The sequence below is a fragment of the Triticum aestivum genome, chromosome 2A, assembly GCF_018294505.1.
Source record: "Triticum aestivum cultivar Chinese Spring chromosome 2A, IWGSC CS RefSeq v2.1, whole genome shotgun sequence".
Lineage (NCBI taxonomy): Eukaryota > Viridiplantae > Streptophyta > Magnoliopsida > Poales > Poaceae > Triticum > Triticum aestivum.
In genome coordinates this window covers 70,109,448-70,181,536 of record NC_057797.1, presented here as the reverse complement: position 1 = coordinate 70,181,536, position 72,089 = coordinate 70,109,448, and the positions used below count along the sequence as shown (strand labels likewise).

At 47.0% G+C, this 72,089-nt stretch overlaps 2 protein-coding genes and 2 non-coding genes across 4 annotated transcripts; 2 read left to right on the top strand and 2 right to left on the bottom strand.

The window, feature by feature from the left end:
• Positions 1 to 40,563: 40,563 nt before the first annotated feature.
• On the top strand, positions 40,564 to 40,634 carry TRNAG-CCC (transfer RNA glycine (anticodon CCC)). The gene has a single exon. It is a non-coding gene; the product is annotated as a tRNA-Gly (tRNA).
• Positions 40,635 to 40,965: 331 nt separating this feature from the next.
• LOC123187550 (photosystem I reaction center subunit N, chloroplastic) lies at positions 40,966 to 41,815 on the bottom strand. The gene is made up of 3 exons (XM_044599438.1): positions 41,505 to 41,815; positions 41,292 to 41,417; positions 40,966 to 41,203 (listed from the first exon to the last, which is right to left on the bottom strand). Exons 1-3 carry the CDS (start codon positions 41,724 to 41,726, stop codon positions 41,114 to 41,116), a joined length of 438 nt encoding a protein of 145 aa, XP_044455373.1. The 5' UTR covers positions 41,727 to 41,815; the 3' UTR covers positions 40,966 to 41,113.
• Positions 41,816 to 42,445: 630 nt separating this feature from the next.
• On the top strand, positions 42,446 to 42,516 carry TRNAG-CCC (transfer RNA glycine (anticodon CCC)). Its single transcript has one exon. It is a non-coding gene; the product is annotated as a tRNA-Gly (tRNA).
• A 376-nt stretch (positions 42,517 to 42,892) lies between these two features.
• On the bottom strand, positions 42,893 to 45,160 carry LOC123187549 (60S ribosome subunit biogenesis protein NIP7 homolog). The gene is made up of 2 exons (XM_044599437.1): positions 44,507 to 45,160; positions 42,893 to 43,163 (listed from the first exon to the last, which is right to left on the bottom strand). Exon 1 carries the CDS (start codon positions 45,072 to 45,074, stop codon positions 44,508 to 44,510), a length of 567 nt encoding a protein of 188 aa, XP_044455372.1. The 5' UTR covers positions 45,075 to 45,160; the 3' UTR covers positions 42,893 to 43,163; position 44,507.
• Between the last annotated feature and the right edge of the window lie 26,929 nt (positions 45,161 to 72,089).

Sequence of the window (72,089 nt, the reverse complement as noted above, 5' to 3'; positions counted from 1 at the left end):
ATGGACATTGGATGTCATTGATAACGGGATCACATCATTAGGAGAATGATGTGATGGACAAGACCCAATCCTAAGCTTAGCTCAAAGATCGTGTAGTTCGTTTGCTGTAGCTTTTCTGAATGTCAAGTATCATTTCCTTAGACCATGAGATTGTGCAACTCCCGGATACCGTAGGAGTGCCTTGGGTGTGCCAAACATCACAACGTAACTGGGTGACTATAAAGGTACATTACAGGTATCTCCGAAAGTGTCTGTTGGGTTGGCACGAATCGAGACTGGGATTTGTCACCCCGTATGACGGAGAGGTATCTCTGGGCCCACTCGGTAATGCATCATCATAATGAGCTCAATGTGATCAAGTGGTTGATCACGGGATCATGCATTACGGTACGAGTAAAGTGACTTGCTGGTAACGAGACTGAACAAGGTATTGGGATACCACGATCGAGTCTCGGGCAAGTAACGTACCGATTGACAAAGGGAATTGTATACGGATTGATTGAATCCTCGACATCGTGGTTCATTCGATGAGATCATCGTGGAGCATGTGGGAGCCAACATGGGTATCCAGATCCCGCTATTGGTTATTAACTGGAGAGGCTTCTCGGTCATGTCTACATGTCTCCCGAACCCGTAGGGTCTACACACTTAAGGTTCGGTGACGCTAGGGTTGTAGAGATATTAGCACATGGTAACCCGAAACTTGTTCGGAGTCCCGGATGAGATCCCGAACATCACGAGGAGTTCCGGAATGGTCCGGAGGTAAAGATTTGTATATAGGAAGTCCAGTTTCGGCCATCAGGAAGGTTTCAGGGGTCACCGGTATTGTACCGAGACCACCGGAAGGGTCCCGGGGGCCCACCGGATGGGGCCACCTATCCCGAAGGGCCCCATGGGCTGAAGTGGGAGGGGAACCAGCCCCTAGTGGGCTGGTGCGCCCCCCCCCCCCCTTGGACCTCCCCCTGCGCCTAGGGTTAGAAACCCTAGGGGTGGGGGTGCCACCCTTGCCTTGGGGGGCAAGGCACCCCCCTTGGCCGCCGCCCCCCCTAGGAGATTGGATCTCCTAGGGCCGGCGCCCCCCTAGGCACCCTATATATAGTGGGGGGGAGGGAGGGCTGCGCACCCAAGCCCTGGTCTCTCCCTCTCCCTCCCGTGACACTCCTCCATCTCCCTTGCGCTTGGCGAAGCCCTGCTGAGATCACCGTTGCTTCCACCACCACGCCGTCGTGCTGCTGGATCTTCATCAACCTCTCCTTCCCCCTTGCTGGATCAAGTTGGAGGAGACGTCTTCCCAACCATACGTGCGTTGAACGCGGAGGTGTTGTCCGTTCGGCACTTGGTCATCGGTGATTTGAATCATGTCGAGTACGACTCCATCAACCCCATTCTCTTGAACGCTTCCGCTCGTGATCTACAAGGGTATGTAGATGCAATCCTCTCTCCCTCGTTGCTAGATTACTTCATAGATGGATCTTGGTGATGCGTAGAAAATTTTAAAATTCTGCTACATTCCCCAACAGTGGCATCATGAGCTAGGTCTATGCATAGTTACTATGCACGAGTAGAACACAAAGTAGTTGTGGGCGTCGATATTGTCAATTATCTTGCCATTACTAGTCTTATCTTGATTCGGCGGCATCGTGGGATGAAGCGGCCTGGACCGACCTTACACGTACGCTTACGTGAGACCGGTTCCACCGACTGACATGCACTAGTTGCATAAGGTGGCTGGCGGGTGTCTGTCTCTCCCACTTTAGTCGGATCGGATTCGATGAACAGGGTCCTTATGAAGGGTAAATAGAAATTGGCAATTCACGTTGTGGTTTTGGCGTAGGTAAGAAATGTTCTTGCTAGATTCCTATAGCAGCCACGTAAAAACTTGCAACAACAATTAGAGGACGTCTAACTTGTTTTTGCAGCAAGTGCTTTGTGATGTGATATGGCCAAAGGATGTGATGAATGTTATATGTGATGTATGAGATGATCATGTTCTTGTAATAGGAATCACGACTTGCATGTCGATGAGTATGACAACCCGCAGGAGCCATAGGAGTTGTCTTTATTTATTTATGACCTGCGTGTCAACATAAACGTCATGTATTTACTTTACTTTATTGCTAAAGCGTTAGCCATAGTAGTAGAAGTAATAGATGACGTGAAAACTTCAAGAAGACACGATGATGGACATCATGATGATGGAGATCATGGTGTCATGCCGGTGACAACGATGATCATGGAGCCCCAAAGATGGAGATCAAAGGAGCAAATGATATTGGCCATATCATGTCACTATTTGATTGCATGTGATGTTTATCATGTTTTACATCTTATTTGCTTAGAACGACGGTAGCTTAAATAAGATGATCCCTCGTAAAATTTCAAGAAAGTGTTCCCCCTAACTGTGCACCGTTGCGAAGGTTCGTTGTTTCGAAGCACCACGTGATGATCGGGTGTGATAGATTCTAACGTTCGAATACAACGGGTGTAAGCCAGATTTACACACGCAATACACTTAGGTTGACTTGACGAGCCTAGCATGTACAGACATGGCCTCGGAACACAAAAGACCGAAAGGTCGAGCATGAGTCGTATAGAAGATACGATCAACATGAAGATGTTCACCGATGTTAACTAGTCCGTCTCACGTGATGATCGGACACGGCCTAGTTAACTCGGATCATGTTATACTTAGATGACTGGAGGGATGTCTATCTGAGTGGGAGTTCATTGAATAATTTGATTAGATGAACTTAATTATCATGAACTTAGTCTAAAATCTTTACAATATGTCTTGTAGATCAAATGGCCAACGTTGTCCTCAACTTCAATGCGTTCCTAGAGAAAACCAAGCTGAAAGACGATGGCAGCAACTATACGGACTGGGCCCAGAACCTGAGGATCATCCTCATAGCTGCCAAGAAAGATTATGTCCTAGAAGCACCGCTAGGTGAAGCACCCGTCCCACTGAACCAAGACGTTATGAACGCTTGGCAGACACGTGCTGATGATTACTCCCTCGTTCAGTGCGGCATGCTTTACAGCTTAGAAACGGGGCTCCAAAAGTGTTTTGAGCGACACGAAGCATATGAGATGTTCGAAGAGCTGAAAATGGTTTTCCAAGCTCATGCCCAGGTCGAGAGATATGAAGTCTCCGACAAGTTCTTCAGCTGTAAGATGGATGAAAATAGTTATGTTAGTGAGCACATACTCAGAATGTCTGGGTTGCATAACCGCTTGACTCAGCTGGGAGTTAATCTCCCGGATGACGCGGTCATTGACAGAATCCTTCAGTCGCTTCCACCGAGCTATAAGAGCTTTGTGATGAACTTCAATATGTAGGGGATGGAAAAGACCATTCCTGAGGTATATTCAATGCTGAAATCAGCAGAGGTAGAAGTCAAAAAGGAACATCAAGTGTTGATGGTGAATAAAACCACTAAGTTCAAGAAAGGCAAGGGTAAGAAGAACTTCAAGAAGGACGGCAAGGGAGTTGCCGCACCCGGTAAGCAAGCTGCCGGGAAGAAGCCAAAGAATGGACCCAAGCCCGAGACTAAGTGCTTTTATTGCAAGGGAAGTGGTCACTTGAAGCGGAACTGCCCCAAATACTTAGCGGACAAGAAGGCCGGCATCATGAAAGGTATATGTGATATACATGTAATTGATGTGTACCTTACCAGTACTCGTAGTAGCTCCTGGGTATTTTATACCGATGCGGTTGCTCACATTTGTAACTCAAAGCAGGAGCTACTGAATAAGCAGAGACTGGCGAAGGACGAGGTGACGATGCGCGTCGGGAATGGTTCCAAGGTCCATGTGATCATCGTCGGCATGCTACCTCTACATTTACCTATGGGATTAGTTTTAAACCTCAATAATTGTTATTTAGTGCCAGCTTTGAGCATGAACATTGTATCAGGATCTCGTTTAATACGAGATGGCTACTCATTTAAATCCGAGAATAATGATTGTTCTATTTATATGAGAGATATGTTTTATGGTCATGCTCCGATGGTGAATGGTTTATTCTTAATGAATCTCGAGCGTAATGCTACACATATTCATAGTGTGAGTACCAAAAGATGTAAGGTTGATAATGATAGTCCCACATACTTGTGGCACTGCCGCCTTGGTCACATAGGTGTCAAACGCATGAAGAAGCTCCATGCAGATGGACTTTTAGAGTCTCTTGATTACGAATCATTTGACACGTGCGAACCATGCCTCATGGGTAAAATGACCAAGACTCCGTTCTCAGGAACAATGGAGCAAGCAACCAACTTATTGGAAATCATACATGCGGATGCGTGCGGTCCAATGAGTGTTGAGGCTTGCGGTGGCTATCGTTATGTTCTCACCCTCACTGATGACTTGAGTAGATATGGGTATGTCTACTTAATGAAACACAAGTCTGAGACCTTTGAAAAGTTCAAGGAATTTCAGAGTGAGGTTGAGAATCAACGTGACAGGAAAATCAAGTTCTTGCGATCAGATCGTGGGGGAGAATACTTGAGTCACGAATTTGGCACACACTTAAGAAAATGTGGAATAATTTCACAACTCACGCCGCCTGGAACACCTCAGCGTAATGGTGTGTCCGAACGTCGTAATCACACTCTATTAGATATGGTGCGATCTATGATGTCTCTTACCGATTTACCGCTATCATTTTAGGGCTATGCTTTAGAGACTGCCGCATTCACTTTAAATAGGGCCCTGTCGAAATCCGTTGAGACGACACCGTATGAATTATGGTTTGGGAAGAAACCTAAGTTGTCATTTCTAAAAGTTTGGGGATGCGATGCTTATGTCAAGAAACTTCAACCTGAAAAGCTCGAACCCAAGTCGGAAAAATGCGTCTTCATAGGATACCCTAAAGAAACTGTTGGGTATACCTTCTACCTCAGATCCGAAGGCAAGATCTTTGTTGCCAAGAATGGGTCCTTTCTAGAGAAAGAGTTTCTCTCGAAAGAAATAAGTGGGAGGAAAGTAGAACTTGATGAAGAATTACCTCTTGAACCGGTAAGTGGCGCGGCTCAAGAAAATGTTCCTGAGGTGCCTGCACCGACTAGAGAGGAAGTTAATGATGATGATCATGAAGCTTCAGATCAAGTTACTACTGAACTTCATAGGTCCATGAGGACACGTTCCGCACCAGAGTGGTACGGCAACCCTGTCTTGGAAATCATGTTGTTAGACAACGGTGAACCTTCGAACTATGAAGAAGCAATGGCGGGCCCGGATTCCGACAAATGGCTGGAAGCCATGAAATCCGAGATAGGATCCATGTATGAAAACGAAGTGTGGACTTTGACTGACTTGCCCGATGATCGGCGAGCCATAGAAAATAAATGGATCTTTAAGAAGAAGACAGACGCGGATGGTAATGTGACCATCTATAAAGCTCGGCTTGTCGCTAAGGGTTATCGACAAGTTCAAGGGGTTGACTACGATGAGACTTTCTCACCCGTAGCGAAGCTGAAGTCCGTCCGAATCATGTTAGCAATTGCCGCATTCTATGATTATGAGATATGGCAAATGGACGTCAAAACGGCATTCCTTAATGGTTTCCTTAAGGAAGAATTGTATATGATGCAGCCGGAAGGTTTTGTCGATCCTAAGAATGCTGACAAGGAGTGCAAGCTCCAACGCTCGATTTATGGGTTGGTGCAAGCATCTCGGAGTTGGAACATTCATTTTGATGAGATGATCAAAGCGTTTGGATTTATGCATACTTATGGAGAAGCCTGCATTTACAAGAAAGTGAGTGGGAGCTCTGTAGCATTTCTCATACTGTATGTGGATGACATACTGTTGATGGGAAATGATATAGAATTCTTGGAGAGCATAAAGGCCTACTTGAACAAGTGTTTTTCAATGAAGGACCTTGGAGAAGCTGCTTATATATTAGGCATCAAGATCTATAGAGATAGATCGAGATGCCTCATTGGTCTTTCACAGAGTACGTACCTTGACAAGATATTGAAGAAGTTCAAAATGGATCAGTCAAAGAAGGGGTTCTTGCCTGTATTGCAAGGTACGAGATTGAGCACGGCTCAATGCCCGACCACGGCAGAAGATAGAGAAGAGATGAGTGTCGTCCCCTATGCCTTGGCCATAGGGTCTATCATGTATGCTATGTTGTGTACCAGACCTGATGTAAACCTTGCCGTAAGTTTGGTAGGAAGGTACCAAAGTAATCCCGGCATGGAACACTGGACAGCGGTCAAGAATATCCTGAAGTACCTGAAAAGGACTAAGGACATGTTTCTCGTTTATGGAGGTGACGAAGAGCTTGTCGTAAAGGGTTACGTTGATGCTAGCTTCGACACAGATCTGGATGACTCTAAGTCACTAACCGGATACGTGTATATTTTGAATGGCGGGGCAGTAAGCTGGTGTAGTTGCAAGCAAAGCGTTGTGGCGGGATCTACATGTGAAGCGGAGTACATGGCAGCCTTGGAGGCAGCACAAGAAGTAGTATGGGTGAAGGAGTTCATTACCGACCTAGGAGTCATACCCAATGCGTCAGGCCCGATGACTCTCTTCTGTGACAACACTGGAGCTATTTCCCTTGCCAAGGAGCCCAGGTTTCACAGGAAGACCAGGCATATCAAGCGTCGCTTCAACTCCATTTGTGAAAGTGTTCAAAATGGAGACATAGAGATTTGTAAAGTACATACGGACCTGAATGTAGCAGATCCGTTGACTAAACCTCTCCCTAGAGCAAAACATGATAAACACCAGAACTGCATGGGTGTTCGATTCATCACAATGTAACTAGAATATTGACTCTAGTGCAAGTGGGAGACTGTTGGAAATATGCCCTAGAGGCAATAATAAAATGGTTATTATTATATTTCTTTGTTCATGATAATTGTCTATTGTTCATGCTATAATTGTGTTATCCGGAAATCGTAATACATGTGTGAACACATAGACCACAACACGTCCCTAGTGAGCCTCTAGTTGACTAGCTCGTTGATCAAAAGATAGTCATGGTTTCCTGACTATGGACATTGGATGTCATTGATAACGGGATCACATCATTAGGAGAATGATGTGATGGACAAGACCCAATCCTAAGCTTAGCTCAAAGATCGTGTAGTTTGTTTGCTGTAGCTTTTCTGAATGTCAAGTATCATTTCCTTAGACCATGAGATTGTGCAATTCCCGGATACCGTAGGAGTGCCTTGGGTGTGCCAAACGTCACAACATAACTGTGTGACTATAAAGGTACATTACAGGTATCTCCGAAACTGTCTATTGGGTTGGCATGAATCGAGACTGGGATTTGTCACTCCGTATGATGGAGAGGTATCTCTGGGCCCACTCGGTAATGCATCATCATAATGAGCTCAATGTGATCAAGTGGTTGATCACGGGATCATGCATTACGGTACGAGTAAAGTGACTTGCCGGTAACGAGACTGAATAAGGTATTGGGATACCGACGATCGAGTCTCGGGCAAGTAACATACCGATTGACAAAGGGAATTGTATACGGATTGATTGAATCCTCGACAGCGTGGTTCATCTGATGAGATCATCGTGGAGCATGTGGGAGCCAACATGGGTATCCAGATCCCGCTGTTGGTTATTGACCGGAGAGGCTTCTCGGTCATGTCTGCATGTCTCCCGAACCCGTAGGGTCTACACACTTAAGGTTCGGTGATGCTAGGGTTGTAGAGACATTAGCACATGGTAACCCGAAAGTTGTTCGGAGTCCTGGATGAGATCCCGGACGTCACGAGGAGTTCCGGAATGGTCCGGAGGTAAAGATTTGTATATAGGAAGTCCAGTTTCGGCCATCGGGAAGGTTTCGGGGGTCACCGGTATTGTACCGGGACCACCGGAAGGGTCCCGGGGGCCCACCGGGTGGGACCACCTATCCCGAAGGGACCCATGGGCTGAAGTGGGAGGGGAACCAGCCCCTAGTGGGCTGGTGCGCCCCCCCTTGGGCCTCCCCCTGCGCCTAGGGTTAGAAACCCTAGGGGTGGGGGCGCCACCCTTGCCTTGGGGGCAAGGCACCCCCCTTGGCCGCCCCCCCCCCCCTAGGAGATTGGATCTCCTAGGCCCCCCCTAGGCACCCTATATATAGTGGGGGGAGGGAGGGCTGCGCACCCAAGCCCTGGTCTCTCCCTCTCCCTCCCGTGACACTCCTCCATCTCCCTTGCGCTTGGTGAAGCCCTGCTGAGATCATCGTTGCTTCCACCACCACGCCGTCGTGCTGCTGGATCTTCATCAACCTCTCCTTCCCCCTTGTTGTATCAAGTTGGAGGAGACGTCTTCCCAACCGTACGTGCGTTGAACGCGGAGGTGTTGTCCGTTCGGCACTTGGTCATCGGTGATTTGAATCACGTCGAGTACGACTCCATCAACCCCGTTCTCTTGAATGCTTCCGCTCGTGATCTACAAGGGTATGTAGATGCACTCCTCTCTCCCTCGTTGCTAGATGACTTCATAGATGGATCTTGGTGATGCGTAGAAAATTTTAAAATTCTGCTACGTTCCCCAACAGCGCCCCCCTGCCTCGTGGCCGCCTCGTTCGTTTCTTGACGTCCACTCCAAGTCTTCTGGATCATGTTTGTTCCAAAAATCATGTTCCCGAAGGTTTCATTCCGTTTGGACTCCATTTGATATTCCTTTTCTACGAAACACTAAAATAGGCAAAAAAACAGCAATTTGGGCTGGGCCTTCGGTTAATAGGTTAGTCCCAAAAATAATATAAAAGTGTAAAATAAATCCCATTAACATCCAAAACAGATAATATAATAGCATGGAACAATAAAAAATTATAGATACGTTGGAGACGTATCAAAATGCATCATAACACAATATCAAAACATTGAACTAGATTCAACTTCACAAGATTAATAGTAACAAGATTTATCTCATGTCCTCAAGAACATAACGAACTATTCACAACAAATCATATTCATCATGATTAGTGGAGATGAATATATGACTAACAATATGAACATATGAATCTTTCATCGATAGAACTTCTAAGCATCAATTATAAGTAGCAATCAACACTAGAAACCACTCTCATATGGCGATGTGTGAAGAAAGTTCATAGAATAGAGAGATGAGGTGAAGGGGGTTGATGGAGATGACGGTGTTGATAAAGATGATGATCGCAATGGTGATCAAAGTGTTGGTGATGGTTATGGCTTCGAATCCCCCCTCCCGAGGGATGGATCTCTGGCAGAATCAACTTGTCGAAGGGCAAAAGTGCTCCGCCTCGTAGCGGCGACTAAAAAATCCTAGAAAAAATTCATGTATGTTTTAGGTCAGATGTGATTTTATGGCAAAAGGGCGTCGGAAGGTGGTGGCCAGGGGCCATGGCCTGCGGTTCCATATCTTCAGGAAAAAATCAGTAAAAGTTTCATCGCTTTTGGAGCTCCCAAAAAAATACATTTTATTTTGTTGTATTTTTTACTCTGATTTCCAATTTTCCAGTAATTTCCTGAAATTTTTCCTCTCCGTGTATTATATGCAAATTAGTGGGAAAGAGGCATTAGAATTCAGCAATAATGTGCAAAATATCATTAATAAAGAGTAAATTGTAACAAGAAATAGTGATGCAGAATGGCTGTATCATTCCCCTAATTCATTTACATGCATTAAAGGTGCTTCTCCCGATGCTTACCTAGTCCATTGTTAATGGGCAGGGATATTCATGGTTTAGAAAAAATACAGTTATGTTCCTATTTGATTTAATCATCTTATCAACAAATTTAACACAAGCAGTCAATGTATAAGCTTATAAATATGTTGTTATTTTACATCTATACTTATTGTAGTATTTTTCTCACCTTCAGAACATTCAAAATAATAAATTTACAATGATATACCTATATTTGTAAATGTCAAGCTAGAGAACTATTTTACGAGTCATTTTAATTTTTTGTTAGCCGGATGTCCTTTGTGTGGTGCATTGTCACATGTTATCGTTGAACATCTTGATATATGTTCTCCCGTGCTAATATGTAAATGAAAATCCTAATAAATATGTTAGAGTAGGATTGCTAGCTTAGCTGAAGCTGTTGTAATATTCTAGAGTGTGTAATGTGCCTAAAGCATAGATAAGTAATTTTTCCTTGGTCCATTCTTCTCGTTGTTGTTAGCCATTACCCTTTTTTGACTTTTTCCATGGTCAAATATTTTGCTTATGCTTTAATGTAGATGTGGTTACATTTATGGACTGGAGAACTAAGAAGTTTGGAGATATCAGGAGGATGATAATGAAGATCTGCAAGGCGTACAAAATTGAAATATTTGAGTTCGTCTTGCGAGGTCCTTCAAGCCTGGAGTGTGGGCTATCGTGTCAGCTTACTGATCGTCTTCATAAAGAAGATGTAATGGCCAAACAACAATCAAGGGTCAATTGGCTCAGAGCCAAAACCAAATTTGTTGTTTGAGAGTAGTAGATGACACTTTGTTTACAAGGAAACAAGAAGTGCATGGTAAGGTGGAGACCTTTTATACTAGCCTATAGTTAGCCTAGGATCATACTGATTGCAGAAATCTTGAATCATGTGCCCAGGAAGGCGTCGAACCAAATGAATGAGTGTCTAGTGAGGCCATTTGAGCATAGAAGGTTGTTGGGGCCCTATTCTCCATGGGGTCATCGAAGTTGCCTGATGCTCACATTTTTAATCTTGGATTTTGTCATAGGCATTGGGAGCCAAGCAGGGAACATGTTACTGTTGTTCTTGGTTTCTTGAATTGTAGGCATATGCCAGAAGTTGTTAATAAGATGGTGATTGTGATGATTATGAATTAAAATAGAAAATCATAATATTGCCCAACATAGACTAATCTCCTTACTTAACGTTATATACAAGATTTATTCTAAGGTGTCGACTAATAGTTTGAGAGAGCCTTAGATGAGATAACTGCGGAAGAACAAAGGTTTTTTGTGTCCGGCGTTGATCTTTGATAACATCTTGATGGTGTGTGAATGCATCCACTCTATGAGAAGAAAAAGGGCGAACAAGGGTGGTATGTGCTAAAGACACGATGAAAGGCTACGACCGAGTGGAGTGGAGTTACTTGTAACAAAATGTGCAGTAGCTAGACTTCGATGAAGCATGGATTCCATTGGTCATGAGATGTGTACCCAAAGTGTGTTTCATGGTTAAAGTCAATGGGGAGCTACTACCGGCATTTTATCCCTCAAGGGGAGTTCGGTCGGGGGTATTTCACCCCACTTGCTCTTGATACGTGAAGAAGATTTATCATGTACATGTGAAGAAGATTTATCATTTGCAGTAAAGAACTATGATGGAGGCTGGATTGATAGAGGTATTTGTGTCAGCTATAGAGCTCCTTGGATCTTCCATTTTCTATTTGTTGAAGAGTAGCTGGTTTTCATGAAATTGATTGTTGGAGTGTGTCGCAAGTAAATGAAATCCTTGAGGACTATTTCATGAGGTAGGGCCAGAGTGCCCATAAATCGGAGAGTTTAATCTACTTTAGCCCAAATTGTGGTGCCTCTTCTTGGAGAGGGGCTAAAAAGATACTACAAATAAGTAGGGCTAGAGTGCCAATAAATTGAAGAGTTCAATCTACTTCATGCAAGTGGCAGGTTGTCCTTTGTGTGGTCATGAGGATGAGTTGTTGTACCACTTCTTGCGGGTACGCGACCTTGAGTGTCTTTTCTGGCAGGCGGACAAGGACCATCTCAACTTAAGTCATGGAGGCTTCACCCAGTAATTTGGGCGACATGGTTTTTTGATGCAAACATTATAGCAAAGATAGATGTGATAGTGTGTACCATGGTCATGTGGGAAACTTGGCATAGTCAGGGTAATCACACTCATGGAGAGATCTAATACCAGCCTTGTAAATCAATGGTTTTTGTTTAGGGAGGATAAATCAGATGAACAACAAATTGTTGTAAGATGAGTGCCACATGATGAGGGGTGGATCAAATTCAATACAGATGGAGCTCTATAGGATGCCAATCATCGAGGAGGAAGAGGGAGGGGGTGCCGTAGAGCACAAATCATAATTGTGTTTTCTTTACGACAAGGTGTGCTCGTTATGATGATATCATTGATCCTTTTACTGTCGAGTTGATGGTGTGCCGAGATGCTCTTCACGTAGCGGCTAACCATGGGTTGCAACACTTCCTGATAGAGATGAATTGTCAAGTTGCTCTTACTGTAAACACATTTGTTTCAACCTTTGATGTTATTATTGGCTTTCAAAAAAGAGCCTATTGGGGTGGCCTACAAAATCAAATTTAACGGCAAACTGGGAAAACTTGAGACGCAAATATCACATGTGCAATTGTAATATTGGCATCTTTTTTGTTTCAAACTACCACACCACCCAATTCACCCCCTTGAACAAATACCCGATGCTGGTTTACAGGTTAGTTATGAGATTGTTTTTTGAGACACGCCATGTTTTTTATCTGCAAATACATTCCAGGTTTTTAAAATATTGGAATATAGGAAATAATTAAAATTTACATGTTGGAATCCTACCTGACAAATGAGCCTTGTATACTCTTGAACAAGATAATGCGTCAGGTTTCAAAACCCAGCTAGCACATTTAAAGTAGGAACGAATCTAGTAGCAGTGCCATGCTCCAAAATTGCAAAATACATTTTACTATGTACTTAATACTAAATAACTGACGGGTTAATATTTTTTAATAAGAATGTCTTCTCGTTCGAGCTTGCGTGGTTCGAGAGACAAGGGTTCTTAGATACTGTTGCCAGAGTATGGGCTAAGGATGCAGGAGGTAAAACTGCACTTGAGCGCTGGCAGAATAAAATTAGGCACTTGAGAAGCTTCCTACGAGGGTGGGCTAAACATCTTAGTGGGGTTTATAAGATTGAGAAGGAACAGCTCATTTCGCTTATTCGGTCCCTGGATGTAAAAGCTGAGAACATGATCCTACCAGCCTCGGAGCTTCAGGCGAAGCTCAATGCGGAAATGAGGCTGAAAGAGCTACTTCGTAAGGAAGAATTAAAGTGGGCGCTTCGGGCCAAGGTCCGACGGGTCTTCCAGGGGGACGCGAACACACAATTTTTTCACATGATTGCTATGGCAAGCATATAAAGAAGAGAATCTTTCAGCTTGAGCAAGATGAGGGAATGATTCTTGGTCAGGAAAACTTAAAGCTGTATATCACTGAGTATTACAAGCAGTTGTTTGGACCTCCAGAGGAGAACTGGGTGTCGCTGGATGAGTCTAGGATTGAGGATGTGCCTCAATTGACAGCTGTTGAGAATGATATCTTAATTGCTCCTTTCTCTGAGAAAGAGGTATTTGAGGCCATTTCCCAGATGAAGAATAATAAGGCTCCTGGCCCGGATGGTTTCCCGGCCGAGTTTTATAAGAAATGTTGGCACATTATTAAAGGAGATCTATTGCCTTTGTTCAATGATCTTTTCGCTGGTCAGCTTCACCTTTTTACGCTGAATTTTGGGACGATAACACTTCTTGCCAAGAAGACAGAGGCAGTGCGGATTGAGCAATTTCGGCCAATCTGTCTTCTTAATGTGAGTTTCAATAAATTTACCAAGGTCGGAACGAATAGGCTCACACAGATTGCGCATACTGTGGTGCAGCCTACTCAATCTGTTTTCATGCCGGATAGGAACATTCTTGAAGGGGTGGTGGTCCTGCATGAAACGCTCCATGAAATTCACTCGAAAAAACTGGATGGAGTGGTTTTTAAGGTGGATTTCGAGAAGGCGTACGATAAAGTCAAATGGACCTTTCTACAACAAGCCTTACGTATGAAGGGTTTTGACGAAGCTTGGAGGCGCCAAGTTGAATCTTTGACGCAAAAAGGGAGTGTTGGAATTAAAGTGAATGACGATATAGGTCATTATTTCCAGACACACAAGGGCCTGAGGCAAGGTGATCCAATGTATCCTATCCTCTTCAACATTGTTGTTGATATGTTGGCAATCTTGATAGGAAGGGCAAAGGAGGCAGGACAATTAGGTGGCTTTGTGCCTCATTTTGTAGATGGTGGTGTGTCCATTCTGCAGTACGCCGATGATACAATCATTTTTATGGAGCACGACTTGGTTAAGGCGAGAAATATGAAGCTGGTATTGTGCCTATTTGAGCAATTGTCCGGTCTGAAGATCAACTTCAATAAAAATGAGTTGTTCTGTTTTGGTAGAGCCAAAGAGGAACAAGATGCTTACAAGCAACTGTTTGGTTGCGATTTGGGGACTCTTCCGTTCACTTACCTTGTTATCCCCATTCACCATCGTAAGTTAACTAACAGTGAATGGAAGTGTATCCAGGATCGGTTTGAGAAGAAACTGAGCTGCTGGAAGGGCAAACTTATGTCGTATGGAGGCCGATTGATTCTTATTAATTCGGTGCTCACGAGTTTGCCTATGTTTCTCTTATGCTTTTTTGAGGTTCCAATTGGAGTTAGGAAAAGACTGAACTTCTATCGGTCTCGTTTCTTCTGGCAGAGCGATGAAACTAAGAGAAAGTATCGCCTAGCCAAATGGGATGTCATCTGCCGACCAAAAGACCAAGGGGGTCTTGGGGTTGAGAACCTTGAGGTTAAGAATAGATGCCTTCTAAGTAAGTGGCTTTATAAGTTATCTGCCGAGACTGAGGCAACTTGGGCGCAGATTCTTCGTAACAAGTATCTGTACTCTAAAACCTTGTCGCAGGTGACGGCTCGACCCACTGATTCGCCCTTCTGGAAGGGGTTAATGAGGGTCAAAGCTACTTTCTTTAACAGAACAAAGTTTGTTGTCGGTGATGGCAATAACACTCGATTCTGGGAAGATACCTGGCTAGGTGATGCACCACTGGCACTCCAGTATCCGGCGCTTTATCGCATTGTGCAGCGACGGGATGCTCTGGTTGCAACGAGTCTGCAATCTGCTCCTCTTAACATCCAATTTAGGAGGGTGCTTGTGGGTGACCGGTGGGAGGCTTGGATTCATCTGGTGAATAGACTCATGGAGGTTCAGCTTACTCATCAGCCCGATCAGTTGTATTGGAAGCTTACTAAATCTGGTGAATTCACAGTCAAGTCGATGTACATTGATGTCATCAATTCTAGTGTAATTCCTAGTTCCAAACACGTTTGGAAAGTTAAGGTTCCTCTCAAAATTAAAGTGTTTATGTGGTTTATGCATAAACAAGTCATTCTAACGAAAGATAATTTGATTAAGCACAACTGGACAGGATCTACTAGGTGTAGTTTCTGTGATCGGGGTGAAACTATCAAGCATCTTTTCTTTGAGTGCCCGATGGCGAGGGTGTTGTGGTGCTCGGTGCAGATTGCCTTTAACATTACTCCTCCGAATTCGGTCAGGTCGTTGTTTGGAACGTGGCTGGTTGGTATAGAGGCCGAAACAGCTAGACAAATTCATGTGGGAGCATGTGCGTTGTTATGGGCAATTTGGAACTGCAGAAATGACTTGGCTTTTAACAAAACAACAACTATTCATTTTTTGCAGGTTCTCTTCCGGGCTACTACGCTAATCCGTACGCGGTCATTACTCACTCCGACGGAGGCCAGGGCGTGTTTGGTTACTGGATCTGTCCGGTGGGAGATGGTAGCGCGGGATTTTATTCAACCGGTTTGGATGGCGGTCATGTAATAGGATAGGCGCGTAGTTTACCTATCTCTCTTTACTATGTCAGCCGGTTGTGGCTTTTGGGCCTTATTTTATTTTGCTTGCTCTGTGTGAGCCAGTATCCTTTGTTGCAGCACTTTGTAAGACATTGTTGAATTACTTTATTTATTTATAAATGTGGCCGTATGCATCTGTCTGATGCAGAGGCCGGGGAAACCCCCCTTTTCGAAAAAAAATGTTTTTTAAGATTATTTGTCGAGATTATAACGAAGTTTACACCCAACTTAAAAAAAATGCATGTCAATTACTCTGCTTCAGCATGTCAAATCTTTAGCAATCTCTTCTGGTAGCATGGCGATTTTTTCTTCATAGAACATAAGAAATCTTTTACAATAGCATGGCAAATAGTATACCACTTATAGCATGACAATTCTTGGGTATTCGTTGGGAGTGATTTTCTGAGGGAACACTCTTCGACTCAGAAACATTCTTCGATTGCGATGTTCGTTCAAAACGAGCCTCCTGTATGGAACGATAATTCGCTCTTTTAGCCTCCAAATATTTCCCTTGAGGGAACGTTAGCACAGTATCTTGACACCTGAATCATTATCTGAGAATCGCAATTTTGCTAGCTGGGTTTTGAAACCCAGTTAGCTCTTTTAGCCTCCAAATATTTCCCTTGAGGGTCCAAAAAAAATGGAGTACCTGAGAATCACAAATTTGCATCTGTAAGAACATTCGAGCACGGCTAGCCTGAAAGTCTGGCGCTATCCAGCCAGCTAGCGCTCTTTACCCTACACATATCCGAGGAGGACAGCGCAGCAGCATCGCCGCCGCCCGCCGGGGGTCGCTGTTAAGCTGCCGTTGCATCAACAATAATGCTCCGTGGAGCATCGCTTGGTACTTATCCCACGGCGGCGCGCGACGGTGACTACGGAACTGCGTGTGTACCACGAGGGCAGGGGGCGGCGCTGTCGCACGAGGCCCTTCACGTGGACGCGCACCCCCGGCATCCAGTCGGAGGATGCGGATGGGTACCCTTTCCAGTTCGAGCAAGATGCGCTGCGGGCGGGCCACGAGGGGGTCCTCTCCTCCGTCGTCGTGCCGAGATGCGCGACGTATGCCAAACCTGACCTCCCGCCGCCACGGCGACGGCGACGCCCGAGATTCTGAGACAGAACCTAGTGGCGGACTGACCGGCCGGCCGGAGAGCCACCGGTGGATGGATGCATGGGCCGATGCTTACCCGGCCGAAAGCTCAGTTTCCAGAGCGTGTGAACTGTGGAGAAACACCACGGCGCGGGAGAGGGAGATGCGGCTTCCGCTGCACCCCGCGCCGCGCATGAACAGTACGCTGGGCGCACGTGAGGGCGTCCGACTGGGCATGTACACCTGGCCTACTCTGCGTGCGTTGCTCAACGGTGACAAAGCATGGTTGGAAAATGCTCACTCCGCTCACAAATACTATGTTTTGGATATTTTAGCATGAACTGCATATGGACTGGACTGAAATGAGTGAATTGTTTATATACTCCCTCCGTTTCTTTTTTACTCTGCATATAAGATTTCATTGAAGTCAAACTACGCTAATTTTGACCAAATTTATATTAAAAAATATCAATATTTACAATATTAGATATTTATATTATGAAAATTTTCATTTCATGATGCATCTAATGATATTGATTCCATATTGTGAGAGTTGATATTTTTCCTACAAAGTTGGTCAAACTTTACGATGTTTGACTTCAAAAGAATTTTATATGCAGACTAAAAAGAAATTAAGGGAGTACATCCGATTGAAAAAATAAGAACATTTTATATTTGTGAATGGAGGGAGTAGTATTTGCTGGTTGGAGTGGTGGAGCAGACTCCTCTCATTTCCTCCTCTAACCCTAGGTGGCTAAGGCAAACTTTCCTTCCAAATTTCACCGGCATGTGGATTGGCCTCCCCTCGACCTTTCGTTCCTGCGGCCGGTGGCAGGGAGAAGAATCTCGATGCCTCCGCTTCGCTTAGTAGTTTAGGTTAGAGTTTTTTAGTCCTTGCGGGTATGGCGCTTATGTGTATGGTGATACGTCTTCATCGTATCTACTTTTCCAAACTCTTTTGTCCTTATTTTAGACTTTAATTTGCATGATTTGAAAGAAACTAACCCGGACTGACATTGTTTTCAGCAGAATTACCTTGGTATTATTTTTATGCATAAATAAAAGTTTTTGGAATGACCTGAAACTTCACGAAGAATATTTTTGAAATAAATAAAAATATTAGCGAAAGAATCAACCGGAGGGGACCCACCGGTTGTCCACAAGGGTGGAGGCCCCCCCCCCCAGGGAGCGCCCCCCTGCCTTGTGGGTCCCCTAGACCTCCACCGACCTCAACTCCAACTCCCTACATTCACGTTCGGGGAGAAAAAATCAGAGAGAAGGATTCATCGCATTTTACGATACGGAGCCGCCGCCACCTCATGTTCTTCATCGGGATGGCAGATCTGGAGTCCGTTCAGGGCTCCGAAGAGGGGAAATCGTCGCCATCATCATCACCAACCTTCCTCCATCACTAGTAGAAAAAGGGCCTTCAGTCCCGGTTCATAAGGGCCTTTAGTCCCGGTTCTGGAACCGGGACTAAAGGGTCGGTACTAATGCCTCTCCCTTTAGTCCCGGTTCAATCCAGAACCGAGACTAAAGGGCGCGGCCACGTGGAGCTCTACCTTTAGTCCCGGTTGGTAACACCAACCGCGACTAAAGGAAATTTTATGTTTTTTTTGAAAATATTTTTTTTGAAAAAAAAAATGAATTTTTTTTATTTTCAAATTTCTGAATTATTTTAACCTCTAGTCTGTAATCACAAATTATTTTTTTTGAAAAAAAAATTTGAATTTTTTTTATTTTCAAATTTCTGAATTATTTTAACCTCTAGTCTGTAATCACCACCCCTCATCACTTCTCAATTTATCCTCTAATCACCCCTCATCATTCCAAATCATCTAACTTCCCGAATGGTCACCCATCCTCCCACTCCCCCAGCCAGAGCACGCTTAACTTCCGGGTTCTATTCTCCCTCGCTCCGAGTCTGCACTTGTTGTTTTCCTGACAATACTAAGATGTCAATCCTATTAACCTTCAAGAATTTTGCTTGAGCATGAAGTGACACATTTCATAATTTTATTTTGAAACTATTGTTTTAAAAACAATAATTATTTAGTAACACTAATATTTCTTGAATAATTAGTTTGACCATTGTTTGACCACAGTTTGACCAGATTTGACCAAAATTGAAATAACTGAAATAATTATTTAGTAACACTAATATTCTAGAATAATTAGTTTGACCATTGTTTGACCACAGTTTGCCCATTGTTTGAATTTTTTTCGATTTTTTTCACTCTCAAATTCGGATGTAACTTTTCGAGTAGATGATTTTTCATATAAAAAACTTTCATCCGAGTTAGTATGCAAAAGTTATGCCCATTTTTACAAATTTCAGAGAGATTTTGCAAATAAAGTCAAAATTCACATTTGCAAATTTTCCCAACAACTAGACCACATATCACATGGGAAACTTATTTTCTTTTATTTTTTTGACATTTCCATCATTTTATTTTATTTTTATTTAAACTGAAAAGGCGATCCACGGGGGGGTAGAGTTTGAAAATGGGACCTTTAGTATCGGTTCGTGGCCTGAACAAACCGGGACTAAAGATCTGCCTCAAACTGGGACTAAAGGTCTAATCTTTAGTCCCGGTTTGAGGCACGAACCGGGACCAATGGTTGTGGGCCAGGAGCGAGGCCCATTGATCCCGGTTCATCCCACCAACCGGGACCAAAAGGTCCAGATGAACCGGGACCAATGGCCCACGTGGCCCGGTCGGCCCCCTAGGATCACGAATCGGGACCAATGCCCCCATTGGTCCCGGTTCTGGACTGAACCGGGACTAATGGGCTGACCCGGCCTGGACCAAAGCCCTGTTTTCTACTAGTGCATCACCAATTTCATGATGCTCACCGTCGTGCATGAGTAATTCCATCGTAGGTTTGCTGGATGGTGATGGGTTGGATGAGATTTATTATGTAATCGAGTTAGTTTTGTTAGGGTTTGATCCCTAGTATTCACTATGTTCTGAGACTGATGTTGCTATGACTTTGCTATGCTTAATGCTTGTCACTAGGGCCCGAGTGCCATGATTCCAGATCTGAACCTATTATGTTTTCATGAATATATTTGTGTTCTTGATCCTATCTTGCAAGTTGTAGACACCTATTACGAGTTGTGATCTGCATACCCCAAGCTGACAATAATTGGGATTCTTTCCGGTGATTACCGTAGTTTGAGGAGTTCATGTATTCACTAAGTGCTAATGATTTGGTCCGGATCTCTATTAAAAGGAGGCCCTAATATCCCTTAGTTTCCATTAGGACCCCACTGCCACGGGAGGGTAGGACAAAAGATGGCATGCAAGTTCTTTTTCATAGGCACGTATCACTATATTCGAAATACATGCCTACATTATATTGATGAATTGGAGCTAGTTCTGTGTCACCCTAGGTTATAACGATTGCATGATGAATGCCATCCAACATAATTATCCATTATTGATCCATTGCCTACGAGCTTTTCACATATTGACCTTTGCTACGTTACTTTGCCGTTGCCACTGTTACAATTGCTACAAAACTGCTACTACTCACTTTTGCCACTGTTACCGTTACTTCCATACTACTTTGCTGCAGATAGTAAGTCTATTAGGTGTGGCTGAATTGACAACTCAGCTGCTAATACTTGAGAATATTCTTTGGCTCCCCTTGTGTCGAATCAATAAATTTGGGTTGAATACTCTACCCTCGAAAACTGTTGCGGTCCCCTATACTTGTGAGTTATCAAGACCCTTTTCTGGCGCCGTTGCCGGGGAGCGTAGCTCTATTCTCTGAGTCACTTGGGATTTATATCTGTTGATCACTATGAAGAATCTAAAAGATCCAAGAACCAAGATTTTTCCCTCTACTATGAGGGGAGGTAAGGAACTGCCAACTAGCTCTGCACTTGATTCACCTTCTGTTTTGAGTAAGCTTGCGACACCTACACCTGCTATTGATTTTGATATGTTGCATGTTATCGATGATGCTACTTCTGCTATGAATGATGCTTATGATGCTACTACTTTGCTTGATAAAACTGTGCCACTGGGTGAATTACTTGATGAACATCTTCCTAGAGTTAGAAATTTTGATTATGCTGAAGATGATGATATTTCTGAAACTGATGAAATTATTGAAATTGGAAACTTTGAAACACATGTTAGACCTAGCTCCCCTAGATATGAATTGCCTATTATACCTGAGGGTTATGTTATGGATGGAGAGGTAGTTAGGGAATTTCTTGCTTGTAAGGATAGAGATGATCTTAAGAAATTATTATGCAAGTGGAAAGAAAAATCTTTGAATGCTAGAATGCAATATGATCCTAAGTTTGCTACTTCACCTATCTTTGTTACTGATAAGGATTATGAATTCTCTGTCAATCCTGAGTTAATTACTTTGGTTGAGTCCGATCCTTTCCATGGTTATGACTTATGAATCTGAAACTGTTGTGGCACATCTTACTAAATTGAATGATATAGCCATCATATTTGCTCATGAGGAAAAAATTTGCTATAATTATATTCTTAACTTGTTTCCTTTCTCGTTAAAGGGTGATGCTAAGTTATGGTTTAATTCTCTTGCTCCTGGTTGTGTGCGTAGTCCCCAGGATATGATTTATTACTTCTCTGAAAAATATTTCTTTGCTCATAAGAAACAAGTTGCTTTAAAGGAAATGTTTAACTTTGTGCAATTTCAAGAAGAGAGTCTCCCACAAGCTTGGGGGAGGCTTCTCTAATTACTTAATGCTTTGCCCGATCATCCTCTCAAGAAAAAAGAAATACTTGATATCTTTTATAATGGACTAACCGATGCTTCTAGGGACCACCTAGATAGTTGTGTTGGTTGTGTTTTCAGGGAACGAACTGTTGAGCAAGCTGAATTGCTATTGAATAATATATTGAGTGATGATAATGATTGGACACTTCCTGAACCAATTCCTAAGCCAACTCCGAAGAAAAGAGGTATTCTATTTCTCAGTCCTGAAGATATGTAAGAGGCAAAGAAATCTATGAAAGAAAATGGTATTAAAGCTGAAGATGTTAAGAAATTACCGCCTATTGAAGAAATACATGGTCTTGATAACCCGACACAGGTAGTAGAGGTAAATTCTCTCTATAGATTTGATGAAGGTGATATTCCTCATAATAAGTCTGCCAGTCAATGCTTGGATGAGTTTGATAATTTTATTATTAAACAAGAAAACTTCAATGCTTATGTTAGTAGACAATTGAAACGTAATGCTTACATGCTTGGCTGCTTGGGTAATTATATGAGTAGAACTGTTAGTGATCTGAAAATTGTTAGTAAGCATGCTTCCATGGTTAAAACTCAAGTAGAACAAGTACTTAAGGCACGAGATGATTTGCTCAATGAGTTGAATAGTAAGAACAATGATAATGTTGTTAGAGTTATGACTAGAGGTGGTAAAATGACCCAGGAACCTTTGTATCCTGAGGGTCATCATAAGAGAATTGAGCAAGATTCTAAGAGAATTAATAATGATGCACCTACTCCTAATAATAAAAAGAAAAAGAAAACGTATAGGACTTTGCATGCTTCTAGTGAACTTGTTATAGACACACATGAGAATCCCAATGATATTTCTATTTCTGATGCTGAGACACATTCTAGTAATGAACATGAACCTAGTGATAATGTTGATGATGATGTTCATGTTGATGCTCAACCTAGCAATGATAATGATATGGAGGTAGAACGTAATGTTGATCTTAATAACCCACAATCAAAGAATCAACGTTATGATAAGAGAGACTTCATTGCTAGGAAACATGGTAAAGAAAGAGAACCATGGATGCAGAAACTCATGCCCTTTCCTCCTAAACCATACAAGAAAAAGGATGATGGAGATTTTGAGCGTTTTGCAGAAATGATTAGACCTATCTTTTTGCGTATGCGTTTGACTGATATTCTGAAAATGCCTCACCCTAGGTTATAACTGTTGCATGATGAATGCCATCCGACTTAATTATCCATCATTGATCCATTGTGTACGAGCTTTTCACATATTGATCTTTTCTACGTTACTTTGTCGTTGCCACTATTACAATTGCTACAGAACTGCTACTGTTACTTTTGCCACTATTACCATTATACTACTTTGCTACTAAATACTTTGCTACAGATATTAAGTCTTTCAGGTGTGGTTGAATTGACAACTTAGATGCTAATACTTGAGAATATTCTTTGGCTCCCCTTGTGTTGAATCAATAAATTTGGGTTGAATACTCTACCCTCGAAAACGGTTGTGATCCCCTATACTTGTGGGTTGTCATATGGTGACGCTTCTTCCTCGTGTTTGTTTTTCGGGCTTTGATTCTCTTCGAGTTCATCCGTTTGGACGTAGTCGGTGGAGTTCCCGCGTAGATTCATGTCATCTCCTTGGGGTGGTGAGGCTAGAGTTTCTCGTCATGTGGCGAGATTTGGTCTCATGTGCTTCAGATCTATGTAAGGATTCAACAACGATGACTGTCTCTCTAGAGCGTTGGTCTTTAGGGGCACGTCCATGAAGACTTCCGAACTATCATCGACAAGGTCAAGGCCGCTCCGGTAGGGGAGCCGTGACAGTGGCGCGTTGATAGCTCGTTCTGATGACAATAGTGGTCGCTCGATCATCTTGAAATCTTGATGTGGTTTTTATTATGTTTGAGATGCTTTGTATAGGGCCAGGGGCAGAGTGGGCCGAAAAAGATCTGGTTGTGAACTTGGCTATCTGTTTAGCTCTTCCGATGCTGGCACATAAACTTTTGTTTAAAGTGCTTATTGTTATTAAATGCAAGACTTATGTGGTTGTATTAGGGTATCTCCAAAGCAGATCACTGAACAGATGCTTAATTAAACATATCAAATATGCAATATATATTTTATTTTCCTTGCTTTTTTGTTTCTCTGACAACATTGATCAGGTGACGGCATGTTGAATAAGGTCTTTCTGGTCTCTCACTGCCTCGATGATGTTTGATCTGGCGTCAGGGAAGGGCCTTTAAGAGTTTGTATCCCTAGATCTGCTGGCTCTTTAGATCTTGGCAGGCGAGTCTTTCAAGGAGAGATAATGGGTGGATATTAGTGTGGCCACTACGACATCTTCTTTTATGTTGTTCTGTGGCATGGTTCCATTCCCCCAACCCTCTGAACCGGTGACAATGGAATACAAGTATGTACTGTGTGGGGTGATGCTTCAATCGATGTTGCTTCGGGATTTCTAGATCTTGTCCCAAGGGGCGAGTGCCCCTTTCCTTTATAATCAATTCAGTGCAATTTTCAATCTCCAGTCCGTGGCTTACAATCAAAGGAAGGAGGCTAGTATGACTTTCAACGTAATTTATTTTTGATCATTATTACGTGTCCAGTTGTCTTTTCATTGTATTGACTATTGTTTCCTGTGATATTTATCATATCTAAGTTGTCGTTTGGGTGTGTTTTCTTTAAAAAGAATAACCTAATAATTCTACTCATCTGTGTTGGAGATGAGCCGATGAACACACCATCAGTCTAAGCATCATTGGCGGGTGGCTCGAAGGTGCCTGAGCCACCGGCGCCCGCCTCTCTGGCGTAGTTGCCGCGCTTGGAGTCCTCGTCTTCAAGGTCCCAAAGAGGATGGCGCACTTGGTGTCATGGATGGACTCAAAGATCGCCTAGTGTGACGCCCTCGATTCAATCATACACTAATCATACATGCAAATGTGTACGATCAAGATCAAGGACTCACGGGAAGATATCACAACACAACTGTAGACACAAATTGAAAATAATACAAGCTTTCTATTACAAGCCAGGGGCCTCGAGGGCTCGAATACATAAGCTAGAATATAGAAGAGTCAGTGGAAGCAACAATATCTGAGTACAGACATAAGTTAGACAAGGTTGCCTTAAGAAGGCTAGCACAAAAGCAACAACGAACGAAAAGGCAAGGCCTCCTGCCTGGGAGCCTCCTAACTACTCCTAGTCGTCTGCGGTCTTCACGTAGTAGTAAGCATCCTCCGGGTAGTAGTAGTCATCGGCGGCGTCGTCTGGCTCCTGGGATCCGTCATTTGGTCGCAACAATCGGGTATGGGGAAAAAGGAGTAGCAAAGCAACTGTGAGTACTCATCCAAAGTACTCGCAAGACTTACATCAGATCTAAACTAAGTATGCATCTGTATCAAAGGAATGGATTGTATCTGTGGACTAAACTGTAGAATGCCAGAAGGGAAGGGGAAATCCTAGCCTATCGAAGACTAGCATCTTCTGGAAACCACCATCTTGCAGCAACAGGAGGGAGTAGAGTAGCATAAAGTAAAGTAGCAGTAATGTTATCAACCTCGGCCAGAGATCCTTTGTCGACTCCCTACGATAAAGCAATCCCAGGGCCATACTATCCAGTTATCATCTCATATCCAAGTCTCATCACAATCCATTTAACCTCACAAGTATCCAGTTCTAGTTGTATCGATCGGGATACAACTCCAAGTGTCCGTTACCGTAGGACAGGCTATCGATAGATGTTTTCTTCCCTGCAGGGGTGCACCAACTTACCCACCACGCTCGATTAACTCCGGCCAGACACACTTTCCTGGGTCATGCTTGGCCTCGGCCAAACAATACGCCGCAACCCGACCTAGGCTTAATAGAGAGGTCAGCACGCCGGACTAAACCTATGCCCCCAGGGGTCATGGGCCATCGCCCCGGGAACTCCTGCACGTTGCGTGGGCGGCCGGTGAGCAGACCTAGCTACCTCCTTCAACAAGGCAGGAGCTTATGCAGTCCAACCCGGCGCGCGCCGCTCAGCCGCTGACGTCTATTAAGCTTCGGCTGATGTATACGACGCAGAACGCCCATACTATGCCCACGTAATGGTTAGTGCTATCAGGCCAGAGGCCCCTCAGATCAAACATCCAAATCGTAGTGGATTAGGAACGCGCGGTAACAAGCAGAGACTCATGATCGATGCGACCCTGTCGCCCCGTCTCGAGTACTTGCGGCAAGGGCTAAGAATGCCATGGCCACGCCTCGTAAGTATCTCGCGGGCACCTTCCAGGTCAACCCGACTCCACATCACTCGCAATTAAGCTCGCGTGGGTACCCCTCAGGGTCGACCCGTCTTTAGTAACATGGCTCAGTGTAAAGTCATAGTAACCATAGTAACTGTGTGGCTAACACCAAGGGGAAAACCCGAGGAATCACCCCCGGTGAATCCCACTCGATGTTATCATCAAGGTGAACGTAAGAGGATCCACCCTCGAGGTTCACACTTGAGGGGTTGCACGACAGAGCGGTAACGGAAGTGGTTAAGGAGGAAATCACCCTCGATGACCTCGACCGTATAGCTACACTACAGAGATCTCATCAGGAGTGATGTAAGAGGTTCCACGCTCGGCACTCGATGGTAACCCTGCAGAGTTGTACAACTAGGGGGTGATGTGCGGTGTCGGGGCCTGGACATCAATCACGTTGATTGAGTCATCGAACATAAAGCAAGGCAACTGGGACAAGGTGGGGGTCACTGATGGATCACTAACCAACCTATACTAAGCAGTTTAGGATAAGCAGGTAAGGTATGAAATCAGGTAACAACAATAGGCTATGCATCAGAGTAGGATCATACAGAAAGCAGTAGCAGTTCTAATGCAAGCATGAGAGGGAAAGAAATGGGCGATGTTGGAATGCTCAAGGGGGGTTTGCTTGCCTGGTTGCTCTGGCAAGGAGGGGTTGTCGTCGAGTAGTCGATCACAGGGGCGGCATCGGTCTCGGGGTCTACCCGAGAGAAGAGGGGGAAGAAACGGTAAGTATAAAGCAACATAGCACCACAAAGCATAACATGGCAATAAGATGTGTCGGATGTGACCTAACGTATGGCTACGCGATAAAGGTGAAGGGGGAAAACAACCGGGAATGTTTTCCCGGTTCCGGACCTGTGTCAGACAGATGACCGGAGGGGGAATGTTCCATGTTCAGATAGTTAGAGGCATCTGATAGGTAAACGGACCGCGTATTCGGATTCGTTGGATTTTTTCTGAGCAACTTTCATATAGAAAACATTTTCATCCGAGTTACGGTTTAATTTCTATGAATTTTCAAAGTTTAAACAATATTCCGGAATTATTAAAAATTAACAAAAAAGGAAGATTTGCATCAGCAGGACGTCATAGTGACATCGGCAGTCAGCAGGGCGGCTGACCAGGTCAAACCTGGCATGTGGGTCCAGTGGGACCTACATGTCAGCTTCTATTATTTTAACAGTGGATTAAAACTAAACTAGCAGAGATAATTAGAGGAGTGGGCCCCGGGCGTCAGTGAGAGTTTTAGGTTAACTAATCCTTTTTATTTATAAAACGTTATTAGACTAATATAACAGAGGGGGGCCACATGTCAGCGAGAGGGATGAACAGTGCCCCGCGTTGACTTTGGTCAACGCGGTCAAAAGGGCGCAGGGGCCCACTCGTCAGCGATCGTGGATGGGTCCCACGCGGCGCCAGCTTAGCGGGGCCGGCGACTCGTCGGCGGCGACGCCAGAATGCGGCGGAGGCCTCGGGACTCGTCGGAAAACGCGCTCCGGCCACCGTTTTGCGCGCACAAGGTGGCGTTCGAAAGAGGGGAGCGAGGCGCGTCGCGTGGCGCTAACGGTTGGCCTCGGGAAGACCTAAAACGACGACGGCACGCGGCGAGGCGGACGCCGGAGTTCGGCCATCTCCGCCAACGGCGATAGAGGGCACGGGGAGGGGATCTAGCGGCACGAGCGGCCGCGGTGAGGGGACCTGAGCACGTTCGAGTGCTCAGACGAGCAGGTCAACGACCACAACATCGGCGGCGAGCCTCGCGGCGGAGCTGCGTTCGGGCGGCGACGGGAACGGTGGCTACGGCTACTAGGAGAGACCAAGGAGAGGGGAGATCGAAGCGGCTGCTCACTGCGGGTGTAGGGAAGCGTACGAGGGAGCCGGAGGGAGCTCGACAGCGACGTACAGCGGCGGTGATCCCGGGCGAACGGAGGTTGAAGACGGCGGCGTGACGGTGCTCTAGGGGCGACGAGCTCGAGTCCGTGGTCGGAGAAGATGTAGCTGGGCACGGCAGCACTCGGGGACTCGTCGGAGAGGGGCGGGGACAGCGGTGGCCGCGGTCAGCACGGCGTCGCGGCCATGGACGCGCTCGGAAGCGGTGGATCTAAAGGGGGAGAGGAGAGGAGGAACAGGCGGAGTGGGCGAGGGGAAGTGGGAGTGGCGGCAGGTGAGGGGGAGGACTCGAGGCGTCGAGGGGGCGCTCTTATCCCCTCCCTCGTCGTCGACGGCGAGGCGGTCCGGCGGGGCTCGCCCCTGTTGCAACCCCGGTCGGGGGAACAGGGGGAGAAGGCGACACGAGGAGGGGCTGGGCCAGACTAGCTGGAGTGGGCCGAGGCTCGGGCCAGGCACTATGCACTTGGCCCAGTGCACAGTGGTTTGTGCTCTTTCTCTTTTTTTTACTTTTTTTCTTTTTACAGAAAGGGGTTTAGTAATATTTTGAGCTTCCATAAGATTTTGCAAAAATGTGAAACTTGGTCACATAATTACTTTGCAATATCCAGCACTGCCACAAAAAGTTTGGGCATTTTTGGAGTTCAATTGAATTTACACAATAAAGAAAAGGGCATTTTAAAGGCTATTTTTTCTCTGTTAAAATGCATTAGGACCATTTAGAGTTGATGATAATGTTGTGTTCCTTAACAAATAATTGTTATGGAATTTTTGACATATGATGAACATTTTTCCAGCAACTTTTGAGCAACTTCAAACTTCACTTGAATTTGAATTGACTGGAATTTCAAATAGGATATTGAACAAAAATGATTAAGCACTATTTGGAAAAATGATTAGTTTAATCACAGAGGATACTGTAGCATGACACTGGGGGTGTTACACCTGGTTCTCAGCAACGAGCTCTGCGTCCGTGAAGAGCGGGAGCATGATGGCGGGATCCTCGAGCTTTGCATCAATTTTTGCCTCGTCCAACGCAAGGTGGTAATGCTCCTCCACCTCCTTCATGGAGAGGAGGTGGATGTCATCCCCCACTACTGGAATCAAAGATTTTGCCGTCAAGCGGACGGCAAAGACGAAGTTTTCCGTCAGCCAGTTCTTTGTCGTCCGCTAGCGGACGGCAAATAAGCTTTTGCCGTTAGCCAGTTCTTTGCCGTCGGCTAGCTGGCGGCAAAGATACTTTACCATCAGCTAGCGGACGGTAAACAAAATCTCCCTAACGGCGCTGACGCCCCCACCCTAACCCTAACCCTGTCTCCCCCCTTCTCTCCCTGTTTCCCATACCCCCTTCTCTCTCTCTCCCCACCGTACCCCCCGCCGCCGCCGACCCCATGCCCCTCCCCCCCGACGTCCCGCCGCTCCTGCACGACGCCCCGGCCCGCAGCGCGGCGTCCCACGCAGCTCCCCCCACCCCCGACGCCCCGCCGCTCGTGCACACCGTCCGCCATCCGGGTAAAAAATTAAACAAACACATTTTTTCTCATTGCATATATAGAGATATTTTACATAGTCATTTAAATGAAATTAAAATTCTTCATCGCTAGCCGCTAGGTCGATCACGACCGCTTCGTTGTCACTGTCGTCGTCGTCGCTGTTGCGGTCGGCGATGTCATCCCATTCAACGGGGTTGTCGTCCTCCTGCTCGTCCTCCGCCAGCGCCATCGCGGCCTCCTAGTCCTCCGGCGCCATCACGGCCTCCTCTGCCGACATGGTTGCGGCGGTTGCAACCCCGGCGACCTCCCTCGCAGCCGCCGTCGCCGCCACCGACGCCGCCGCTTCCGATGCCTGTAGGGCGACGTGCCAGCCCGGAGTGTCGTCCGGGTCGCCGTCCTTGCGGAGGACCACCTGTTCCGGTGGCAGATCCATGGCCGGGGGACGGCTGGTGCGGGTGCCGGCGCAGCCGGGGGGCTGGTTGGCGGCGGGCAGCTCTGCGATGGCGCTCCCGTGGGGCTCGGCCGTGCATCGGCGCCGGGGCACGAAGGTGGCCGCTCGCGCCCGTGAGGTCACTTCGGCCTCCGCCGGCCAGAAGGCGGCGATGACCTTGTCGTACACCTTCCTCTTCCAGAAGGCGTGACGGCCGGCGATGTTGTGGCGGCCGCCGCGGTGGGTTTGGAGCTCCTCCGCCGTCACACCGAGCGTCGGGTAGCCGTCGGTGAAGATGTGCCATTGCTGGGGAAAACGGCAGCCCGGCGGCACGAGCAGGCCGTACCGGCACAGCTCCGCCGTCTTCGGGTTGCCGAGGCTCGACGGCCAGGAGCTCTGGGCGTCGTCGTCACCGCCAGCACTGCCGCTCCTATGGTGGTAGGCCATCGTCGGTGCTGCACTGGTTCTCATCGGCGGCAGGAGTCGGGTGTGGGGTGACGGCGGCCGGGGCGGTGTCTTATAGCCGTCCGGGCGACGGGAGTCGGGCGGCCGGGTCGGCACCAGCATTACTTCTCATTAATGCCGGCGCCTCGGGACGGGACGGGGCGGCGGGGGCGAAAGGCGAAGCGGCCGTCGACGGGATGGGGCGTCGGGGTGGCAAACGTTGTAGTTTGATCGGGCGACGCGCGTCAGTTTGACTGGGCGACGCGGCTGGACGGCACACGTCATGCCTGGCACGTGGGTGATGTGTCAGAGCACGTTTTGCCGTCCGTTGACAGACGGCAAAGGCCACCGTTAGACACCTAATGTGGCTAACACACATTTTTTACGATCCATGTTCTTTGCCGTCCTTCATGGACGACAAAGAACCCGTTTACCGTGACCCTCTTTGCCGGGGGAGATTGTACGTTTTTGGTGTCTTTGCCATCCGCCATGGCGGATGGCAAATAAGCCGATTCCTGTAGTGCCCCCACCTGTCATGATGTTGGCCACCTCGAACCCTGCAGCTGCAAAATTGGCGGCCGGGTCAACCGCCATCAGTTCCTCCTCCTCTTCCTTGTGCTCCTCCATGGCGACCCCCGCCGTCGCCATGGGGTTGCCCTCCTCCTTGTCTTCCTCCGAGCTTGCCTCCACAGAGCTTGAAGGTTGGCTGGCCACAATGCAAGCCGCACGTCGGGCTTTGCGACGCTTACCTTGGAGACGTTTTCTGCGCGTTGCTCTGGTGTGAGCATCTTGTAGTATGTGATCTTTTGTCCAGCCATGATGACATTGGACAACCTCGCGGCGAGATCGGCTATGAGCGACGACAACGGTGGAAGTGCGTGAGGGTGGTGGAAATGGGACAGTTAGGGTTTGGGGGTCGTCAGCCTCCTTTTTAAAGTCAGGGAGGCTCCTCGGGTTGTGAATTGGCGATCGCACTATGAATGCAGGTATGCGAAGAGATGATGGGCTTCCATTAAGTGTGAAACCACGAGCGCCGGTTGGGCTTTTGGATGGTTTTGGATTATCGGAGTCTTATGTGACAGACGTCTAGATTTCCCTATACCACCACTGATTTGAGGTTGTGCTGGGAAGTTTTGGGTGTCCAAACCAGACCGGCAATATGGACGGCCTTATTGGAGGCCTAAAAGTGTTCGGTTCAGACATATAGGTTTTAGTGTTGTTCGGACATATATGTGAGGGGATATTTCAGGAAGATGCCTTTATTAGACTGGATTTATGATTAAACCGAGCTCCAGAATCCAACACTTCCGGAGCTCGGTTTGTCGTTTTCTCTCGGCGAGTTTTCTCTCCCCGACGGCGATAGCCTAGGGTTTCGACATACTCCGGCGCCGCGGCCGGATCTTACCTTCTTTTCCCCGATCGAACCTGCTGGTGATCCCCTGGACTCGGGCTGATCAAGGGAGGCCCCTCCTGACCTTACCCGTCCTTGGTTATAGTGGTTTCTCCGGCAGATCGATCTAGGGTTTTCGTTGGCGGCAACTAGACTGCTCGGTTCATGGCGTCGGGATCAAGCTCGAAGGGGCAGCATGGCAAGGAGACGACGAAGGAGCTGCTAGCCAGGTTGAATTTGCAGGAGGAGGAAGATGATGATTTCGTGTGGGAGGAGGAGTTGCCGGATCTGGGGGCGCCGGCGAAGTGGCTAGCCATAGCCAGGGTACACACTACAAGGACTTTCAGCCCTAATGCTCTTTATGGGGACATGCGTGCAGCCTGGAATCCAGCGAAAACGGTGGTCTGGAGGAAGGTGAAGGACAACTTGTTCACAGCGCAGTTTGGTTGTCTAGGGGATTGGAATAAGGCCATGCTAGAGGGGCCATGGCTTTTCAGAGACCAAGCAGTGATTTTGGTGGAGTATGATGGGTTCAAAAACCCTGATAGCATCAAGTTGGATAAGTTGGCAGTTTGGGCGCAAATCCATCGTTTACCTGACAACTTTTTGATCGAGCCTGCAGTCAGGGGGATGGCATCGCGAATTGGCGAGGTGGAAGAAGTGCAGCTCAAGCTACCGGCAGGTTTCTTTGGTGAATTTGTCCGGGTGAGGGTGAAAATCGATATCAACGCAAAAATTAAGAGGTTTGTCACTGGAAAGAAGGGGGATGAACGAGTTAGATATCAAGTAAAATACGAGAAATTACCTGTCTTTTGCTTTAACTGTGGTGAATGCGGGCATTGGCACGAGGAGTGTGGTGATGGTGTTCATGATGAGACAAAGTTTGAGTGGGGTGACTTTGTTCTGGCTGACAATATTCGCTTCAGGCAACCTGGCAGAGGTGGTTTTGGTAACCAGAGGGGACGAGGCGGCCCAAGGAATGCAGGAGGAAGAGGTAGGGGGCGAGAGCAGTATAACCCCAATCAAAGTTGGCGCTTCAATGCATATCAGAATGAACCTCGCAGGGAGGCGGGGAGGCAGGATGAAGGAGAGGACAATGCAATGACCACAGAAGTATCGGGGCCAAGCGAGCCCAAGGGTATGATCGAGGAACCGACTGCTGCAACGCTGGGGGTAGTGGTGGCAAGTAACAAGAGGCAATCTTCGGACAAGAACCATCCAGAGACAGTTCAGTCGAGCGATGATGGAGAAGGGGACGTGGTCCCAGTGAGCTCTACAGCTCTTGTAATCTCTGGAAAGCCGGACGGGGTTCCACCGATGCCGCCTGTATATGTGTCTCCAAGGAAAGAGGTGAAGCGACGGAAGAAAGATGTTGGCAATAAAGGAGCCCTGTTTAAGGAGCTGTCTGATGCAGGGACACCGAGTATGGTGACAGATGGAGTGGAACGTGGCAAGGACCAGTATGATGGATCGGCGGGCTCCTCCGAGGAGTGCCGCCGGACGCAATGAGTTCATTTTGTTGGAACTGTCGCGGCGCGGGTAAAGCCGCGACAGTTCGTGAGCTTCGCGACTTTGCGAAGAAATTTACCCCTACCGTGTTGTGTATTGTTGAAACTCAAGTAAAGGGTGCACGTGTAGAAGCTTTAGCTAACACTTTGGGCTATGATAATGCCTATGCGATAGATAGTCAAGGAAGAAGTGGAGGAATAGGGATTTTTTGGAATAATACAATAAATGTTGAGATCTTGGGTGATTCTGTTTATCATATTGATGCAAAGGTGGTAGAGGAAGGGAAAGACCCATGGAGGTTGACATGCGTGTATGGCGAGGCCCAGACACAACTGAGACACCAAACATGGGATCTCCTAAAGGGGTTGGCGTCTTTTAGCAACCTCCCTTGGCTGTGTTTGGGCGATTTTAACGAAGTTTTACGTCCGGATGAACATGAGGGAGCTGCTAATCGGAGTAATGCACAAATACAAGGTTTCCGGGATGCGGTTGACGTTTGCATGTTGATGGACTTGGGCTATCATGGCAGATTTTGGACCTTTGAGAAAAAAGTGACCGGGGGATCCTACACCCGCGTGAGGCTTGACAGAGCGATGGCCACAGCTGATTGGGCGGCGCTTTTCCCTATGGCCAAGGTTACAAACTTAACTTCGGCGTCCTCGGATCATGGACCAATACTCGTACAGTTTGAAGAGGTTTTACCACGCCCTAAACCGAGCTTCCGGTACGAAGTGATGTGGGAGTCACATGAATCATGGCGTGACACTATCAGCTCAGGATGGAGCGAACTGCAAGCGGATCAAGGAGTTGAGGGGATTCGCAGAAAATTGGAGCTTCTGTCAAAGAACCTCTCGGCATGGGAGGATGCAACTTTTGGAAGTGTTAGGAAGGAGATCAAGAAGGCAAAAGCGGAGCTAGAGAGGCTTCGGAGTGTTCCGTCTAGGACTGCTCCAAATCACCTTGAGCAAAAGTTGAATGAACGACTGGTTGAGCTCTATCATAGGGAGGAGTTAATGTGGAGACAAAGATCGCGCATACAGTGGCTGACTGCGGGTGATCGCAACACAAAATTTTTTCACATGAGAGCAAATATGCGGCGTAGGAAGAATATGATTCGAGCTCTACACAATGCGCTGGGTATAAGAGTAGAGGACAAGGCTGAGATGAAACAACTTGTGACAGATTTCTATAAAACCTTGTACACGACGGAAGGTGTACAGGGGGTAGATGATGTATTACAACATGTGCCTCGGAAAGTGACACCAGAGATGAATGCTTCGCTTTGCGCTCCTTACACAAATGAGGAAGTAAAGCAGGCCCTGTTTCAGATGTTTCCTACGAAGGCACCGGGGCCAGATGGTTTTCCTGCACACTTCTATCAGCGCCACTGGGACATTTGTGGGGATGAAGTAACTAAAGTGGTGCTTCGGATCGTCCGTGGAGAGGAGACTGCTGCAAGCATTAATGATACGGTACTCGTGTTGATACCCAAGGTACAAAATCCCACTCTACTTACCCAGTTTAGGCCTATCAGCCTTTGCAATGTGATTTATAAAATAGCTTCTAAAGTGGTGTCGAATAGATTGAAGTTGATATTGCCAGATATTATCTCAAAGGAGCAATCAGCCTTTGTTCCCGGGAGGTTGATCACGGATAATATTATTTGTGCGTATGAATGTTTGCACTTCATGAAGAGAAACAGATCCAAGACAAACAGCTTTTGTGCACTTAAGCTTGATATGATGAAGGCATATGACAGACTAGAGTGGCCTTATCTAAAGGCAATTATGGTTAAGCTTGGCTTTGCACCAGATTGGATCCATACAGTTATGAGCATGATCACTTCTGTTTCATTCTCGGTCTTGTTTAATGGAGAAAGATTAGAGAGCTTCTCACCTTCCAGGGGTATCAGGCAGGGAGATCCTATTTCCCCTTACTTATTCTTGATTGCAGCGGAGGGCCTTTCGTGCCTTTTAAAACACAGTTCTCAGTCATTAGTGCTCGGTGGCATAAAGGTGGCGCCCACGGCTCCGGTAGTGAACCACCTTTTGTTTGCAGATGACAGCCTGCTGCTTTTCAAGTCTAGTGTCCAGGGGGCAAATGAGGTTTCAAACCTACTTGATGCATATTGCTTGGCTTCGGGCCAAAGGGTAAACTATGATAAATCGTCCATATTTTTCAGTAAGGGATGCCCGGAGACCCTTAGGGTGGAGATAAAGAATATACTTAATGTGCAGAATGAGTCTTTGAGTGAAAAGTATTTGGGTCTGCCGACCGATGTTGGACAGTCCAAAAATGGCACCTTCAAATATTTACGAGACAGAGTTTGGGAAAGGATAAAGGGATGGATGGAGAAACTTTTATCAGTGGCAGGAAAGGAGGTTCTCATAAAATCTGTGGCTCAAGCTTTACCAGTTTTTTCGATGTCTTGCTTCAGATTACCTCGAGGCCTTTGTGGAAGCATTACGTCACTCATTCGTCAATTTTGGTGGGGGAGCAAGAGAGGCAAGAGGAAACCATGTTGGGTAGCTTGGGATTTGATGACCCGACCGAAAAGTTTGGGAGGACTTGGCTTTCGGGATATAGAAATCTTCAACTTGGCACTTTTGTCTCGGCAAATTTGGAGATTATTGAATGATCCCTCCTCTCTTAGTGCACAAATCCTTAAAGCATCATATTTTCCACAATGTACAGTCCTTGAAGCTCAACTAGGTCCACATCCTTCTCAGGTGTGGCGATCTATACTTGATGGGAGAGATATTATCACCCAAGGAGCTATCCGGCGTATTGGTGATGGAACTACCACGAACATATGGCAACATAGTTGGATCCCAAGGGACGGAATGATGAAGCCGGTGGCCTCCTTAGTTGCTGACCCACCGCAACTGGTTTCTGATCTGATCGACCACACTAGAGCTGCGTGGCGAGAGGACTTGCTTAGACAGGTGTTCATACCCATTGATGTGGAGGCGATCTTGCAAATACCGCTCTGTACACGGCGTGTGGACGATTTCTGGGCATGGAATGATGATCCAAGGGGGCGTTTTTCTGTACGGTCAGCTTATAAGATGATTGTCAAGATCAAGATTGGGCGCGAGGCATGGCTGGAGGAAAGGGAGGATCCTTCCAACTCTGAACATGAGATGAGGGGGTGGAACTCGCTATGGAACATGTCAGTGCCACCGAAACTGCGCTTTTTCACTTGGCGATTGGCGCAACACTCACTCCCTACGGGAGATGTCCTAAACCATCGTCATATGGCCACTACGAGTGCTTGCTCCCTATGCGGAGGGCAGGATAGCTGGCGGCATTCTTTGCTGGAGTGTAATGTGTCTAGGTGTGTGTGGGCACTTTCAGAAGCCGAGATGGTCGAGCACATGTGGGCAACCTCAGAACCTGACGCACGGCTGTGGCTCTTTGCCATGAATGACTCTCTTCCACCGGAGCAATTTCAGTTGATGATTGTTACTTTATGGGCGATTTGGAGTGCAAGACGGAAAGCTATACATGAGGATATATACCAGACTCCGTTTGCCACTGACAACTTCATCAAAGCTTACTTATCAGACATAGAGTTTTTGAAGAAGAAGAAGGAGGAAGCACATGGGATAGCAGTACCACGACCCCGTACGTGGATTCCACCACCAACAGATTACTACAAACTCAATGTGGACGCGGCCGTGTCACGCCCAGGTACGTTTGGCGCAGTTGGTGTGGTTTGCAGGGATGAGAGAGGTTTGTTCATGGGAGCGTCAGCTCTCGTTTTCAGAGGACTGCACAACCCCCAAGTGCTAGAAGCACTAGCTGTTCGGGAGGCATTAGCACTTTCAGAAGATCTCTATATCAACCATTTACTTGTTGCCTCCGATTGCAAGGTGGTGGTAGATGCAATCAGACAGGGAAGCTCAGCAGAATTTGGAGCCATTGTCGAGGAAATCAAGACTAGAGCAACTACCTTTATTTCATGTTCGTTTACTCATGAGTATAGGACCTCCAATACGGAGGCCCATAATCTCGCAAAGCATGCGTTATCTTTAGGGTTTGGCCGACACACTTGGCTAGGACAACCCGGCGATCTTCTTTTTATACCTATGAACATTATGATTCAGTAATAAAGCTTTGTGAGATTCTCAAAAAAAAAAAAACTGGATTTATGATTGTACATGTTCTTCATGGATGTGTCTATATGTCCCCTACAAGGACGAGCATTGCTTTGTCTTGCTTAGAGCAAGATGGACGGTGTACTCACCTCAAGCGGTCCCATAAATGGGTTGGCTTAGCGTGGGAGAAATGCCGCTCTCTAGCGCATTTTCTTTTTTTTTCTTTACTTAGATCTCTAAAGTGGAAAAGAAAATAAATTTTAAAAAGCATTCATCTTGTCTTCAAAAAATGTTTATCGAATGCCAAAAAAGGTTTGTGTAATATAAAAAAATGCATGTGACATTTTAAAAATCTTCACGTGTTCCAAAAAATGTTTGTGACATTTGATAAATGTACAATATAAAAAAACACTAGTGTAAAAAATGCTCTTATATTATGGACGGTGAGAGTACCATACAAAAAATGTATGTGGCACATAAAAATTATTTACAGGTTTAAAACAATGTCGAAACATTTTCACAAAAATATTTATAAGTGTTAAAAAACGTTTTCCTAATTCAAAAAAATGATGCTTGAAATTTTTTTAAAAACGTGTTCAAAAATTATATTCGGCGACATTTTATGAATAATATTTATACAGTGTAAACAAATTTCATCATAGTTTAATACAAAAATTTGTGGCGGTTTCAATGTGTATTTGAAAAACGTTTGACATGTGTTCGGAAAAGTATTGAATATGTATGTGAAAATAAAGTACTTCATGTATTTGCAACGTGTATAAAAAAGTTCTGCGAGTATAGGAAAACATACATTGTTTATTGAAAAACAATAGACATGAGCTGAAAAAATAAAAAGGAAAAAGACCCAAATAATACAGGTGAAGAAACGCAGAAAAGCTGAAGAAACAAACTCAAAGATAAAACAAAAGGACAAGAATAAAAAAAATAAAATCGGTGGAGAAACATAGAAACCCCGAAGAAATATGTTAAAAATGGAAACGAAAAAAGGAAGGTAAAAGAAAAAAAAGTAAAGAAGCAAACTGAAAATAAAAAGGAATAAATGGAAGAAAACCAAAGAGAATCGCGCGACAGGGCCACCCCATTAAAGGAACTCTTTCAGGCCGGAACGACTCGCTATAGCGACACGCAGCGACCACTCGCATGCGTGTCCCCTTTGAGGAATTCCAGCGCACTAGCGGCACTTTCGATAATAATAATTAAAATCAACTAAAAAAGATAAAAATAATTAAAAAAACAAGCGGCACCAGGTTTTTTCCTTCTGGTTTGATTTTTCACATTTATTTTTCTATTTTTATGATTTTCTGAAATCTTCTAGAAATACATTTCTTACACAATGAATATGTTTTCTAATTAAAAGTATATTTTTTAAATACACAACAATGATTATTTAAAAAGACTATGACCTTTCTTAAATACACAATGATTTGTTTTCAAAAATATGTTATAAACATTTCGAAAACGCATGATAAAACTTTCTAAGATCAGGGTTAGCATTGTTTTTAAAAGGACAATTTTTAAAACACACAATGAACATATTTTTAAAAATCATGATGAATATTTTTACAACATGCCATACTTGTTTTGAAATATGTGATGAGCACAAATGACCTTTTTTTAGAAACATGAACAAAATTTTCAAATACACAGTGAACATTTTTTTAATATTAGATGAACATTTTTAGAATGCACGATGGGCCTTTTCACAAATACTACCATTGCTTTCTGTAAACTCGTTGACCATTCTTAAAATTCTTCATAGTGAACCTTTTTTAAGTACACAATGAATAATTTTGATAACACAACCAACAATTTGGGAATGTGAACCTTTTTAAATACACGATGGAAAGGATAATGATAGAAAACAACCAACAAAGAAAAGTTAGAAAAATAAATGGAAGTAAAAATGATCTTGTATTTAAATAAAACAGGATACGGAAAAATGTAATTCCAAATTTTTTCACCATATTTTATAAAAATGTTCATGTAATTAAATAAAAAATAAACTAAAATGAATGAAAAAGAAAAGGAAAAGGGAAAATAAAATAAAATAAAACATGAAAAAAAACATAAGAAAGATTAAAGACTGGTTGAAAACAAACTGAAAAAACAACAAAAAAACAAAAAATCGTGGAAGTAGTTCCTGTTCGTGTCACGACTGAGCTGTTCCACGTTCATCGCCCTATAGGCGAGCGCTAACTAACAGTGACAGTAGGAAATACATAGCCTTTCGGGTTCTTGTCCCCACTACCCCTCCAATTTCTTATTGTGGACTCCCTGATTTTTACTTGTTGGTCTTCACGTCACACATTAAGTTTCACTTGGGAGTTATGTACATGCAGCACACAATCCAAAATTTAAGGCTATGTACAAAAGACCCAAAGCAGACCAACCCTTCCCCAAACCTCCACAAGCGGGAGCTATATGCACCAAGCTGCCCTTTTTTTGCTTCTTCAATTTACTTAATCAGTCTTGCAAGCGGTGAATATTAATATCTCCAGCGGTGTTGGCGAGACGCCGCGGTGGCACAATTCACGGCTTATAGGGTCGTGGTCTAAGGATCAGGTCGACTAGTTTAGAAACATTCCAAGTTACGATGTTTGTTTTTTGATTGCTAATTACTGTGCTTTGATTCATTGGTGCAATGTTTATTTTTAGAATGCTAATTACGGTGATTTGATTTATTGACACGATGTTCCTTTTTGGGAATGCCAATTACCGTGCTTTGATTGTAACTACGATGTTTTGATTACTAATTACGATGCTTTAGTTGGGACAACATTATTTGAACAATGTAGGTCATCGGACCTAAGATAACGAAAGGCTGATATTTAATGTTTCTGCCACAATTCGCTTGTTTAATATTATTAATAGTCACGGAGATAAGTAAAACAAAAAACTGGCGGATGTAGAGTCACTCTTTTTTGCTCATGGACGATTAGGCTAGCCATAGTGGGAGTAACTTAGGTGTTAACTTAACACACCCCAAGACAATTTTGCTTATGTGGCAAGTATTTAATGAGGAGAGAGGTGTTTGGAGTAACATAATATGTTACTGTAACATAGCGCTTCCCAAGGCAAAATGAGTCTATAAGCTAATAAATGAAACAATCTATGACACTACTACTATGATACTTTGCACTATGGAGGTAGTAACTTAGGCTAGTGACATATGGATGACACTAGTATAAATTACTCCTCACTATGACCAGCCTTATAGACCGAAACACCTCCTCCCACTCACTTGTCTAAAGAAAAACCTCCTACTGACTTGACTTGCGCAACAGCTCATTTGCTATACCTATACTAGCTCCATTCTAAATTAGATGAAGTTTTCTACGAAGCCTGTAGGGTAACTTCTATATCTTTCTACCACTAATTAATAAATTATTAGTGGACTGTCAAGATAAATTTGAACCATATAGGATACATATACGTTCAAGTTGTACACCGGACTTTGGAATTTTTTCTGTACACTACACTTAGACTCATCAAGGTTCACTGATAGACAAGCGCATCTGGTGTAGTGGTATCATAGTACCCTCCCACGGTACTGACCAGGGTTCGATTCCCTGGATGCGCATAATTTTTTTCTCCCATTTTTATTTTCCGATTGCTCATTCGTATATATAATCAAAAAGATAATTAATCTATGTGATCTATGTGTTGTAACCTAACCTTGGAAATCTAACTAGGCGACGTGGCTGGCAAATATGGTGGCTTTATGCCAATCAGCTTGGTTTGCATCTTTGCTTAGAGTTAGAATCAGCTTGGTATCATTTACTTTTTTTTGCGTGTGTTTTCCCAACTGATCTCGAAATTGCCTAAGCAGTTCGCTTGAAAGATTCTAACTGATGAATGTTCGCGTTCTGGATGTGACAAGATACATGCTAACATGCATATATCCATATCCAGGTGAAAACAGAATTCCACTTGATGATGATAAAATTACAGCGACGATAACTTCACAGTTGAAACACTTGCGCAGTTTGGACATCTAGGTACACGCGGTGCGCTGACATACATCAGCACTCGCCATATTGCCTGGCAGATCGACCAGCTTCACCATTTCCAGAAGACGTTGGATCCGCACTTGAACTTCTCCTTCCCCTCGCACTCGATCTCCAGGTCGTCGGTGATGAACGGGACTTTCTGCAACCACACAAGAAGACATGATCGTCAGCCAGCCAGAGCTTAGAGTTCATCCGGCCATGGAGGGTTAGATAAACAGGAGAGCTACCTTCTGCTTGGCGAGGTCCTGGCAGCCGGTGAAGTTGTAGGGGAACTTGCAGCTGCCGAACTGGACGGTGTAGGCGCGCGCGAAGTTGGCGCCGCTCGTCGCCGCCCTCTTCTTGTCGTTCAGCTCCTGATCACGCGCAAAAATCATCAAAAAGTCCGGTGAGAAATGAGCAACGAACCGACGGCGACAGGGAAGGAAGGAAACAGAGCGGACCTTGTTGAGCTTGCTCTTCTCGAGGTACTCGTCGAAGACGCTTGCCCTGGCCGACCCGGCGGAGGCGGCCGTGACGGCGAAGACGGCCGCCAGGCCGAGAAGCGCCGACCGCCGGTCCTTGGCCGGGGCGACCTGCACGCGCTTTGCCGCCGCCGGCGAGGCGGACTGCGGCACCGCCGCGGCGGGCTTGAGGCCGACCACACTGGTGTTCACGCCGGCCATGATCCTCTCGAGGTTTTCTTGATGAATCTGGTGTGTGTGCGTGTGTGTGGCCTCAGGGGAGGGGGGGTGTGGTGATGGTTTTGTTTTTGATCGCGGAGGATGCTGTGGAGGGAAAACGGCGCTGCGGTGGGCGTGTGGATAGGGTGAGGCTTGCTTCCATTCCATTGGCTGGCCTTGGCGCCACGGTGGCTCCCATTATCCTTACGGGATGGGGCCCATACGACACGTGGCAAGATCTCCTTGGCCTTGACCTGACTGTGCCACTAGATTTAGATTTTTAACCCTTGAGCTCTCACGAAACGGCTCATTTGCTATTTGTACAGTACTACCTCCGTCTAGGTGAATAAGTCATTCGCGTAGTTCTAGGTCATCGATTTGAGCAATTAAATATATGTTATATGTCATAAAAAGTATATCACTAGATTTCTACACGGATGTAGTTTCTAAATATATATATTTTGTTACATATAATACATATTTAGATAGTTAAATCGTCGACCTAGAACTACGCGAATGACTTATTCACCGAGACGGAGGTAATACATACTACTAGTTCTATTCAAAATTACATGACGTTTCTAAAGGCGTGTAGTGAAAGCTTTATATCTCCGACCACTAATTAGAATCTTTTGGATAAATTTGAAACTTAGGTTAGCTGTGCAATGGATTTTAGTGTACTAATGTTTATTATCCGTAATCAATGGTCACAAAACAACTAAGCGCATCTGGTGTAGTGGTATCATAGTACCCTCCCACGGTACTGACCAGTGTTCGATTCCCTGGATGCGCAATTTTTCTCCTCAACATATTTGTTTGTTCATTCTTATTTAAGAATGAAGTTAATCTCCTTTTGCTAACCTGACCTTGGAATTGGAATTGTATGTTTTATATCACTGAAGATGAAGATCAAATCTGCTGACAATGTATCCAGTCATATGTTTTGTCCTGGCAATGGCGAGCCATGTCACCCCATAAAAAGTAAACCAAGAGTACCGCCCATATGGTACCTAGAGTAGTGGCGAATGTTTGTCTATAAGAATCTTACTATGGCTAACCGTAGCTCTATGGCTGCCAAAGCTTCGCGGCTTCAAGCGTGATGAAACCAGGGGCATTCATGAGCAGGTTAGCTTGCTGGTTAGTAATTTGTCGATCAAACATAAAAACAATTAGGGCTCCAAGAGGAAATGTGTCATTATCTTAATCTTTAGTTCACAGTTCACACGATACAATGCAGTGGCTTACTGATAAGCTACAGCGTGACAAAATTTATAGCCATCAGAACTACTCTGCTACGATCAGACATCCGCTTTTCCTTGCCCTGTATAAAAACTGCAGAATACAGAATGGTGGACGAACTGCACACTGATTGCAAGCACAGATGATCGGTGATCGCAACCACGGAAGGGAACACATCTTTCAGCACCAGTCACACATCACCTGCAAGCACAAATGCCGTAAATCAGATTCCCATGGGGCAAACCAAGTGTGACATACAAATAACATGCTCATCTACAGGCTGCATGACTAAGCAAAGATGGTGTTGATTGTCACAGGGTGGTCTCACAGAACAATCAAATGGCATGGACAAAAGCGAAAAGCGGGTGCTCGGTTTATTTTCTGCTCAAGTACCAACAGTACTGCAGCTGCAGAAGCAGGATTCCATCATCCATAAGTGGTGAGATCAATCTAACAGCAAGCGCATGCCACAGTTACACGGAAATGATAAACTAATTTTAGTCAAGTATATATCAGAATTAAACCTGTAACACAATCTCAGTCCAGTATACTAAGCGTTTTAATTAAGTTCATGATGGAAAAACGCCACTTTCTGTCCGAACAGCACAGAGCTCATGTTTCGCTTTATGTTTTTACCAGTCACGACAACAACTGATCAGGGCGGTTATTGTTTACGGGCATTCTAACTTCTGACAACATTATGTACATCCAAAGGCTCACTAGTCTCATGTGAAAACATCTACTCCCTCCGACCCATAACATAACAGCGTTTTCAGTGTTAACAACGCTCTTATATTACGGGACGGAGGGAGTACTTCTGAAGTAGTTCGCACAGCACTATTACAGAGAGCCTCAAGAAACAAAACAAAAGAGTGCGTGTGCACCAGAGGTGGGAATAAAAGCATTCCTGTCCTTGAATGATAGTCCAGGTAAGTCAATACATCACCGCAACAGCATAAGACAACACTTGATCAAAGTGCCAAATTGAAGATCACCATTTATGTTATTCTATTAGCCTAACTGATGCAACATACTTCTTCAATTAACCAGTTCATCCCCAAAAGAGGATCAGTTATATGGTTTATTAAGACACATAACCAGCGCCGTCTAAAGGACAGACCCAGTGCATAGAAGCTCCCACACAAGGTGGGGTCTGGGGAGGGATTATAGGAACCTAGTCTTACCCCTGCAAAGTGCAATGCAGAGAGGCTGGTTCGAACCCAGGACCTCTTGGCACAAGTGGGGAGGACTTCACCACTGCGCCAGGCCTGCCCTCACATAACCAGCGCCGTCTAACGACTAATAAACGAATGGAACAATTAAGTAATATGATCCAAAAATTTCATTTAATGCACTCACAGGTGAGAAGAAGACCAATTATCACCGAAAATTTGCAATCGCCTCATCTCATAGTCAATTAATCATCCAGTACATTCATATAACATATGCAGGAACTCTCGAAAAGATAGTAAGACATTGGGTCCCTAAATTCACGCAAATGGTCCAATCAGTAAACACAAGAACAACCAAGCCTGGACCCTCACCTCACATGAGCTCCTCCTCCTTGCGGAGGTACTCGCCGGCGTCGGACTGGTGGAGCACCACCACGGCGTTGGTGTCGGCCTTCCTGCAGTCCTGCGCGCCCCTGGCGGCGACCCCAAACCCGAGGGGCACGTCGGCCATGGACATGACGACGACGCCGTCGCCGGACTTGGTGTTCTCGGTGATGCGCGCGAGCGCGGACTTGGGCACGGAGTTGCCGAAGAGGAACGAGCGCTCCGTGTCGGGCTTGAGCCAGATGCGGCGGCGCGCGTGGGCGGCGAGGAGGTCGAGCGCGTGGACGGTGAGGTGGAAGGCGCCGCCGTGGGTGAACTTGCCGATGGGCGTGCCGACCCCGGCGAGGCGCGTGCGGGAGACGGCGGTGGCGCGGCGGACGAGCGACTCGGAGGCGTAGAAGACGCGGTTCTTGTGGAGGCGGAGGCAGTAGCGGCCGGGCTCCGGGTCGGGGCCCTCCACGGAGGGCCGCTCCAGGAGGTGCTTCAGGTTGGGGCCGGTGAACTTGAAGAGCTTCTCGAAGACCATCGTGGTCTCCTTCTCGTCGAGCGGCCGCATGGTGGAGGCGGCGGCGGGGTTTGGGGGCGGAGGGCTGAGGGGGGAGCGGCGGTGAAGGTTGGGGACGGACGGCGGCTAGGGTTTAGTCGGGTGCTTCCTCCCCCTTGGTTTTATCGGGACTGCGGGCCTTCAGATTGTCGGCCGTTGGATCGGTTAAATCCTACGGCTGATAGCATGCCTCACAATTGCTTCGCATGCCAATGGTTTTGCGTATGCCCGCTCCATTTGACCACTTTCCATTTTTTTTAACCAAATTCTTTTTCAAAAATCGCTTGCCGAATTTTGTGTATATGTGGTTCCTAACACCATACTCATACATATATACATATGACTACTAGAGATAAAGCATACTCATACATGTAGATATAACTACTAGAGATTCAAACCGGAGCGAACCAACATGTGGTTAGATGGTTAGAGGGACAGTGATATCCCCAGCCCAGGGTTCAAATCCTAGTGCTTGCATTATTTCTGAATTTATTCCACGAAGGAGTTGAATCCCTATATAAAACCGAACACGGAGAATCAACCATTCTGCATGTGCCGATGACGCGTTATGTTGCTACTCTCGAGTTTCACCATCATGAAGAAAAAGGTACCCTATGAATGCTTAGAGCATCTACCATCGGACTTGTCAATTCCCCCCCCCCCCCCCCAAGTCTATATGTCCGTGAACAACGCCCGGTCACCTCTCATTTCCCCGCATCCGTAGCTACCCCCCTTAAATCCCTGCAACCCCATGCAAGGTGATCAACACTACGTAGATAAATTCAACATAGTATAGTGGGCACATCAAGTTTATACAAATCGGGCATAATAAGTTCACAAAAGATCAGACATAGAAAGTTTGTCGATCGACTATGATATACGACTAAACGATAGATAAAAATAGATACGAGGCGTCGAATTCCACCACTTCCTTGTCGGGCCCTTGCCCTTGGTGTCTCTAGAGCGGATGTAATACTCCTCGGCGTTGATGTCGGTGGTCAAAGGGGTGTCACATCGACACTTGTGGTGCCGCCACCGATGGAGGTGGACGAGGACAAGGAGGGGAGGTCTGCCAGGCGTCGAGTGACGGGGACCTGCTCTCGGCGAGGCGTTGAGCTTTCGTCGTGTTGGTCGTCCTTTGTCGCACGAGCCGCTTGAATTCCTCGATACCGAGCCGCTATGCCTTGGCATCTTTGCGGCGGCGACGGCGGGCGCTCGTCTCCGTCGTGGGCAAGGAGTGGCAGATGACGTCGTGAAGAAGGTCGTCCTCCAGGTCGTGGGAAGCGGCCTGGGCGTGAATCTACATGACCTATAGCTGGACTGGCTACATCCGGCCTGCGTCGCCCTGTGCCTCGCGCAGAGAGCGACCCGCACTTCCGACTCGGGGAGTTGCGACTTCCGACTCGGGGAGTGATAAGGTTTGATCCGATTGAGAATGAGGTGGGGTTTATGTGGCGTCGAGGTGGGCCAACATGGGATGGTCCCACATGACGGCTGCGTCTGGGCGTATTCAGATCACCTCATATTCATCCCACATGAGTTGGATTCAAGGGATGCAGGACAGCCCAGACATTTGGGTTAGGTCTGAGGAGTCGGGATGCGATTTTTCGATTGGGGCAACATCTTAGAGCAACTCTAGCAGACCCTGCATCCCGCCCCGACCCGCAAAATAACCGCCAAAATGCGCGTCGGGGCGGAAAAACCTGCCCGGTCAGACCCCGCATCTCGCTCCGCCCCGCAAAAATTTTTGGGGGCGCGGCAAAATCCCGACCCTAACCCGGGAATACGTCCCTCCCCTCCCCCCCCCCCCCGCGGCTGCGGTGCCCTGCATATAAGCGGAAGCGGTTGGTGGGGGGACATTTCAGCCCGCGCTTTCCCCACCAACCACCTTTCCTCCCCCCTCGCGCCGCCGTCGGGCCGCCGCCCAAGATTCCAGCGAAAGCCGCCGGCAGGAGCACGCCGAAAGGCCTCCACGCGCACGAGACCTTCCCTCCCTCCCCCCATGCGTTGGCGGGCCGCCAGATTTGCGGATCTGCGGCACTTCATCGCGGGCCGCCGAATTTGGCTTTTCTGGCCTCCTGTTGCTGCGTCAAGCGATGGAGTGGTCGGGGAGCCTCTCCCGCAGCCCCGGCAAGGGCGCATCGCCGCATGCAGGTTCGGGTTCGTCCGCCCGCCGCCGCGAACGGTTTGCAAGCATGGATTCGTCCGGCCGTCCACCGGGCTCGGCGCTCGCGCAACGTCTCTGTAGCTTGCCGGTGTCGCTCATATAGTGTGATGACTGCACGCGGACAGTGCTGCGGCTAACTTCGGGCACGCTGAAGCACCCCGGATGGGTGTTCTTCAAATGCGAAAACGACGGGGTACGTGAATTTGCGGTAGCTCATTTGATAGCTTATTCTTTAGTTCAATTGCGGATCCTCATTTTGAACATGGTCATTCTTTTGTGTAGGGCGGTGGGTGCTCATTTTGGTTTTGGGAAGGCCAATACATTGATTTATTAATAGAAAGAAACTTAATAGATGGTAGTGCACTCCTTAGTAGAATCGAAGGCAATGATACGTCTGCATGACACCACTTATATGTTACTACCCACTATGAAAGTAGTAATATAGACTAGTAACATCGGCAAGTTACTACCTTATGTTACTCTTCATTGTGAGATGAATAAACTAGCCAATTAGAGATGAATAAACTATCCAAGCCAGTATCTTGATTCGTGTTCCGGCGAGGCAGTAAAAGAGATGAATAAACTAGCCAATTAGTATCTTGATTTGTGTTCCGGCTGGCACCTGCAGGCCGGGCAAAGTCTCCTCCAGCTGCGGAAATGGTAGTGGATCCCCAGTCCTAACGCGAGCCCCAAAGTCAACCGGCGGAGTGGCCACCCACCCGTCATTCCGACGAACCCTGCCCCTCCTACCCGTGCTGTTTAAAGCCCCGGTCACAACACAAACTCCCCGGCCATCAGCATTCAGCCGTCTCCCAAACCCAGAGCATCCTCGCTCACCGGCAACGCGCTGCGACCAGGGCAGCCATGGCACCCCGTGCTCTGCCTCTGCTCCTCCTCGTCCTGGCCGTCGCCGCCGTGTCGGCAGCACCCATCGTCCGCGCGAGCGCCGAGGACGGCGAGGTCGGCACGAGGAGGCGGCTGCTGCAGGTCGCCGGCAGCAACAGCACCGACACCAACGGCACGGCGGGGTACATCAGCTACGGCGCGCTGTTCGCCGACACGGTGCCGTGCCCCTACTCCGGCGCGTCCTACTACAACTGCCGCCCCAGCGCGGAGGCCAACCCCTACGAGCGCGGCTGCTCCGCCATCACGCAGTGCCGCGACTGATGACACGCGAACGACCCACGTTCCTGCTGCTCGTTGCTGTCGCTGTTTCCTTGAGCCACGGGGTTGAGTTTTTCCTTGACATGAATATTTTCATTCATTTTGGTGTTGTTGTGCTTCGATGTACTATATGTGGTGTATGAGATGATTTGATGGTTAATTTCGAGCATTTAACAGAGCGGCCGAGCAGTATCAATGTGGCATGAGACCTATTGCCATTTCCCCCCGTTTTATCCGCGGTTACATGTTCCCACGCTATGCTTTCAACGGAGTTACAGTCGCACGTAACGCGGCACTGTCCATTGAGCTAGAACAATATGATGTTACAACCGCCATAGCTATAAGAGGAGCACATCGGAAACGAGGCAGAGCTGCTAGCATTTTCCAGTCTCCATTCACCAAAACAGTCCTCCGTTTCACAGTTTCAGCATGGCCAGAAGTAATATGCCTGTGCATACAGAACTGATGACCACGATAAACGATGGTAAAAAAGAAATGGACGGAGGCTGGGTGGTCATACCGGTGAGCATTTGCAAGCATTTTTTATAGAGTTTTTGCATTTGCAGTGACGCTGACGCCACTCCATTGTTGGTGTGTTGCAGGTTCCAAAACAGCAGTTTCTCTACTCCCTTCGTTCTAAATTACTTGACCCATATTTATCTAGACACGGATGCATCTAGACACTAAATAAATATAGATGCATTCATATTTAGACAAATTCAAGTCAACTAATTTGGAATGGAGGGAGTACATGGCAGCCACTAATAAGGCAAGCGTTTGACCAAAGAGGCTTAACATGGCAACCACTAAATCTAGCAAAATGAAGGAACGCGCAATTCTGTAGTAAGCTGGCAATTTGCAAGATACCGGGAATCAGTGTTCGGTAGCTGGAGACGTGTATTGGCACCAGTATATATGTTTAATCCAATCATGCAGACGACTTATCCTCTCAAATGTTGTTCAGGTAGCCGTTTTATTTCAGGATATTCTGCTATGTACTCATAGGTGCAATCATGGGTAGTCTGTAGGGTAACTATTTGATATTTATGACATCAGTCCCCATCAAATATTATTATCACATTGCATTTGTTCTCTGAGCTCATTGTGGGGTGTTCTGGACCCTCTTCAGAACTCCCAGTTTCTGCAAGCTTCGTTTACCCATAGAGCTGATCCAGCTAATGTAATGGCTTCTTTGGATCACAGGATTTGCAAAACAAAGGTATAGGAAAAATGGAGGATTTAGTTGCCATGACATAGCCAATTCTATGGAATTTTCCCAGAGGTTGGACCTCATGCATGAATTCCTCTGCAATCAGCACCTTGGCGACCAAATCCTAAGGAATTTCAATGACCAAATCCTGTGATCCAAATACATTCCATAGAAAACAATCCCGAGGATTGATATCCCGTGAGAATTCTATGAAAATCCTCCAATCCAAAGAAGCTACACCCTAAAAAAACTAATCTAACTACAGCTCACATCCAAATGCCTTTTGCAGGGGGCACCTACTGAAGCGGCAAATCATGTTCCTTACGAGGTTGGTGCCAAAGAACTCACCTACTGAAGCAGCAATTCTCCTGGTCGTACCTTTTTTTTTAAACCGGTGTCGATGTCTAAACTACAAGCAATGTATCCTATGCACCAGTAGTTTTTGTGAAACCAATGCACCCGATGTTAGCAATCTCTCCTACTTAAAAAACTAATTAATGTGTACGTGCAATGCACGTTAATTTGAAAGTATATTAAATTCATGCGGATATTAAGTAGGATATTATTTATGTGTTATTATGTGATTAGCACTATATTTTTTCGACAAAAAATGGATTTTATTAGCTCAAAATGAAGCATCAAGACGATGCAAAACACCATGAGCACACACCTGGCATCTGCATAGTTAGGATGCACACAGGCAACACGAACACACGCACACAAGAAAACACACCGACCAATAGCAAAGTCATATAAGACCAAAGCTATGAGCAGGCGAGGAAAAAACCCCCAAAATGATCAGATTCATGATTGGCAAACTACAACAATGACCATATCCGCACCAATCATCTCATGACATCACACAATCGACGAGTTTCTTTAACAGCAACGCCTTCAGGATAGGAGCAGCGCTCAAACGCCGTCGTCGCCGGATCCAACCACCAAAGGCTAGAATCTAGGTTTTCACCCTGAAGAATTAGTCCGAGCATATCCGAGCAATGCCTCCAGCAAGGTAACCATGTTAAAAACATCGCCATTGCCAGGTATAACCAACTTGGATCAGACCTAGGCTTTCACCCCGGAGCTCGCGATCGGGGTGCTCGATTAGCACCACTATCGATGTCACTCATGTGTTGTCGCCACCACTTTTCCGCGAACCCAGCAACTACGTGTGATGTGCGACCACTGTTGTTGCACAATCATCCCTATGCGTCAAACTGTTGTCCATAGTTTGCATCTTGCTGCCGAAGTCAACCACCGGATCTGAAGGAAAACCCTTCTGAAGACCTTTCAGTGGCCATCGCAATCTGCAACAAGACTATCGCCGCAAGCCGGAGTGGTCATCTCCACGGGCGAATCTGGGTGATGGGACGACCGGTTCGGAAACACACCCGTGTCTGGCCAGATCAGAACGACGGGTATCATTGCACGATGGCGACAACAATCACCACGCCACAGATCAAGCCCAGCCAGCATCCGCAGGTCAAGCCCCGTCGGCATCGATGACCACAGACCCGTGCATTGCTCAGGATGAGCAGCACAACCAGAAGGCGAGGCACCCAGGAGAGGACTGATGTCGCTTGAAGCTACGTCGGTATTTCCCCAAAGAGAAAGGGATGATGTTGTTGGGGAACGTAGTAATTTAAAAAAAATCCTACGCACACGCAAGATCATGGTGATGCATAGCAACGAGAGGGGAGAGTGTTGTCTACGTACCCTCGTAGACCGAAAGCGGAAGCGTTAGCACAACGCGGTTGATGTAGTCGTACGTCTTCACGATCCGACCGATCCAAGTACCGAACGCACGGCACCTCCGGGTTTAGCACACGTTCAGCTCGATGACGTCCCGCGAATTCCAATCCAGTAGAGCTTCACGGGAGAGTTCCGTCAGCACGACGGCGTGGTGACGATGATGATGTTCTACCATCGCAGGGCTTCGCCTAAGCACCGCTACGATATGATCGAGGTGGATTATGGTGGAAGGGGGCACCGCACACGGCTAAGAGATCAATTGTGTGTCTATGGGGTGCCCCCTGGCCACGTATATAAAGGAGTGGAGGAGGAGAGGCCGGCCAAGAGGAGGAGGCGCGCCCAAGGGGGGGGCAATCCTACTCCAAGTAGGTTTTGCCCCCCTTTCCTATTCCAACTAGGAGAAGGGGGAAGGAGGAGGTGGAGAGAAGGAAGGAGAAGGGGGGCCGCGCCCGCTTCCCTTTCCCAATTCGGATTGGGGCAAGGGGGACTGCGCGCCACCTCCTGCTGCCTCTCCTCTTCCACTACTTTGGGCCCATGAGGCCCAATAACCCCCGGGGGGGTTCCGGTAACCCCCCAGTACTCCGGTATATATCCGATAACCCCCGGAACCATTCCGGTGTCCGAATATAGTCGTCCAATATATCAATCTTCATGTCTCGACCATTTCGAGACTCCTCGTCATGTCCGTGATCACATTCGGGACTCCGAACAACCTTCGGTACATCAAAACTCATAAACTCATAATATAACCAGCATCGAAACGTTAAGCGTGCGGACCCTACGGGTTCGAGAACTATGTAGACATGACCGAGACATGTCTCCGGTCAATAACCAATAGCGGAACCTAGATGCTCATATTGGCTCCCACATATTCTACGAAGATCTTTATCGGTCAGACCGCATAACAACATACATTGTTCCCTTTGTCATCGGTATGTTACTTGCCCGAGATTCGATCGTCGGTATCTCAATACCTAGTTCAATCTCGTTACCGGTAAGTCTCTTTACTCATTCCGTAATACATCATATTGCAACTAACTCATTTAGTTGCAATGCTTGCAAGGCTTAAGTGATGTGCATTACCGAGAGGGCCCAGAGATACCTCTCCGACAATCGGAGTGACAAATCCTAATCTCGAAATACGCCAACCCAACAAGTACCTTTGGAGACACCTGCAGAGCACCTTTATAATCACCCAGTTATGTTGTGACGTTTGGTAGCACACAAAGTGTTCCTCCGATAAATGGGAGTTGCATAATCTCATAGTCATAGGAACATGTATAAGTTATGAAGAAAGCAATAGCAACAAACTAAACGATCAAGTGCTAAGCTAACGGAATGGGTCAAGTCAATCACATCATTCTCCTAATGATGTGATACCGTTAATCAAATGACAACTCATGTCTATGGTTAGGAAACATAACCATCTTCGATCAACGAGCTAGTCAAGTAGAGGCATACTAGTGACACTCTGTTTGTCTATGTATTCACACATGTATTATGTTTCCGGTTAATACAATTCTAGCATGAATAATAAATATTTATCATGATATAAGGAAATAAATAACAACTTTATTATTGCCTCTAGGGCATATTTCCTTCAGTCTCCCACTTGCACTAGAGTCAATAATCTAGATTACACTGTGATGATCCTAACACCCATGGAGCCTTGGTGCTGATCATGTTTTGCTCGTAGAAGAGGATTAGTCAACGGGTCTGCAACATTTAGATCCGTATGTATCTTGCAAATTTCTATGTCTCCCACCTGGACTAAATCCCGGATGGAATTGAAGCGTATCTTGATGTGCTTGGTTCTCTTGTGAAATCTGGATTCCTTCGCTAAGGCAATTGCTCCAGTATTATCACAAAAGATTTTCATTGGACCCGATGCACTAGGTAGGACACCTAGATCGGATATGAACTCCTTCATCCAGATTCCTTTATTTGCTGCTTCCGAAGCAGCTATGTACTCCGCTTCACATGTAGATCCCGCCACGACGCTTTGTTTAGAACTACACCAACTGACAGCTCCACCGTTTAATGTAAACACGTATCCGGTTTGCGATTTAGAATTGTCCGGATCAGTGTCAAAGCTTGCATCAACGTAACCATTTACGATGAGCTCTTTGTCACCTCCATAAACAAGAAACATATCCTTAGTCCTTTTCAGGTACTTCAGGATGTTCTTGACCGCTGTCCAGTGATCCACTCCTGGATTACTTTGGTACCTCCCTGCTAGACTTATAGCAAGGCACACATCAGGTCTGGTACACAGCATTGCATACATGATAGAGCCTATGGCTGAAGCATATGGAACATCTTTCATTTTCTCTCTATCTTCTACAGTGGTCGGACATTGAGTCTGTTGGAGAACGTAGCATAAATTCAAAATTTTCCTACGTGTCACCAAGATCTATCTATGGAGTCATCTAGCAACGAGGGAGGAGTGGATCTACATATCCTTGTAGATCGCGCGCGGAAGCGTTCAAGAGAACGGGGTTGATGGAGTCGTACTCGTCGTGATCCAAATCACCGATGATCCTAGCGCCGAACGGACGGCACCTCCGCGTTCAACACACGTACGGAGCAGAGACGTCTCCTCCTTCTTGATCCAGCAAGCGGGGAGGAGAGGTTGATGGAGATCCAGCAGCACGACGGCGTGGTGGTGGAAGTAGCGGGATTCCAACAGGGCTTCGCCAAGCGCTGCGGGAGGAGGGAGATGTGTCATGGGAGGGAGAGGGAGGCGCCAGGGCTTAGGTATTGTTGCCCTCCCTTCCCCCCCCCCCACTATATATAGGGCCAAGGGAGAGGGGGCGCAGCCTTGGCCCTTCCTCCAAGGAAGGGTGCGGCCAAGGGAGGAGTCCCTCCTCCCCAAGGCACCTCGGAGGTGCCTGTCGTGGTTCTAAGCCTGACAGTAGAGTGGGGGTAGGTATGGAGAGGCAAGGTCCTAGCTATGGAGAAGTTGTAAACACAAGGGATGTACGAGTTCAGGCCCTTCTCGGAAGAAGTAAAAGCCCTACGTCTCGAAGCCCAGAGGCGGTCGAGTGGATTATGTGTATATGAGTTACAAGGTACCGAACCCCTCTACCTGTGGAGGGGGGTGGCTTATATAGAGTGCGCCAGGACCCCAGCCAGCCCACGTAGGAGAGGGTTTAAGATGAGTTAAGTCCGGGGCGTTACTGGTAACGCCCCACATAAAGTGCCTTTACTATCATAAAGTCTACTTAATTACAGGCCGTTGCAGTGCAGAGTGCCTCTTGACCTTCTGGTGGTCGAGTGAGTCTTCGTGGTCGAGTCCTTCAAGTCAGTCGAGTGAGTCCCTCGTTGGTCGACTGGAAGGTGACCTCTTCTAAGGGTGTCCTTGGGCAGGGTACTTAGATCAGGTCTGTGACCCTACCCTAGGTACATGACCCCATCATTAGCCCCCGAATGGATTGAGGCTTCGAGTGAGGAAGGAGTTGATGTTATTTCCGATTAACTTTTGCACACTGGTCGTGCGTTGTTCTGGACCAAAGAATCTCTTCGTTGATAGTGACCAACTTGTCTTCAGTCGACTCGATCCATTCTCTTCTTTCGTCGAGTGATCTTTCGGGCTTTGACGATTTCCGAGCGACGGATCGCAGGAAATCCCGCGTCTGACAGACCGGTCTGCCGTTCGCGGATTCCGCGGGATGCGAAATTTGGGGAAGCGCGCGAAGCGGAGCGGACCGCGGCGTTCGGATGGGACGGGACATAGACGCCTCGATCCCCGCGCCGCTTTCTTCGCCACGTATCCCGCCTGCATAACTGTTCCTGGATATGATTAGATCGACCGGGCCCACCTGTCATCCACTCGGAAGGGACCTTATAAATGCGCCCGGCGAGGGTTTTTTGTACAGTGCCTCAGCATTCTCTTTCTCTGCTCCCTTCGTCTCCGCCCGACGCGCTCGCTCTCGCCTCCGCCCAACCTCTCCTCGCGCGTCTCGCCGGCAACCATGGCCAAGGAGAAGACGGCGGCGCTGGAACGCGCGAAGAAGGCGTCGGCGACGGAGAAGGCGAAGGGGAGATCCACCAGCCGCGGCGGGTCTTCGTCTAGATCCCGCCTGCCGAAGGGCTGGGTCCAAGGAGACTGGATCCAGTCGACCATCACGGAGAAAGACCTCCTCGACATGGCCAACGAGGGCTTGATCCCCCATGGAGCTGCGAGGCTTCCGGGGAAGGAGTGGCAGCCCCAGCCAGAAGAGGGTGAGTGCGTGCTCTTGGCCACCCATGTTGATCGTGGATTTTCTTTGCCGCCGAGCATTTTCTTCCGTGGTTTCTTGAACTTCTTTGGAGCGCAGCTCCACCACTTTACCCCAAATTCTATCGCCTATCTTGCCGCGTTCGTGTCCATGTGTGAGGGTTTTCTGGGCTGTCGACCGCACTGGGGCTTGTTCAAGCATATATTCACGTGTCGCTCTCAGACCGTGAAGAAGGCGAGCCCAGGCGACGAAAGAACCCGAGTCGTCCAAATGTGTGGGGGCCTGGGGATCCAGGTGAGGAATAAGAGCACCTTCCCAGCCATGACTTTTCCCGAGTCAGTCAGAGGCTGGCAGTCGACCTGGTTCTACTGCCAGGATCAGTCGACGCCGGGGCAGTCGAGTGGACTCCCTCAGTTTACCATGGACCGAGTGAACAAGCCCTCCTCTCTGAAGTTGATTCCGGAGGAGAAAGCTGACGTGAAGATGTTGATGGAGCGCGTGGTACAGTTGGTTCGGGAGGGAGTGACGGGCATGGATCTCCTGGAGGTTTTCCTTAGGCGTCGTATCCAGCCCCTTCAGTTCCGGAGCCACTGCATGTGGTTGTACTGTGGGACTGAAGACGAGACTCGAGTCCATCCAGAAGCAGTCGACGATGTCACTCTGGAAAGATGGATGGCCGCCGTTACCGGAAACAAGGATAACCCACGCGGAGCCAGAAGGATTCCTCCACTCGACCACAACAGTGATCCAAACAAGGTATGCCTGCTCTGCTCTCCACTGTGTTCTTGTCATATTCATTTCTGTTTATTCTGCCAATTGGTCGATTGATCCTTGTCTTGATGTCTATCAGGCCCTCACCGAGCTGTACTCGATGCCCAATGGAGCACAGGCTCCGACTGAGGAGGGTGAGGCGAGTGGGGGCGAGAGCCAGGAGGAGGAGGAATGGGACTCGGACGTTGCTGAGGATGATGATGACGATGACGACGATGACGGTGATGAAGATGACGCTGAAGACGAGGAAGAAGAGGAGGAGGAGGTCGTACCACCGCGCTCAGAAAGGCGGTCGAAGCTTGTCCACGACCCTTCGACTGAACGTGGCAAGGGGGTTGCGACCGTTGCACAGTCGACCAAGCGCCCTCGGACCACCTCTCCGGCGCCGACTGAAAAGGCGCCGAAGCAGCCCCGGGCGGCTCCGTCGAAGCCGACCAAGCTCCTGCCGAAGATGAAGGTGTCCATCCCCACCATATCAGGGTAATCATGCTGCTTAAGTCTTCTTATTTTGTGTGAACTTTGTCTCTGGTTGACGCTGAAGTTAGTCGACTGATTCTTTGGAGTTGCAGTGCTGCTACTTCTGAGACCTCAGCCCGGGCTGATGACCATGAGATGGAGGACGCAGCCACCTCAAAACCAGGTACAATATTCTTAACGCCGTTTTTAGTCGACTGACTCATGATCTCTGATCCTGATTCTTCTCTGTAGCTCCACCCAATGCTGTTATCACTCTCCCTGATGATGATGAGGATGAGGAACCGCTGAAGCGCAGAAGGAGTAGGAAAGCGTCCGCCAGCAGGGTGCCCCAGGATGTGACGGCGCCTGAGATTGTGATTGCGGAGGAAGAGAACACCACTCGACACACTGTGTCCTTCGCAGATCCACTGACGAGTGCTCAGCAGCCCTCCCTCTTCACGACGCACCACGTCCCAGAGGACCAAGCTGGCGCCGCGAAGGAGGCGATACGCCAGGCAGGGATCATGATGGAGCAGTTAAGGACCATCCGGGATGCGAGCCAGGCAGCTTACGACGCCAGTTCCGCCCTTCAAAGCAATGTTCAGGTCAGTCGACCACCGCCTGTTCTGTTAGGATATGCTATCAAAAACTTTTCTTTCTAGAATTTATAGTAGTCACCCACTGGGTGTGTCGATTCAGACTCCGTGTTAGCGGGGGCACGCTGAGTGCACCCGCTGGGTGTAGTCCCCAAGGCTAAGGTCGACTGCTGGCAGTCGGCCTTAGGCTTTATAATTTCAGTCTTTCTGTCATTCGACCAAGTCGACTGGATTTCGCAAACCGGTCGACTGGTCGACTCTGTCTTCAATAGGATTAGTGGGGGCACGCTGAGTGCACCCACTGGGTGTAGTCTCCAAGGCTAAGGTCGACTGCTGGCAGTCGGCCTTAGGCTTTATAATTTCAATCTTTCTGTCATTCGACTATGTCGACTGGATTTCGCAAACCGGTGGGGGCACGCTGAGTGCACCCACTGGGTGTAGTCCCCGAGACTGTGGTCGACTGCTTGCAGTCGATTACAGTCTTAAAGAATACATCTCTTTTTTTTTGAGGTCGACTGGTCGACTCTATCTTCAATAGGATTAGTGGGGGCACGCTGAGTGCACCCACTGGGTGTAGTCCCCGAGACTACGGTCGAATGCTTGTATTCGGCTGTAGTCTTAGAAACGTGTGATTTTTCCCTTTTTCACTCGGAAGTGAATTATTTTGACATCTAGTCGATTGGTTCTTCGTAGAACTCCTGTGATCTTGTGGCTCGCTACTCTGAGCTGGAAAACAAGCACACTCAACTCGAGCTGAACTTGAAGCTGGTTCAGGAGAAGCTGACGAAGGCAAAGGAGGAGACCGAAGGTATGTTTGGTGAGACCCTGACGACTGCTTTTCCCCTTGTTTGTTTCAAAATCTGATCTTGCTGTAACTTGCAGGTAAGGTAAGGGAGGCCCAACAGAAGAAAGACCTTGAACTAGCTGAGAAGATCAAGCTTGCTGACGAGAAGTTAGCTTCAGTCACCAAGCTTGAACAAGACAATACCAATCTGAAAGCTGCTCTTGGGATCGCCAACAAGGAGGTCAGTCGACTGAAAACTGATAAAGCTGCCCTGACCGACCAAGTCAGTAAGTTGACTGGGAAGAAAAATGATCTGGAGGCCTTCCTGAGTGGTCTTGCCAAGAAGCTGTTTCTTATGCTTGAAGGTAAACCTCTATGCTCGGCAATCATTTCCAATCGTGGTTTTTCCATTCGACCATTCCCTTGACTCAGTGATCGTCCTTGCAGAATTTTGCCAAAACTTTGAAGAAGAAACTAGCCGGCTGGAGCCAAACCTCGACCCCGTCAATTCTCCGGTGAACGACGAAGTTGCCATGGATGTTTTCCGACTGGAGTCCCGTGTTGCAGCTGTCGTGGACTATCTCGCAAGGCTGAAGGTCGCCACATCTCGCATCGACTCGACGCTCTGGCCCGGGGAGACACTTCAGAATGACCTTGAGTCGCTGATGGCTCGCTTGAACACGATCCCTGGTCGAGTGCAGGAATGGAAGAAGTCCTCGGCTCGGTGCGGTGCAGATGTTGCTCTGTGTCTGGCCCGAGTCCACTGCAAAGATGCGCGAGAAGAGAAGCTGGCGGCCCTCCGGGTGGCCAACACCAAGAAACACGACTTCAGGTCCTTTATGGAAACTTTCCTTGCGGCTGCCACTCGGATCGCAGACGGAATTGATCTTGATGTGTTTGTTGCACCTTCCAGCCCTCCACAGGAGGGGTAAAAAACTTCTTCTAAGCTCGACGCTTTAAATTTGCCTCGGAATGCCGAGTGGAATTGTAACCGATAAACCTTAACGGGCTTAACGCCTGAGCACTTTCGGTTCCTTTAGATATCGATTCGAACTTGAATTTGGTGCTTGAATATGATTGCTTTTGGCTCGAAATGTCTTTTGCAGGTTCAAAGCAGGGCGCCTTTACTGCAATCGACTTATTCCTTAGTCCACTTAGGCGAGCACTGGGCTACGGCTAAGCCTCCGAGTGGAAGTCCGGCTTACCACTCGGTAGGATTTCGATAACTTAGGCGAGTACTTGGACTGCAGCTAAGCCCCCGAGTGAGAGGTTTGCTCTTCACTCGGTAGGATTTCGATAACTTAGGCGAGTTCTTGGACTGCAGCTAAGCCCCCGAGTGAGAGGTTTGCTCTTCACTCGGTAGGATTTTTTACAAACTTAGGCGAGCACAGGGCTGCAGCTAAGCCTCCGAGTGAGAGGTTTGCTCTTCACTCGGTAGGATTTCGATAACTTAGGCGAGTACTTGGACTGCAGCTAAGCCTCCGAGCGGAAGTCCGGCTTACCACTCGGTAGGATTTTTATATCTTAGGCGAGCACTGGGCCGCAGCTAAGCCTCCGAGTGAGAGGTTTGCTCTTCACTCGGTAGGATTTTTATAACTTAGGCGAGTGCTTGGACTGCAGCTAAGCCCCCGAGTGAGAGGTTTGCTCTTCACTCGGTAGGATTTCGATAACTTAGGCGAGTTCTTGGACTGCAGCTAAGCCTCCGAGTGAGAGGTTTGCTCTTCACTCGGTAGGATTTTTTACAAACTTAGGCGAGCACAGGGCTGCAGCTAAGCCTCCGAGTGAGAGGTTTGCTCTTCACTCGGTAGGATTTTTTACAAACTTAGGCGAGCACAGGGCTGCAGCTAAGCCTCCGAGTGAGAGGTTTGCTCTTCACTCGGTAGGATTTTTATAACTTAGGCGAGTGCTTGGACTGCAGCTAAGCCTCCGAGTGAGAGGTTTGCTCTTCACTCGGTAGGATTTTTTACAAACTTAGGCGAGTGCTTGGACTGCAGCTAAGCCCCCGAGTGAGAGGTTTGCTCTTCACTCGGTAGGATTTTTTACAAACTTAGGCGAGCACAGGGCTGCAGCTAAGCCTCCGAGTGAGAGGTTTGCTCTTCACTCGGTAGGATTTTTATAACTTAGGCGAGTGCTTGGACTGCAGCTAAGCCTCCGAGTGAGAGGTTTGCTCTTCACTCGGTAGGATTTTTTACAAACTTAGGCGAGTGCTTGGACTGCAGCTAAGCCCCCGAGTGAGAGGTTTGCTCTTCACTCGGTAGGATTTTTTACAAACTTAGGCGAGCACAGGGCTGCAGCTAAGCCCCCGAGTGGAAGTCTGGCTTACCACTCGGTAGGATTTCGATAACTTAGGCGAAACGGATTCGCAGCTAAGCCTCCGAGTGGGAGTCAGGCTCGCCACTCGGTAGGATTTTTACAAACTTAGGCGAAACGGATTCGCGGCTAAGTCACCCACTGAGGGGGAATTTTATTGGACAAAAATAAAAAGTGACAAAAATTATGGAGGAACTATGACACTATTATTTTGAGGTCCATGAACTACAGAAGTACTTTATTGCAACTCATCCGAGTGATAAACCTTAAGTGTAAAATGGGCGGAGTAGTTCCGCGTTCCAAGCTCGGGGCTCGTCGATATTATGCTCGACGTTGTAAAGACGGTACGCCCCGTTATGGAGAACCTTGGTGACGATGAAGGGACCTTCCCAAGAAGGAGCAAGCTTGTGTGGTTTGTGCTGATCCACTCGGAGAACCAAGTCTCCTTCCTGGAAGGCTCGACCTCTCACATTTCTGGCGTGGAAACTACGCAAATCTTGTTGGTAGATGGTCGACCGGATCAGAGCCATCTCCCTTTGTTCCTCCAAAAGGTCGACTGCATCCTGCCGCGCTTGTTCAGCTTCTGCTTCGTTGTAGATTTCAACTCGAGGAGCATTGTGGAGAAGATCACTCGGCAAGACTGCTTCAGCTCCGTAGACCAAGAAGAATGGAGTTCTTCCGGTCGACCGATTAGGTGTGGTCCGCAGTCCCCAAAGCACTGAGGGAAGTTCGTCGACCCAAGCTCCAGCTGCATGCTTGAGATCACGCATCAGTCGGGGTTTCAATCCCTTGAGAATCAGGCCATTGGCTCGCTCCGCCTGTCCATTCGACTGCGGATGGGCGACTGAAGCATAGTCGACCCGTGTGCCTTGAGAGTTACAGAAATCTCTGAATTCCTCCGAGTCAAAGTTCGACCCATTATCCGTAATGATGCTGTGCGGGACCCCATATCTGAATATTAGTTCCCTGATGAAGCTAACAGCAGTACCGGTGTCAAGGTTCTTGATTGGTTTAGCCTCGATCCACTTGGTGAACTTGTCGACTGCCACCAGTACATGCGTGAAGCCGCTTCGCCCTGTTCTCAAAGGACCAACCATGTCCAACCCCCATACCGCGAAAGGCCAGACGGGTGGGATGGTCTTCAGAGCCGATGCAGGCTTGTGCGACATATTCGAGTAGAACTGACATCCCTCGCACTTATCCACTATCTCCTTTGCCATCTCATTCGCCTTTGGCCAGTAAAATCCGGCTTGGTATGCTTTGGCCACGATGGTCCGAGAGGACGCATGATGACCACAGGTTCCCGAGTGGATATCATTGAGGATGAGTCGACCTTCTTCTGGTGTTATGCACTTCTGACCGACTCCAGTCGCGCTTTCTCTGTATAACTGTCCTTTGATTACGGTAAAGGCCTTAGATCGGCGGACGATCTGTCGAGCCTCTTCCTCATCCTTCGGGAGCTCTTTTCTCAGGATAATTGAGTTAACCATGCCCTCGCAGAACCTTCCAGCATGAGGGGCAAATGCTTCATGGCCACCTCGTCGTTCCCACCACCAATCTGAACTGCCACTCGGTAGTCTTCAAGCCAAGTTTCAGGCTTAGACTCACCAGTGAACTTGCTGACTCCTGTTGCCAACCTGAAATTGGGAGGGATAACTGCGGCTCTGATAGCTCTGCTGAAACATTCAGGACCAGAAACATGCACTCGACTGCTTGTGGGCGCGTCTCTGTCGAGTCCGCCTCGATGGGCTCTGTTCCGGTCGACCAAACCTTGCACGATAATGGATCGCGCGTCGAAGCCTGGTTCTCTGGGGTCGACTGGAACTCTTCACCCCGTACCGAACTGACGTCTGTCATCTTGCTGCCGAGGAGCGTAAGACCCACCCCTCGGAGGGGAATTGGGCACTCGACGCCTATCATCTCGGTCGAGTCGGTCACCATATTGGTCTCGCCGATTCTCGCGCCCTTCGCGCCGTGGAGGCGATCTGGGACTGTGAGCCGACTGAACCGTATTCGCAGCGACGGATCGACTGTGAATTCTGTTGCGCGACTGCGACACGGCCGAATTCTGATCTCCTACTGCCCGGAGCAGATCCCTGATCTGCATCAAGCCTCTGCCAGCTTCCGACTGAGAAGGCTGGATGGACTCTGCTATACGGGTCGCAGCTGCTAAATTCTGGATTGGGGTTCGATATACCTGAGTCGGCGGGAAGAGTTTACGTCGACTGGTGTCGGGAACTCGTTGCCGCGCGCGCTCGTCGAGTGCTCGCTGAAGATTCTCCAGTCGAGTGCGTTCGGCCAAATTGGCCAAACGTGCCTCCTCCAAGGAGCGAGCCTCAGGGGTTTCTCCTGCGATGGGAGTACGCAGGGCATCCATGTTCCTGCGGCGAAGTTCCTCTCTTTGCAGAGAGTCGAGTGGCTCGGGCTGGTACTCTTCATGGTCTTGTGCGGGCTCGCCTCCGTCGCCTGCTCCACCATCACGGGCGAAGCCAGGGGGACTGCGGGGCCCGTCGACCATCAGGATTTCCGCCGCAGGATCACTGCTATCGCACTCGGATGCGGTCTCTACGGAGCCAGACGACAGATCGAACAAGCCGTAGAGAGATTCGTCGGGCTCGATTGCCGCAACTTGGGTGGTGGCCGACTGGCGAGCCACCGCGTGCCTCACCCACCGTTGAAGCCTCGACCGGCCTGAGCGCTTGCGCTGGCGGGAGACCGGAAGGGTGGCCGATGGGGGAGTCGACCAATACGGGGTCGACGGTTGCCGCAGCAGAACGCCGCGGACACATGCACGAAAATGCGTCGCACCGCGGACGGGGAGCGCATCAACGTCGAGTGGAGCCTCCTGGAGCCAGGCGGAGTCGTCGACGATGAAGGTGAGAGCGCCGAGACGGATCTCTCGACCCTCGACCAAAACTCCAGCAGCCACCATGATGAAAGTACTCGGAAGAATCGCAACTTCCCCACAAAATCGCTAAAACACCGGCCCCACGGTGGGCGCCAACTGTCGTGGTTCTAAGCCTGACAGTAGAGTGGGGGGTAGGTATGGAGAGGCAAGGTCCTAGCTATGGAGAAGTTGTAAACACAAGGGATGTACGAGTTTAGGCCCTTCTCGGAAGAAGTAAAAGCCCTACGTCTCGGAGCCCAGAGGCGGTCGAGTGGATTATGTGTATATGAGTTACAAGGTACCGAACCCCTCTACCTGTGGAGGGGGGTGGCTTATATAGAGTGCGCCAGGACCCCAGCCAGCCCACGTAGGAGAGGGTTTAAGATGAGTTAAGTCCGGGGCGTTACTGGTAACGCCCCACATAAAGTGCCTTTACTATCATAAAGTCTACTTAATTACAGGCCGTTGCAGTGCAGAGTGCCTCTTGACCTTCTGGTGGTCGAGTGAGTCTTCGTGGTCGAGTCCTTCAAGTCAGTCGAGTGAGTCCCTCGTTGGTCGACTGGAAGGTGACCTCTTCTAAGGGTGTCCTTGGGCAGGGTACTTAGATCAGGTTCGTGACCCTACCCTAGGTACATGACCCCATCAGTGCCTTCCCCTTTAGGACTCTTCCTTTCCCTCTTCTCTTGGCGCATGGGCCTCTTGGGGCTGGTGCCTTTGGCCCATATAGGCCAAGGCGTACCCCCTACATCCCATGTGGCCCTCCGGGGCAGGTGGCCCCACCCGGTGGACCCCCGGGACCCTTCCGGTGGTCCCGGTACAATACCGGTGACCCCGAAACTTGTCCCGATGGCCGAAATAGCACTTCCTATATATAATTCTTTACCTCCAGACCATTCCGGAACTCCTCGTGACGTCCGGGATCTCATCCGGGACTCCGAACAACTTTCGGGTTACCGCATACTAATATCTCTATAACCCTAGCGTCACCGAACCTTAAGTGTGTAGACCCTACGGGTTCGGGAGACATGCAGACATGACCGAGATGACTCTCCGGTCAATAACCAACAGCGGGATCTGGATACCCATGTTGGCTCCCACATGTTCCACGATGATCTCATCGGATGAACCACGATGTCAAGGACTTAATCAATCTCGTATACAATTCCCTTTGTCTAGCGGCACGATACTTGCCCGAGATTCGATCGTCGGTATCCCAATACCTTGTTCAATCTCGTAACCGGCAAGTCTCTTTACTCGTTCCGTAACACATCATCCCGTGATCAACTCCTTGATCACATTGTGCATATTATGATGATGTCCTACCGAGTGGGCCCAGAGATACCTCTCCGTTTACACGGAGTGACAAATCCCAGTCTCGATTCGTGCCAACCCAACAGACACTTTCGGAGATACCTGTAGTGTACCTTTATAGCCACCCAGTTACGTTGTGACGTTTGGCACACCCAAAGCACTCCTACGGTATCCGGGAGTTGCACAATCTCATGGTCTAAGGAAATGATACTTGACATTAGAAAAGCTTTAGCATACGGACTACATGATCTTGTGCTAGGCTTAGGATTGGGTCTTGTCCATCACATCATTCTCCTAATGATGTGATCCCGTTATCAATGACATCCAATGTCCATGGTCAGGAAACCGTAACCATCTATTGATCAACGAGCTAGTCAACTAGAGGCTTACTAGGGACATGGTGTTGTCTATGTATCCACACATGTATCTGAGTTTCCTATCAATACAATTCTAGCATGGATAATAAACGATTATCATGAACAAGGAAATATTATAATAACTAATTTATTATTGCCTCTAGGGCCTATTTCCAACAGTCTCCCACTTGCACTAGAGTCAATAATCCAGTTCACATCGCTATGTGATTAACACTCAAGGTCACATCCCCATGTGACTAACCCCCAAAGAGTTTACTAGAGTCAATAATCTAGTTCACATTACCATGTGATCAACACTCGATGAGTTCTGGGTTTGATCATGTTATGCTTGTGAGAGATGTTATAGTCAACGGGTCTGAATCTTTCAGATCCGTATGTACTTCGCAAATCTCTATGTCATCTTGTAGATGCAGCTACTACGCTATATTTGGAGCCATTTCAAATAACTGTTCTACTTGGAGCTATTCTAAATTGTTGCTCCATTATACGTATCCGGTATCTCTACTCAGAGCTATCCGGATAGGTGTTAAGCTTGCATCGACGTAACTCTTTACATCGAACTCTTTATCACCTCCATAACCGAGAAACATATCCTTATTCCTCTAAGGATAATTTAGACCGCTATCTGGTGATCTACTCCTAGATTACCTTTGTACCCTCTTGCCAGATATGTGGCAAGGCACACATCAGGTGCGGTACTCAGCATGGCATACCGTATAGAGCCTATGACAAAAGCATAGGGGACGACATTCGTCCTTTCTCTTTCTTCTGCCGTGGTCGAGCTTTAAGTCTTAACTTCATACCTTACAACTCAGGCAAGTACTCCTTCTTTGACTGATCCATCTTGAACCCCTTCAAGATCATGTCAAGGTATGTGCTCATTTGAAAGTACCATTAAGCGTTTTGATCTATCCTTATAGATCTTGATGCTCAATGTTCAAGCATCTTAATCCAGGCTTTCCATTGAAAAACACTTTCCAAATAACCCTATATGCTTTCCAGAAATTCTACATCATTTCTGATCCATAATATGTCAACAACATATACTCATCAGAAATTTTATAGTGCTCCCACTCACCTTTTTGGAAATACAAGTTTTTCATAAACTTTGTATAAACCCAAAATCTTTGATCATCTCATCAAAGCGTACATTCCAACTCCGACATGCTTACTCCAGTCCTTAGAAGGATAGCTGGAGCTTTGCATACTTATTAGCATCTTTCAGGATTGACAAAACCTTCCGGTTGTATCACATACAACCTTTCCTCAAGAAAATCGTCGAGGAAACAATGTTTTGACATCCTATCTGCAAGATTTCATAAATAATGCAGTAATCGCTAATATAATTCCAACAGACTCTTAGCATCGCTACGAGTGAGAAAGTCTCATCGTAGTCAACTCCTTGAACTTGTCGGAAAACATCTTAACGACAAGCCGAGCTTTCTTAATGGTGATACTTACCATCATTGTCCGTCTTCCTTTTAAAATCCATATGTACCTAACAGCCTTACGACCATCAAGTAGTTCTTCCAAAGTCTACACTTTGTTTTCATATATGGATCCTCTCTCGGATTATATGGCCTCGAGCCATTTTGGAATCCGGGCCCACCATCGCTTCTCCATAGCTCGTAGGTTCATTGTTGTCTAGCAACATGACTTCCAAGACAGGATTACGTACCACTCTGAAGTAGTACGCATCCTTGTCATCCCACGAGGTTTGGTAATTCGGTAAGAGACATCATGGTATGCACCATATCCAATAGGGTGCAGTTATGATGTTCCGACACACCATCACACTATGGTGTTCCAGGCGGTATTAGTTGTGAAACAATTTCCACAATGTCTTAATTGTGTGCCAAACTCGTAACTCAGATATTCATCTCTATGATCATATCATAGACATTTTATAATCTTGTCACGATGATCTTCAACTTCACTCTGAAATTACTTGAACCTTTCAATAATTCAGACTTGTGTTTCATTAAGTAAATATACTCAACATCTACTCAAATCATCTGTGAAGTAAGAACATAACGATATCCACTACACGCCTCAGCACTCATTGGACTGCACACATCAAAATGTATTACTTCCAACAAGTTGCTTTCTAGTTCCATTTTACTGAAAACGAAGCTTTCAGTCATCTTGCCCATGTGGTATGATTTGCATGTCTCAAGTGATTCAAAATCAAGTGAGTCCAAACGGTCCATTTGCATGGAGTTTCTTCATGCATATACACCAATAGACATGGTTCGCATGCCTCAAACTTTTCAAAAACGAGTGAGCCCAAAGATCCATCAACATGGAGCTTCTTCATGCGTTTTATACCGATATGACTTACGTGGCAGTGCCACAAGTAGGTGGTACTATCATTACTATCTTTTGGCATGAACATGTGTATCACTATGATCGAGATTCAATAAACCATTCATTTTAGGTGCAAGACCATTGAAGGTATTATTCAAATAAACAGAGTAACCGTTATTCTCCTTAAATGAATAACCGTATTGCGATAGACATAATCCAATCATGTCTATGCTCAACGCAAACACCAATCTCGATGGTAGAGGGAGCATGCGATGCTTGATCATATCAACCCTGGAAACACTTCCAACACATATCGTCAGCTCACCTTTAGCTAGTCTCCGTTTATTCCGTAGCTTTTATTTCGAGTTACTAACACTTAGCAACCGAACCGGTATCTAATACCCTGGTGCTACTAGGAGTACTAGTAAAGTACACATCAACACAATGTATATCCAATATACTTCTATCGACCTTGCCAGCCTTCTTATCTACCAAGTATCTAGGGTAATTCTGCTCCAGTGTCTGTTCCCCTTATTACAGAAGCACTTAGTCTCGGGTTTGGGTTCAACCTTGGGTTTCTTCACTAGAGCAGCAGCTGAATTGCCATTTCATGAAGTATCCCTTTGTTCCCTTGCCCTTCTTGAAACTAGTGGTTTCACCAACCATCAACAATTGATGCTCCTTCTTGATTTCTACTTTCGCGGTGTCAAACATCGCGAATATCTCAAGGATCATCATATATGTCCCTGATATATTATAGTTCATCACGAGGCTCAAGCAGCTTGGTGGTAATGACTTCGGATAACCATCACTATTTCATCTGGAAGATCAACTCCCACTCGATTCAAGCGATTGTTGTACTCAGACAATCTGAGCACAAACTCAACAATTGAGCTTTTCTCCCTTAGTTTGTAGGCTAAGAAAATCATCGGAGGTCTTATACCTCTTGACGTGTGCACGAGCCTGAAATCCCAATTTCAGCCCTCGAAACATCTGATATGTTTCGCGACGTTTCAAAACGTCTTCGGTGCCTCAACTCTAAGCCGTTTAACTGAACTATCACGTAGTTATCAAAATGTGTATGTCAGATGTTCGCAACATCCACAGACAACGTTCGAGGTTCAGCACACTGAGCGGTGCATTAAGGACATAAGCCTTCTATGAAGCAATGAGGACAATCCTCAGTTTACGGACCTAGTCCGCATAATTGCTACTATCAACTTTCAACTAAATTTTCTCTAGGAACATATCTAAACAGTAGAACTGAAGCGCGAGCTACGACATAATTTACGAAGATCTTTTGACTACGTTCAGGATAAATAAGTTCATCTTATGAACTCCCACTCAGATAGACATCCCTCTAGTCATCTAAGTGATTACATGATCCGAGTCAACTAGGCCGTGTCCGATCATCACGTGAGACGGACGAGTCAACATTGGTGAACATCTTCATGTTGATCGTATCTACCATACGACTCATGCTCGACCTTTCGGTCTTCTGTGTTCCGAGGCCATGTCTGTACACATGCTAGGCTCGTCAAGTCAACCTAAGTGTTTTGCGTGTGTAAATCTGTCTTACACCCATTGTATGTGAACGTTAGAATCTATCACACCCGATCATCACGTGGTGCTTCGAAACAACGAACTGTCGCAATGGTGCACAGTTAGGGGTAACACTTTCTTGAAATTATTATGAGGGATCATCTTATTTACTACCGTCGTTCTAAGTAAACAAGATGCAAAAACATGATAAACATCGCATGCAATCAAATAGTGACATGATATGGCCAATATCATATTGCTCCTTTTGATCTCCATCTTCGGGGCTCCATGATCATCATCGTCACCGGCATGACACCATGATCTCCATCATCATGATCTCCATCATCGTGTCTTCATGAAGTTGTCTCGCCAACTATTACTTCTACTACTATAGCTAACGGTTAGCAATAAAGTAAAGTAATTATATGACGTTTATGTTGACACGCAGATCATAAATAAATTAAGACAACTCCTATGGCTCCTGCCGGTTGTCATACTCATCGACATGCAAGTCGTGATTCCTATTACAAGAACATGATCAATCTCATACATCACATATATCATTCATCACATCCTTTTGGCCATATCACATCACATAGCATACCCTGCAAAAACAAGTTAGACGTCCTCTAATTGTTGTTTGCATGTTTTACGTGGCTGCTATGGGTTTCTAGCAAGAACGTTTCTTACCTACGCAAAAACCACAACGTGATATGCCAATTGCTATTTACCCTTCATAAGGACCCTTTTCATTGAATCCGATCCGACTAAAGTGGGAGAGACAGACACCCGCCAGCCACCTTATGCAACTAGTGCATGTCGGTCGGTGGAACCAGTCTCACGTAAGAGTACGTGTAAGGTCGGTCCGGGCCGCTTCATCCCACAATGCCATCAATCAAGATTGGACTAGTAACGGTAAGCATATTGAACAAAATCAACGCCCACAACTACTTTGTGTTCTACTCGTGCATAGAAACTACGCATAGACCTAGCTCATGATGCCACTGTTGGAGAACGTAGCATAAATTCAAAATTTTCCTACGTGTCACCAAGATCTATCTATGGAGTCATCTAGCAACGAGGGAGGAGTGGATCTACATACCCTTGTAGATCGCGCGCGGAAGCGTTCAAGAGAACGGGGTTGATGGAGTTGTACTCGTCGTGATCCAAATCATCGATGATCCTAGCGCCGAACGGACGGCACCTCCGCGTTCAACACACGTACGGAGCAGCGACGTCTCCTCCTTCTTGATCCAGCAAGGGGGGGAGGAGAGGTTGATGGAGATCCAGCAGCACGACGGCGTGGTTGTGGAAGTAGCGGGATTCCAACAGGGCTTCGCCAAGCGCTGCGGGAGGAGGGAGATGTGTCATGGGAGGGAGAGGGAGGCGCCAGGGCTTAGGTATTGTTGCCCTCCCTCCCCCCCACTATATATAGGGCCAAGGGAGAGGGGGGCGCAGCCTTGGCCCTTCCTCCAAGGAAGGGTGCGGCCAAGGGAGGAGTCCCTCCTCCCCAAGGCACCTCGGAGGTGCCTTCCCCCTTTAGGACTCTTCCTTTCCCTCTTCTCTTGGCGCATGGGCCTCTTGGGGCTGGTGCCCTTGGCCCATATAGGCCAAGGCGCACCCCCTACAGCCCATGTGGCCCTCCGGGGCAGGTGGCCCCACCCGGTGGACCCCCGGAACCCTTCCGGTGGTCCCGGTACAATACCGGTGACCCCGAAACTTGTCCCGATGGCCGAAATAGCACTTCCTATATATAATTCTTTACCTCCGGACCATTCCGGAACTCCTCGTGACGTCCGGGATCTCATCTGGGACTCCGAACAACTTTTGGGTTACCGCATACTAATATCTCTATAACCCTAGCGTCACCGAACCTTAAGTGTGTAGACCCTACGGGTTCGGGAGACATGCAGACATGACCGAGATGACTCTCCGGTCAATAACCAACAGCGGGATCTGGATACCCATGTTGGCTCCCACATGTTCCATGATGATCTCATAGGACGAACCACGATGTCAAGGACTTAATCAATCCCGTATACAATTCCCTTTGTCCAGCGGTACGATACTTACCCGAGATTCGATCGTCGGTATCCCGATACCTTGTTCAATCTCGTTACCGGCAAGTCTCTTTACTCGTTCCGTAACACATCATCCCGTGATCAACTCCTTGATCACATTGTGCACATTATGATGATGTCCTACTGAGTGGGCCCAGAGATACCTCTCCGTTTACACGGAGTGACAAATCCCAGTCTCGATTCGTGCCAACCCAACAGACACTTTCGGAGATACCTGTAGTGTACCTTTATAGCCACCCAGTTACGTTGTGACGTTCGGCACACCCAAAGCACTCCTACGGTATCCGGGAGTTGCACAATCTCATGGTCTAAGGAAATGATACTTGACATTAGAAAAGCTTTAGCATACGAACTACATGATCTTGTGCTAGGCTTAGGATTGGGTCTTGTCCATCACATCATTCTCCTAATGATGTGATCCCGTTATCAATGACATCCAATGTCCATGGTCAGGAAACCGTAACCATCTATTGATCAATGAGCTAGTCAACTAGAGGCTTACTAGGGACATGGTGTTGTCTATGTATCCACACATGTATCTGAGTTTCCTATCAATACAATTCTAGCATGGATAATAAACGATTATCATGAACAAGGAAATATTATAATAACTAATTTATTATTGCCTCTAGGGCATATTTCCAACAGAGTCTTACTCAACTTCACACCTTGTAACACAGGCAAGAACCCTTTCTTTGCTTGATCCATTTTGAACTTCTTCAAAACTTTGTCAAGGTATGTGCTTTGTGAAAGTCCAATTAAGCGTCTTGATCTATCTCTATAGATCTTAATGCCCAATATGTAAGCAGCTTCACCGAGGTCTTTCATTGAAAAACTCTTATTCAAGTATCCCTTTATGCTATCCAGAAATTCTATATCATTTCCAGACAGTAATATGTCATCCACATATAATATCAAAAATGCTACCGAGCTCCCACTCACTTTCTTGTAAATACAGGCTTCTCCAAAAGTCTGTATAAAACCAAATGCTTTGATCACATTATCAAAGCGTTTATTCCAACTCCGAGAGGCTTGCACCAGTACATAAATGGATTGCTGGAGCTTGCACACTTTGTTAGCTCCCTTTGGATC

Bases quoted from the DNA above. Each gene is read 5' to 3' on its own strand.
- LOC123187550 (XM_044599438.1), bottom strand. From the start codon at position 41,726: ATGGCCGGCGTGAACACCAGTGTGGTCGGCCTCAAGCCCGCCGCGGCG. The intron at 41,418-41,504 runs GTCCGCTCTGTT...GCGCGTGATCAG, and splicing joins AGAAGAGCAAGCTCAACAAG to GAGCTGAACGACAAGAAGAG. The intron at 41,204-41,291 runs GTAGCTCTCCTG...GTGTGGTTGCAG, and splicing joins AGGACCTCGCCAAGCAGAAG to AAAGTCCCGTTCATCACCGA.
- LOC123187549 (XM_044599437.1), bottom strand. From the start codon at position 45,074: ATGCGGCCGCTCGACGAGAAGGAGACCACGATGGTCTTCGAGAAGCTC.